This window comes from Choloepus didactylus, chromosome 8 (assembly GCF_015220235.1).
Source record: "Choloepus didactylus isolate mChoDid1 chromosome 8, mChoDid1.pri, whole genome shotgun sequence".
In the NCBI taxonomy this organism is placed as follows: Eukaryota; Metazoa; Chordata; class Mammalia; order Pilosa; family Megalonychidae; genus Choloepus; species Choloepus didactylus.
Window position 1 is genome coordinate 39,642,431 of NC_051314.1, and position 72,089 is coordinate 39,714,519.

Consider the following 72,089-nt stretch of genomic DNA (forward strand, 5'->3'; position numbering starts at 1 on the left):
TCAGCTGGGAAGGCATGTGGCTGGCATCTGTTGATCCTTTGCTCTGGGGTTCTGGTTTCAATATGGCTTTCTCCAAAATGTCTCTGGGCTTGTCTCTCTTAGCTTCTCCAGAGCAAACTCTGAGCTAGCATCTCCAAATGTCTCCAAGCATCTCCAAGTGTCAGTGTCAGTGTCAGCTTTTAGCTTTTCTCCAAAATGTCTCTCTCAGCTACTCTGATATGACTGCAGTGTTTCGTTAGTACCCACCCTGAATGGGGGGGGGGGGGGTTGGGAGACCAGTCCACATCTCCATGGAAATAAATTAATCAAATGTTTCCACCCTAATCAACAGACTAATAAATCTGCCTCCACAAGATTGCATTAAAGAATATGGCTTTCTGGGGGACATAATATATACAAACTGCCACATTCCACCCCCTGGACCCCAAAAAGACATATTCTTTCCATATACAAAATACATCCATCCCATCACAATATTACAAAAGCTAAAATCCTTTCAGTAACAATAGGTAAGCACAAGATCCCATCAAAATCAGTTACAGGTGTGGTCTGTCCTAAGGCAAAACTCCCCTCTGGCTGTGGACATGTGAAACTCAGAACAAGTTATCTGCTTCCACTGTACAAAGGAGGGACTGTCATAGGATAAATGTTCCTATTGCCATAGGGAGAAATTGAAAGGAAAGCAGGGTTCACAGGACCAAAACAGTTCCTAAAACCTACATGGCAAACTCCATTAGATTTCAAAGTCTGAGAGCCATTTATTGAATGGTGTTTTATCCTCAAGGCTTGAGCAACTGTGCCACCCTTTCCAAAGGCTTATGTGGCAGCCCTTTTTCCTCCAAATTCTTGGGTAAGAGCTCCAACATATCCACACATTGGGGAGACCACCTTCTTTCTCGGCCACACCCTCTTCAAACATCAGGGTGCTGCCTGGACTTTGCCTCTCCAGGGCAAAGGCTCTCCCCTCTCTGAACAGTGGGGTGGTGGCCAGGCTCTCCCCAGTCCCCAGGGAATATGCTCCACCCTCTCTGAGGCCTGGGGTGGCAGCACTCTTCCTGAACATCGAGGCAGGAAGCCCACCCTCTGCCACCAGGGCAAACTCACCCTTTCCATGTGCATGGGTTGCTCTGCTCTCCTTGCCCAAGATTTCTTGACTCCAGACCTCAAATTCCATTGTTCTGTCTTTGAAGAGATTTTTCCTTCAATTTTATCCTTCTCCATCCACCCTCCCCCCCACCTCCAGTCCAGACTTACAGTGGTTCTGTTTATATAGATCTAGCAAAAAAAATTGTTGCCATGACATGGAACATATGGAATCAAAACTGTCAGACAATAGGACTTTCCACAAATCCTTTCTGGATAACTCCATCTCCAACCCCAGCTTGTACTGAAATGGTGGTCAGGTTCCATGTTGATTAAATCCTCTTGTGGGGCTGTAGCCTCTGGGGTCTCACTTTCTTGAAGCCCAGAATTTTCCAAACTATCAGTTTCTTTTGTGTGTGTGTGTGTGTATCCAAGCATTCACTTCTCAGTTTATCTCTTTCCTCTCACATTTTACTACCAGCTGTAAGGAGAAACCAGGCTGGATTTTTCACTTCTAGTTTTGAAATGTCTTCAGCTAAGTATCCCATCTCATCACTTTCAAATTCTGCCTTCTATCCATCACTTAATTTTGCCAAATTCTCTGCCACTTTAAAACAAGGATCACCTTTCTTCCAGTTTGCAATGACACATTCAACATTTCTGTTAAAGTCCTCATCAGAGCTATCTTTAGAGTCCATATATTCTACTAACAATCTCTTCAAATCAATCTAGGCTTTTTCTATCAAGCATCTCACAATTCTTCCAGAATTTCCCCTTACTGATTTATAAAGCCATTCCAACATGTTTGGGATTTGCAAATTCAGCTGCACCCCACTTTTCTGGTACCAAATCTGTTCTGGTTTGCTAATGCTGCCATTATGCAAAATACCGGAAATGGATTGGCTTTTATGAAGGGGGTTTATTTGGCTACAAATTTACAGTTCTACAGTCATAAAAGTGTCCAAACTTAGGCATCAACAAGAGGATAGTGGCATTGAAGAAAGCCTATGGTGTCTGGAAAACCTCTTTCAGCTGGGAAGGCATGTGGCTGGTGTCAATTGATCCTTTGCTCTGGGGTTCTGGTTTCAATATGGCTTTGTCCAGAATGTCTCCGTTCTTGTCTCTCTTAGTTTCTCCAGAGCAAACTCTGGGCTAGCATCTCCAAATGTCTCCAAGCATCTCCAAGTGTCAGTGTCAGCTCTTAGCTTCTCTCCAAAAAGTCCCTCTCAGCTGCTCTGCTAAGACTCCAGTGATTTAATTAAGCCCCACCCTGAATTGGGGGCCACAATCTCCATGGAAATAATTTAATCAAATGCCCCCACCCTAATCAACAGACTAATAAACCTGCTCCCACAAGATTACAGTAAAGAATATGGCTTTTGAGGGGACATAATATATCCAAACTGGCACAGTGTTCAATAAAATTGTCAGCTATGAGATAAAATGTAAAAAGCAGAATATTGAAGCTATGATATAAAACTCTATTCAATGGAATTGAGAAGTTAAATCTCACTCCATGGATGCCCTTTCTGCATTCTCTGGCAAGGTAGCTTCCTAATCATTGTAATTTGACCCAGAGGTGTCTTAAACATCTCAGAATGTTCTAGAGAACAGAAACAGATTTCCCAGTAACAGATCTTGATTTGTATGAGGCAACTGAATCTATGACAAAATATCCAAGTAGAAAATATCAGTCTGATAGATTGTGAAATATCTTATGAAGAACCTTAGATTGGAGAGACCAATAATGTTTTAAGGAAGTGTGTGAGAGTGGGCCTCATCATCCCCTCACTTTACCCCTTGGGATAATTGTTTTCTCTAGGGTAAAGAATTATGTAAAATAAAGTAAGAATTTACCAAGGGCCAGCATATCTGCTATGAGAAAACATTTGCAAAGGCTAGTCATGTGAAGACAAAAATTTTTTCTTATTGCCAGAAGGGTACAACATCCAAAATGGAGATTATCTGCGGCAACACTGACAATGACAAGCACAATTCCCATTGAACAGAAGAAAGACATGTCAAGATGACCAGAGGAATGGACACTGGAGCAGAAGGACTCCAGGACTAAAAGAAATATTCTATGTAAGAATTTTGCCTCTTCAAGGACTCCTAGATGGAATGACTGAGAAAATGTCCTGAAAAACACTGGGCTTCCTGTGAATCAAGAAAATATTAAGTCAGAGGGTTGAGGTTTGGGATATTGCTGCAAATGCAGGAGTGGCTAGGGAACATATGGGTGACACAAAATTCCACAACTTTCCTAGATGTGGCATGACAATATTTTGATATAGTAAGCAAAATGTTTTTCTCCCTGATTCCTTTAACTCCCTGACACTTTAATCAGTGAGTATTGTATTGTCTTGCCTCAAGGAAGTAATAACAAAGCAGAAGGAAAGAAGCACAGGGTATTTTCCTGTGGAATTTTAAATTTCCACAGTCCCAGGAAAAACAAAAAGGGCTCAGGTACACAGACTGGACAAGAGATAAGGAAATGTGGATGATTTAAGAAATAGTTTCCTACTACTTCCTATTCTTTGATCCCCATATCAATAAAGAATTTTCAAAGGGGAGGAAGATGAGTTGCAAGGATAGCAAGGGGTAAGTTGCTATGAATAAGGCCTTTATCCTGTAGCAACAGTAGAACAATAGGAATCCATGTATCCTTTACTCAGTCAAAGCCAAGGATGCAGCAATAAATTAGAAGATAAGTTGCTTTGGTAGGTGATTGAGTGACAAGGCAGATAAGCCTACAGAGCCACAAAATGTTCATTGTGCTCCAGAAATGCAAAAGCTAATGATTCCAGTGTGCAAAGAAGTAGCACAAAGGGTAGGAGAGGGACACAAGGGAAGCGACACAGATAAAACTCAGAGGTGGTCTGTGTGGACTGAGCATCATCTTTATCCAATTCTCACAAATTTGTTTTAAGGAACACTTTTTTTTTGTCAATTCATATCAAAAACATAAAAGATATGTGGATCCTTTGACCCAGTGAAACACCTCTAGAACTTTTACTATGAAATTACCAAGAGAAAGTCCTGGTTCCAAACCCACCATGGACTAAATAACCTTAAAACTCCACTCACTAGACACACTAAAAAATGCTTTATAAATTAATTTTAATTGTTTTAAATTCATGACTGTGATAAAGAAAGGAAAAATACCACATGTCTTAAATGAAAAGGGAATTGACATAGAATGAGTTAAGTTTTGAACTTATTGTGCTGGTTTGGATGTTTTAAGTCCCCCAAAACTCCATGTTCTTTGATACAATCTTGTGGGGGCAGATGTATTAGTGTTGATTAGGTTGGAACCTATTGATTGAGTGTTTCCATGGTGATGTGACTCAATCAACTGTGGGCAAGACCTTTGGATAATTTCCATGGAGGTGTTGCCCCACCCATTCACAGTGTGTCTTAATCAAATCACTGGAGCCATATAAAACAGCTGAAAAACAGAAGGACTTCAAAGATGCTGCAGCTTAGACAAACATTTTGAGGATGGCCATTGAAGCTGACACAGACATTTTGGAGAATGCCATTTTGAAACACAACCTGGGAGCAAGCAGACCCCAGCCATGGGCCTTCTCAGCTAACAGGTTTTCCAGATGTTATTGGCCATTCTCCACTGAAGGTACCTGATAGTTGATTCCTTCCCTTGGACATGTTATGGCCTTAAAACTGTAACTCTGTAACCAAATAAACCCCCTTTATAAAAGCCAATCCATTTCTGGTGTTTTACAAAGCAGCAGCATTAGCAAACTGGAACACTTATGGTGAGACTACTAGAGGCAGGAATGATAAGGAGTCCTTGTCTGTGAGACTTACACCTTGGGTTTTACCAAAAAGATATGAAGGTAGAATTGAGACTTGGCATAAACCCAGAATCTGCAGAGTAGTGCAACACCAATGAAAGAGAAAATTGGGAAAAAAAAAAAAAGTTTCCCCATTTGCACAGGAAGATTAAAAAAAAAAAAAAAAAGCTTATCTTTATTGTTGTGGGCTCAGCTTCTCATATGTATACATGAGATAGCTGTATACGTACCCTCAGAGGATCCACACTTCTGCACCTCATGTTGCTTTGGGATTTGTTCTGATTTGCTAATGCTGGTGTTATGCAAAATACCAGAAATGTATTGGTTTTTATAAAGGGGGTTTATTTGGTTACAGCATTACAGTCTTAAGGCCAAAAAGTGCCCAATGTAGTGCATCAGCAATCAGGTACCTTCAGTGAAGGATGGCCATTGGCATCTGGAAAACCTCTGTAAACTGGGAAGGCACATGGCTGGTGTCTGCTTGCTCCCAGTTTGCATTTCAAAATGGCATTCTCCAAAATTTTGCTCTTGTGCATTTCATCCTCCCTTAGCTGCAGCTCCTCTTCAAAATGTCACTCTCAGTTGCTCTGAAGTCCTGCTTATGAGTCCCTTTATAAGGTTCCAGTGAACCAATCAAGTCCCATGCTGAATGGGTGGGGCCACACCTCCATGGAAACATTCAGAGGTCACACCCTAACCAAAGGTGTCACTCACAGTTGGGTGGGTCACATCTCCATGGAAACAACCCAATCAAACAATTCAAATCTAATCAACACTAATGCATCTGCCCCCACAAGATTACATCAGAGAACATGGCATTTTGGGGAACATAATGCATCCAAACTGGCACAGGATTCAAATGTCTATGCAGTCTGGGAACCATCACATTAAGAAATTAAAATAAAATTTGGTTAAGCTTCTGAGGCTCCTGGCAGAGCACAATGTAATCCACAAAGCTTCCTCACAGGGGGAAAAAATCAAGCCCTACTAATATGTATTTAATATGTATTTAATAATATTTAAATAAAAAATTTAAAACATGCAAAGAAATAACCCATCATAAGTGAGCCATAAGACACAAAAAAACATCTGATGTATAACACCATGAATCTGATTCAGAAAATCTGAATAAGAATGTAAAATAAGTTTATTTAAAATTAATTAAAATCTTAAAGAAAAATTGAAACACTAAAAAGAAAAAACAAAACATTACGAAAAAATTACATCCCTGAAAATAGCAAAATAGTTTGTGTAGAAATGAAGTGTCATTAAAATACATGTGTGTGGGTAGATAGATAAGTGTGTAGGTAGATAGATAAGTTTAGGTTCAGCTAAAGAGAGACTGATTGAATTGGAAGAAAGAGGTGAGGACACCTACAGGATGTGTCAGATTAAGTTAGGATATAAAATATGAAATAAATTTAAATAGAATGTAAATGTCTAACATATTTAAATAATGAATCCAGAAGGAGATAATATAGAACATGGAGGGAAATGAATTATTAAAATGATAATTACTGACGACAGTCTGGAATTTATACTTTGACATATTGTAATAAAATAAAAATGCAGAAAAGAGGAAGACAGAGAGTGAGAGAGAAAGTGAGAGAGGGAGAGACACAGAGAGAACAGGGCAGCTATGAGAGAGAAAATATATATTACCTAAAAAGAAATGGCATCACTCTTACAGGAAGTTTCCTATTAGTGTTCTAATATATTAAACCAAGCCAAGCTATATACTTTTATGATAGGCAAAAATATAACATAAAATTGGAGAGTTTTAAAGTAAAAGAATGAAAAGAGCATATATCAGGTAAATGCAAAACAAAAAAAGCTGTAGTGACTACATTAATATCAAACAAAACAGACATGGCAAAAAAAAGAAAGAAAAAATATATTTTTAAAATTATTTCACTGTATAATGCTATTAGGAACAATTTACTACATAACAATTGTGAATACATAAGTAGGTAACAAAATCACTTCAAAATACCTACAGCAAAATTTATGAGAATTTCTAGGGGAATTGATAGTCTTAGGCTATTGATAAATCATATAGATAAAAATATAGTAAATCTAAAGTACAATACAATTAAAAGACACAATCTAACAGAATACATATGAAATCCTGTTTCTAACAGTAGCAAATATATATTTTTCTCAAACACACATAGAAAATATGTAAAAGTTGATAATGTAAATTCACAAAGAAAATCTCAATGAATGCTAATTAATTGATATTTCATAGACCATATTCTCTAATTAAAATAAATGAAATTTAAAATAAATTTTAAAATTGGAATTTTAAACTACACTTCTAAATAATTTATGGCTTAAAAAAAGGAAAACTAATTCAACTTAGTACTGGCTGTTCTAGTCAGAGCAACGAAGCAAGAAAAATAAATAAAAGGCATCCAGAGTTGAAAGAAAAAAAGTAAAACTCTCTACATAATCATCTATATAAAACATCCAAAAGAATCTACAACAAAGCTACAAGAACTAATAAGCAAGTTTAGCAAGATTGCAGGATATGAGATCAATATACAAATGCAATTGCATTTTACATATTAGCAAATATCAAAACTGATATTTTTAAAAATATAAACAATGGTATCAAAAATATGAGATATGTGGAAATATACCTGACTGAAAAATATGCAAGACATGTAGGCTGAAAAGTACAAAACATTGATGAGAGAAATTAGACGTAAATAAATGGAGAAAGATACTGTGTTCATGGACGGGAAAACCCAATATTGCTAACACATCACTTTTCCCTAAATTGATCCATAGATTAATTTTGTTTTTGTTTTTAGTAGAAATCAGCAGGCTGATTCTGAAATCTTTATGAAAATGCAAAGAACCTAGAATATCTAAAGCAACTTTGAAAAAGAAAAAGTGGAGAACATATATTATCTCAGATGAAGACTTTTTAAAAAGTACAATGATCAAGGCAGACAAATAGACAAAATGATTTCTGACAGAGGTGCAAAGGTAATTCATTGGAGAAAGGATTGCCTTGTCAACAAATAGCACTGGAACAACTGGATATCCATGTAGGAAAAATTAAACTTTGATCCATACCCCTCACTGTACAAAAAAGGATCAACACTAAATAGATTACAAACCTAAGCATAAAACCAAAAGGTATAAAATTTCTAGAAGGAAACACAGGGAAAATCTTTGTGACCTTGTTTAGGCAAAGTTTTTTTTTTTTTTACAAACAACGAAAGTATCATAATTCATAAAAAGAAAAAGTGTTAAGCTGTACATCATTGAAATTAATAACTTCTGCTCTTCAAGCAATACTGCTAAAATAATAAAAAGGGAACTCATGAATTGGAAGAAAATCTTTGAAAATCACATATCTGATAACATACTTATATCTAGGATACGTAAATCACTCTTAAACATCAATAATAAGAAAATAACCCAATTTAAAAATTGAGCAAAGATTTAAAAATACGTTTCTTCAAAAATTCATACAGATAGTAAATATGCACCTGAAATAATGCTCAACATCGTAAGTCTTTAGGGAAATGCAAATAAAAACCATAATTAGATACCATTATACAACTATTACAATACCTAAAACTAAATACGTGGTCTATACCATGATAACAAGGATGCAGAGCAGCTGAAACTCTCACGCAGCGTGTGTGGGGATGAAAAACGGTAAAGTCACTGTGGAAAACAGTTTGGAAATTTCTTATAAAGTTAAACGCACACTTATAACCCAGAATAATATTCAAGATTAATAAAAAATATGTCCATACAAAATCTTGCCCATGAATAGTTATAGACATTTTACTTGTAATAGCTGAAACCTGGAAACAACTCAGGTTCCTATCAACAGAAGAATCAGTAAACAAATAGCAGTATCTCCATATAACGGAATACTGCTCAGCAATAAAAATAATGAACTATTGATACATGTAAGAACAAGGATAAATATCACAATAATTGTGTTAAGTTAAAGAAGCCACACCAAAACGGAGTACATACTTGTGTTAGGACTCTCCAGACAAACAGAACCAACAAGATATTTGTGTATTTAAATATTATGAGATTTATTATAGGAACTGGCTCACATGACCATGAGGTTTGGCAAGACACAATTCCATAGGACAGGCCACAAGTTGGGAACTCCAATGAAGGCGTTGATAAATTCCCCAGGAGAAGATGGCTGACTGAAGTTGAGATAGAAATTCTTCAGTCTGACAGCTGAAATTGTCAGTTCTCCCTTCAGGGCCCTCAGCTGATTGGATGAGGCCACTCATTGCTGAAGGCTGTCTCCTTTGTTGATTGTAAATATAAATCAGCCATAGATGCAATCAACTGACTAATGATTTAAATCCACAAAATACCCTCAAAGTAGCAATCAGGCTAATGCTTACTTGACCAAAAACTGACACCATAACCTAGACGACCCCCGAAATTAGCCATCACAATACTATATGATACCATTTATTTAAAATTCTAGAAAATGGAAACTATATACAGAAAATGTAACCAATGGTGACAGCAGATCAGTAGTTGCCTGGGGATGGAGGCCAGGAAACAGGGAGGGATGGAAGGAATGAAAACAAAGAGGAGTGAGGTAATTTTGGAGATAATGGATATATTCACTTTCTTGAATGTGCTGATTATCTCAAGGGTATATTCATATATTACAGCTTAGAAATTATACACTAAAAGATGTGCAATTTATTATACCAATTTTACCTCAATAAAGCTGCTAAAAACTTAAACTGATTAATAATAAAACTTTATAAATCAAAATTTGCCAGATCCATCTAAAATACTATTCAGATGGAAATTCAAAAGAAAATAATAAAATGTGAGAGAGATTAAAAATCAATGAGAAAGTCTGCTGAAGAATTTAGAAAAATAAACAATGTAACCAAAAGAATAAGAAAGAATGATGTGAAAAGGAATTTAAGGTGTAAATTCAAAAGGAAGCAGAAAGAACGAATATTGGGTCTGATAATACCAAGTTTTCGCAAAGCAGTGAGAAGTGGGATTTTTCCTTGCTTTTGGAAGTGTTGTTTAATGCAACCATTCAACAGAGAGATATTTGAATTTGAAGATGTGCCTAATGTAGAAACCAGAAATTCTTCTTCCAGATAATTATCTCAGAATTCTTGCACTGTACGTGAGGATACATGTACATAGATGCTCATTGCAACATTATTTGTAATAGTAAAAGGGTGAAAAAATTAACTGTCTTTTAATATAGGAGTGGGAAAATAAAAGTTCACTAATAATAGAGAATGTTATTACCAATGGTATAAATGTATCAACATAGATGAATCTCAAAAAATAATTTTAGGTAAAAATTCAAGCTGCAAAGGAATGTGTACAGTGTGCCTCTTGAATTATGTTTGCTTTCTGGATGATTACACGTGTGGTAAATAAGTAAGGGCATGCATAGGATCAATACACCCTGTTTTAAAGATAGTGGATACACAGTGGGAAGAAGGGAGAAAAATGTGAATAAAATATGACAAAATGTTACCATCTGCTTAACCTTGCTGTGGATATATAGGTGCCATATTTTGGTATATTTCTATAGTTTTTAGATGATTCATGATTAAAAATTAAAAAAGTTTTAGAAAGTGTGCATAAATGTTTAACTAATAGAGTATTATTGGTGCATTAGTTTTTACCTAAATAGGGACTAGAAACAACATAAATGCCTAAACATATGGAAATTATTCAATAAACTATGATAATGAATGGAATAATATACATACATTGAAATTATATGATTGAATACTTAATAAACATGAAAAGAAGTTTAAAATTAAAAAAAATAAACATCTATTAAGAGAAATAAATGCTATGTTATTCCTTCTATGTGATTGTCTCAGTTTGCAGGGGCATTTTCACGAAGTACCATAGACCAGTTGGCTTTAAGCAACAGAAATTTATTATAACATGGCTCAGTAGGCTAGAAGTCCAAAATCAAGGTATCAGTAGGGCCATACCTTATCCTGAAGGGAAGAATCTGTTCCATGCCTCTCTCCTGGCCTCTGGAAGTGACCCACAATCCATGACGTTCTTTGGCTTGTGGCATAACTCAATCTCTGCTTCAGGCACATGGCACATCTCTGTCTGTCTGTCTGTCTGTCTGTCTTTGTCCAGATTTTCTCTGCTTATAAGAACATGAGTCATATCGGATTATGGCCCACCCTAATCCAGTTTGGCCTCATCCTGACTAATAACATGTTCAAAGATCCTATTTGCAAACATGTTCACATTCACAAGATCAAGGGTTAAAACCTGAACATGTCCTTTTGAGAAGCAGTTCAATCCATAATAATGATATACATATGTATATGCATGTCTACACACACACCTACAAAGAACTGGGCCTAGGAGGAATGCAACCAATCAACCCGGTTTGCCCAGGTCTGAGGGCTCGTTCAGGATGCAGAGCTTTCAGTGTAAAAGCCAGGAAGGCCCTGGGCAACTGGGAGGGTTGATCATCTCATCTGGAAGATTCTACATACATAAAGAATGAAGATAGGAAAAGAAATTTTTTGACACAAAAATGTGGCACAATGAATTTCCCTTATTGTGTGTGAACCTAACTATAACTTCTGAAAGTTGAGGAGTCAAAAAAGCTAAGTTATGGTGTGATCTGATAAGAACAGCTATAATTTCTCACAGATTTAGTGGGCATAACCAGACAGGTCAGAGAATTTTAGAGCTGAAAGGGATACATCTAATCGCAACTCTTCTCTTTGTAAGTTAAAGAACTAAAACTCAAAGTTAGTGAGACAGTTCTCAACCTGTAGCAATTTTACCCTCAGAGAACATTTGGCAATGTCTGGAGACAGTTTTGCTTGTCACAGTTGGGAGTGTGGAAATATGTGCTACTGGTATCTAGTGGTAGACGTCTGGGATGCTACCAAACATCCCACAGATCAGCCCCTCACGAAAAGAATTGTTGAACCCAAAATGTCAATAATACCAAGGTTGAGAAACTCTGGCTCAAGATCTTTCCCCCCAATAACACAAAGCCATTTCCATTGCCCCAGCCTCTTGATCATAAGTCTCATATTCTTGTCACTGTATAATCTTGAAGGGCTGTTTAAAAGCGTCAAGCATGCAATGGAATCTTTTGTATTTCATTTCTTCTTATATACACCTAATTCCATGCATACCTCTTCATGCTTTTGAGTATATTTATATCACTCTCCTGTGTTATTCCATGCCAGATATATATTATCTTTAAAAATGAGTCCATCAGCTATGAAAAAATAAAACCTCATCTAAAAAACAAATTGGTTGCAATTATTGCTTCATCTGGTCCCTTGGTATACATCTGTAACGCTGATTTAGTACTTTTGATAAGTGTTTCCCCAACTGCATCTCTTTAGCATCATTATAAATAATGGCTGAAAGAAATGATTCTTTTCAGTGCAGTAACTATAGTGAGAACATTTTAAATCAAATTTAATGCTAGGGCATTTGTAAAGTCCAAACATTTGATTGATGTATTTTTCAGCCATGTGCCTTGCTGAAAGGCAGTAACACACAGAGGGCATACCATTAAACATTTTATTTTAGTTTTTCTGAAACTGCAATTAATGCAGAGAAGTAATTAAACAGCTGTTAAGATAAGCTGCCTGGGATAGCTGGTATATTTATCTAATGCTATACAACTATTGCCCCATTGCCAATCACTTAATCTATACATAATTATTCAGGCTGAGGCTTTGTGAAAACAGAATGTTTTAATACTTTTAATATCTTAATTATCTTTTGGTGAGGAAGGGAACATCTTACTTTCTTCTTAAGAGAAAAGAATAACAGAGAGATCGAGAGTATGACCTTGAAGCATTTTTGATCGTGCCTCAAGACTTAGTTCATGCATAAATATGCTGAAGGAGCAATCAAGGTAGCTGTTTCTGTCTTTCCTGATGCTGGGTGTTATTACCCAAATGAGGCACATTAAAGACATTGTGGAGGAGAGAGAAAAGGAAATGAGCCTTTTAGCATGTTTTTAAAAGGTATTTTTAACTTAACAGTCTGTCTAATAGAGAATCTTTTCTTTTGGACAGCAATGGGTGGTCAGTATCAGTTACTTGTCAGAATGTAAGTTGAAAAGAGCAATCTTATGATAAGCACTTGATTTTGAAAGCAATTTTTTTTTGTTTTTGACAAATAAAAATAGTTTTATAATGAAAACTCTTTCATGCTGTAAACAAGAAGCTCTATTTTTCCAATAGTGCATGATGTTAAAGAATTTCAAAGATTACTGGAATTTAGAGAAAAAATGCAATAGTTTGTGAGCAGGTAATAAAGAAAAAAAAACTCTTGGGTTAAGTAATAAAGAAACAAAAGAAAATAGCAACTCATGAGCTTGGCAAAATCAAGTCTTTTAATCTTATCTTGGTACTCAGAAATTATTTGGCACAATGTCAAGTTAATCATTCTGTTTACAGGAAGATGATTTAAGTACAAGAGAAATTTTTCCCCTTGTTAACAAAAAGCAAGACACACATCAATGGACTATGTCAGAAAAGTAAAAAGCCAGCCTATGCAATGGGAGACAATTTTCGGAAACCACATATCAGGAAAGGATTTACTATCCAGAATATATAAAGAGATCTTACAACTCAACAACAAAGAGGCAAACAACCCAATTAAAAATTGACAAAATATATGGATAGACACTTTTCCAAAGAGGAAATACAAATGGCTTAAATGAATATGAAAAGATGCCCAACTTCACTAGCTATTAGAGAATGCAAATCAAAACCACAATGAAATATCATCTCACACCTACTGGAATGGCCATTATCAAAAACAGAAAACTACAGGTACTGTAGAGGATATAGAGAAACAGGTACACTTACTCATTGTTATTGGGAATGTAGGATGGTGCAGCGCTGTGGAGGAATGTTTGGCAGTTCCTCAGGAAGCTACGTATAGAATTGCCATATGATCCAGCAATCCCATTACTAGGTATATACTTAGAAGAACTGAAAGCAGGGACACAAATGGACATTTGCACACCAATGTTTATAGTAGCATTATTCACAATTGCCAAGAGATGGAAACAGCCCAAATGTCCATCAATGGAAAAGTGGATAAACAAACTGTGGTATAAATATGCAATGGAATATTGCACAGCTAGAAGACAGAATAAAGTCATGATGCACGCAACAACGTGGGTGAAACTTGAGGACATTATGTTGAGTGAAATAAGCCAGAAACAATAGGACAAATACCATATGGTTTCACTAATATGAACTAACAATAATGAGCAAACTCTGAGAGTTAAAGTTAAGAACACAGATTATCAGGAGGTAGAAAGAGGGTAGAGATTGGGCATTTGATGCTGAAGTAGTACAGAACTTTCAACAGGATTGATTGCAAAGATCCAGAAATGGATAGCACAATACTGTATGATGGTAGCACAATACTGTAAGTACACTGAACAAAGATGAGTGAGAGTATGATTGAAAGAGGAAGGCTAAGGGCATGTATGACACCAGAAGGAAAGAGAGGATAAAAACCAGGACAGTAAAACTTAGTGAAACCTAGAGTGGACAACCATGGTGATTAAATGTAAAAATATAAGAAAGTTTTTACATGAGGGAAAACAAATGAATGTCACCACTGCAAAGTGTTAAAAAATGGGATGGTATATGGAAAAAAATACAATTAATGCGGACTAGGGTCCATAGTTAATAACAACATTGTAGTGACCTTTCATTAATTGTAACAAAGGCAATATACCAAAGTTAAATGTCAATAAGAGGGGGATATAGGGGAGGGGTATGGGATTCTCGTTGTTGTTTCTCTTTTTTTTCCTTTTCCTCTTCTTTCGTATTTGTGGGAGAAATGGAAATGTTCTCAAATATATTGTGGTGGTGAATGCATAACTATGTGATTATACTGGAAGCCATTGATTGTACACTTAGGGTGGATTGTGTGGTGTGTGCATAAAACTGTTTAAAAAATAAACAGAAGGATACAAGTGCTAGAGAAGATGTGGAGAGAGGGATGTACCTATTTACTGCTGGTGGGGATGTAGAATGGGGCAGCCCATCTGGAGAGCAGTGTGTTGTTTCCATAGGAGGCTACGTATAGGGTTGATATACATTTTGGTTTGCTAAAGTTGCCAGAATTCAAAATACCAGAAATGGATTGGCTTTCATGAAGGGGATTTATTAGGTTACTAATTTACAGTTCTACAGCCATAAAGGTGTCCAAACTAAAACATCAACAAGAGGATACCTTAACTGAAGAAAGGCATCCGGAACACCTCTGTCAGCTGGGAAGGTACATGGCTGGCATCTGCTTGTCCTTTGCTTTCAAAAATGGGTTTTCTCCAAAATGTCTCTGGGCTTGTCTCTCTTAGCTGCTGTCTCTCAGCAACTGTGCATCCTTGCTTGTTCTCCAAGGGCATTTGTCTCTAAATGCATGGGGGTCCTCTCAGCTTCTCTGGGGAAAACTTTGGGCCTTATCTGTTATCTTAGCATCTCCAAACATCTTTCTGTCTGCATCTTCAAGAGTCTCAGTCTGTAATGACCCCTGAGTGCTCTAAGGACTCCAGTAAACTAATCAAGACCCACCTTGAATGGGTGGGGTCACACCTTCACAGAAATAATCTAATCAAAAGGTCTCACCCACACTCTGCACGCACAATATGAGATTAAAATAACATGGCTTCTGTGGGGGGCATAGTAGATTCAAACCAGCACACCACATGATTCTGCAACCCTGTTATTTGGTATATACTAGAAAGAACTGAAAGCAGAGAAATAAATAGACATTTGTACACTGGTATTTATGGCAGCATTATTCATGATGTGCAATGGATGGAGGTGGCCCAAGGGTATATCAACCCATATGTATACACCACAGATACACGTATGACAGAATGTTGAGTGGTTACAGGAAGGAATGAAGTCATGTGGCATGCAACTAGGTGAATGAACCTTGAGGACATTATGTTGAGTGAAATAAGTCAGAAACAAAAAGGATAAATATTGTATGGTCTCACTGATATAAACTAACTGTAATGAGCAAATGCTGAAAACTGAATTTGAGAGAGTGTTAGTTTGAAAATATTATGTACCCCATAATTTTGTGGGGGCAGACTTATTTTAGATGGGATCTTTTGATTGGGTTGTTTCCATGGAGTTGTGACCCACCCAATTGTGGGTGGGACCTTTTGATTAGATTATTTCCATGGAGGTGTGTCCCTGCCCATTCAAGGTAGGCCTTAAATAGATTACTGGTGGCCTCTATGAGAGGATAAAAGGCAGAGACATTTTGAAGAGAGCTCAGAGAGACACTTAAAGAGAAAATGCCCAGAGACATTTTGAAGACAGCCATTGAAACCTGATGTTTGGAGATGCTAAGCTAAGAGATGAAGCCCAGAGTTTGCCTGAGGGAAGCTAAGTGAAACCATAGATGCTTAAAGAGAAAGCCACTGGAATCAGAAGCTGAAAGCAATGCAGCCCAAAAGCAAAGGACCAGCAGAAGCCAGCCATGTGTCTTCCCAGTTAACAGAGTGTTCCTGCTGCCATCAGCCTTTCCTCAGTCATCTTTTGTTGATGCCTTAGTTTGGACACTTTTTATGGGCTTAGAGCTTTAATATTTAACCAAATAAACCCCTTTATAAAAGCCAATCCATTTCTGGTGTTTTGAATTCTGGCAGCTTTAGCAAACAGGAACAGAGAACATAGGTTATCAGGGGATAGAAAGTGGAAAAGATTGAGCAATCAATGATTAAGGAGTACGGAATGTTCAATAAGGCTCATTGTGAAGGTTCCTAGATTGTAAACTCTTACAGCAGTCACATCTATTCCTGAGTTTTAGATTGCTCAGATACCCCTGAAGATTGCGAGAATGATCAGATGAGAGAGGGGAAGGGTAACTAAGAAATTAAGATGTAACAAATTATTATGACTACTGACTCATTATATAGATATTTCCTTTTAGTTTCTTGTGTATTAGAATAGTTAGAAGTAAATAATGGAAATTGTTAAGCTATAATCCAGTAGACCTTATCTTTGATAATGATTGTATAGCTATATACCAAAAAAAAAAAAAAAAAATTGGTGGCTTGTGTTGTTTAGATCTACTTCTGGATGTTTTATTCTGTTCCACTGATCTTTATATCTATCACTGACAATACCACACTGTCTTAATTAACCTATTTTTATTGTAAATCTTAAAATTGGGTGGAGTGCAATATGAGGAGTCAATAGGGGGTGAGGATAAGGGTTATGAGATGTTTGGAGTTTTCTTTTTTCTTTTTATTTCTTTTTCTAGAGTAATGCAAATGTTCTAAAATTGATCATGGTGATGAATGCAAAACTATGTGATGATACCATGAACCATTGATTGTATACTTTGGATGGATTGCATGGTGTGTGAACACATCTCAATAAAATTACATTTAAAAATAAAAGAAAAGCAAAACAGGGGAACAATTTTTCTTTTGTGCTTCAGTGGAATGATGGGAATAAGGAAATATATATAAAACCCCACGGAAAAAGACCAAATTTTATTCTCTGAGAAGAATAAACAAAAATAGTGCCATTGATTGTCCCAAAGTTTATTTCTCCTGATGAATTGAGATTTTAAATTGTGTATCAGAAAAACTTGAATGTGGCTTTGGATTTTGGCTTACATTCAGATTCTTTCCTATTGTTATGAAATGTAATGAGAGAGTATGAACTAAAGTGAGTATGAAATTTGTTTCCACTTTGCAATTGTAGGACCATTAATTAATTACAGATATCATAATCATTCATTGTCTTAAGAGGCAGATACTTTTTTCTGTCAAGGACCATTCAAAAATAATCACAACATCCACATAAGTACAAAGTAACTTGTTTATAATTTCAGGAACAAGTTTCAACCAACAAAATCCTCTTTTTATTGTTAAGCAGCCTATAAAAACATGATGAATGAATTATTCATAGGAATTTATTACATTGCATATTTCAATTTTTTTCAGAAATTATTTATTAGACTTCAGAACTTTTGCTTTAGGCAAGGTAAATATAAGGCCCTTTCATGGATGAGGATGTTGAGTTTGATCTGTTACATGTTTTTCATAAGGCTACAAATTTAGCAAGTACTAGGGCCAATAGTAAAACTGATGTCTTCTGTTCTGAAGAAAGGACTCTGCCTGACACTGACAATTTCACCATCTCTGGAGGCTTCATCCAGAGCATCTAAATTTTTCATCCACAATTCAGACATTCAATAAAAAATTACCCAACATGATAAAGAAGATCAATATATAAGAAATCGAGAAAATAGTATTTGAAAGAAAGAGACCCATAAATGGTCTTTAAAATAACTAATATATTCAATAAAATAGAGAAATGGATTAAGAATTTCAGCAGAGAATTAGAATCTATTAAAAAGTCAGTTCTAGAGCTGTGCTGTCTAATATGGTAACCACTAGTCACTTGTGTTGATTTAAATTTAAATTAATTAAAATTAAAAACATTAAATTGTCAGTTCCTTAGTCTCACAAGCTACATGTCATAAGCAATAGTCATATATGGCTAGTGGCTGCCACATTAGACAGTACAGATTATAGCACACTTCCATCACCCCAGAAAATTCTATTGAGCACTGTTCTAGGAATAAAAATTATAATAATTGAAATTAAGAAATGAATAAAATGGTTTACTATCTGACTAAACACAGCAGAACAGCAAATTAGTGAACTGGAAATGAAGTAATTAGTAAACATCCAAATTAGTAGTGGCAGAGTGAGGAGCTTGGTGGAAACTCTCCCAACGAAACAATCATTTAACTGGAGAAAATTATTTCTACAAACACAAAGAAAAATCCTTTAAAGTCTCTGGATATTGTCCTAAGGGCATACAGCAAATGGGGAAACATTCATTCAAGAAAATCTACTAAATTTCAATAACGCTAGAGTCTGTAGCATTTGAGCCACAACATGTATGCTCTCCCTATTCTCTCCCCCTGCCAGCTCAGTATAATGGAACCTCTACTGTGGGCACTTGCAGCCAAGAAGTTGGCGCTCCCTTTCTTTCTAGTTCCCAATCTTATGATTAGAGTTTCACTGGTGTTTCTTATGCCTCCCAGCCCTGTGCAGCAGAAGCTCTATTCAGAGTGAGTGTAGTCAAAAAACGATGCTTCATTTCCCCACCCAGCTGTGCTACTAGGGTGGATGCTCTACTCTAACCTCGGCAGGCCAAGAACACCAGGTCCCTGATGTCTCCGAACTGGCTCACTCTGTGGGTGGCGATTCCACGCCTGGTGGACAAGCCAGGAACACCAGGGATACCACAGTCACTCCAATGTTCACTCACAGATCTGCAGTGGGCCTCTGTTCCCACCCCCATCTCCTGTGTAGTGGCATGGAGCTTCTGTCCAGGGAGAGAGGCAGGTTTTAAAGATGAAGAGTTCTGTACCTCTGTCTGAGTGGATGTGGTACGAGGTGAATTGTGCGAGGAGGGAAGAGACACAAACTAATATAGTATAACTTTACAGAAGAGATTTATTGAATTACAAGACTATGAACATTTATTATTAATAATATGATAGTTGAAAGTAAACTGGTCTGTACAGCAGACAAAGGAAAGGAACAGAAAAAACTCATTAAACCAGGGTTACAAACATTTATCATTAATGACGTGATAGTTGAAAGTAAAGCAGTCTTCCCAGCAGACAAAGCAGTCTGTCCAGCAGATAAAAGAAAGAAAAAGAAAAACTCACCAAACTGGGGAAAGCCCTCACATCTGATACTACTGTCTGCGAAGTTCCCAGGTCTTCAGCTGATCGGAGTTCCAGTTTGTACAGGGTCCCAGGCAGAGCGTCCCCTCCTGGGTGAGACCTCCAACTTTTCCTGGGACTCGGGCCAGTGTTTATGGCAATTTGTCCAGGAGTAGAAGTGCTTTGCTGCACATCTCAAGGAAGGGCTAATGCCTTGAGATGATCACAAAGACTTCCTTATCTTAGTTTCACTGGCACATCCACAGCAGGGGAGGCTACCCCTCGGCAGAGACAGGTGATCTATTAACTATTATCGAAACTCCAGGTAAACTCTGTTAGGCTTCAGTGACTTCCTTTGTTATATGTATCTTTGGTCCTCATTCCCTTGTAGACAGGTCGGCACCTGCTGTTGTGCAGGGCAGCTATCTGCTTATGGTTCATGTTGATTTGACGCATACATTAACTTCCTACAATTTCCAACACAGGAGACAACATTTATTTGGAACAAAGCATGGAGACTTTCACTGTCTCATGAAACAGTGGAGATCTTGGTGGAAAGCAATTAAGAGGGTGCATGTAGACCCATACATGATATTGGTATCAATAAGTGAAGTGGCATAGAAACCAGAAGTTTAACAGTCAGAGAAAAAGACAGCCAAGGAAAGTTCCTCTTGGAGAACTCCCTGGGAGTTGGAAATGTACATGTGCTCTAGGCTGCACCCACTCAGGAGTAATCAGAGTAAGACATGGGGCAGACTTGAAAACATTCCCCAAAGACACACACAGATCCATGAGCATAGGTCTGAAGCCTTACTGTCACAAGAGGTTTAAGCACAACCTCCAATCAAACACTAACTAAACAATAAGGTACTCTGACCTAAGGGAAACTTCAGGCAAGTCAAGACTAAAAATGAAATCACACATATATCCCTGGCAATCTGGAAGACTGTACATGCCCAAGACAGTGCCCTCTTATGAGTGATCCCAGAAGAAATATCCAAGCTTCTATTCCCTGGCTGAAAGTGTGGCAAAAAATGTAAACTATTTGAATTGTTATAGCAGCCTCCAAGCCACACACACACATACAATCCAGTCGCATAAGATAAAAATCTAACTTGCCAAGGTGACTTAAACAAAGCATTTGACCAAGTGGCTTATGCCAACCCACAGTTGATTCCTTGGCACCTGAGCTAACAGTGATAACTTTTAAAGTATGTTTTAACAAGTAGTTAGAGAGCAAATGTCAAAGGAGGTCATGGGTCACAGTTCCAAAACTTCAGCTCTTTCCATTATTGTAAAATATAACATACATACATAAAGTTGTTAACTTTTGATGTACGGCTCAACATGGAGTTATATAGGTAATTTCACAAATTGTTATGGGTTACAGTTCTACAGTTTCAGTTCTTTGCTTATTATGAAATATCAGGTATATACAGAAAGGTGAGGACTTTCAAAGTACAATTCAAATGAGTAGCTATACAGCAAATTTCAAAGACTGTTATAGGTTACAGTTCCACCATGTCATTTACCTCCTTCCAGCTATTCCAACACTCCAGCATCTAAAAAAATATATATTTATATAAAGTTTCAGTATTCATAGGCCATTGTTAAATCTCATTTTGTTTGTTGCTACCCCTACCTCTCACTTAATCTCTTTCTCCATCTTCAGTGGTGTCTATGCAGTGACCACCCTAACTTGTTCATATTGAAAGGGGGTGTTGACATTATGGGGAAGGAGGCTGCATCTGATAGTTGCATCCTGGGTTTTAGGATTTGTCTGGCATAGGAACACTCTGGTGGATTTAAGTTTCTGAGAGATAAAACTTAGTGAGTGAATCTTTTATTGAATCTCAGTTAGGGACCTAAGTATCTGGAGACTACTTTTGGAAAGGGCATGGCATACTATGGCCATTTGGGATGTCTAGCTGGAACTTGCATAGAGAAACCTCAAGGTTAGCCTCTCGACTCTATTTGGGATCTCTCAGCCACCGTGACCTCAGCTTGTGGCCTTTCTTTGTCCCCCTTTTGGTCAAGTAGGCATTTTCAATCAATCCCTTGCTGCCAGGGCCAGGCTCATTCCTGTGAGTCATGTCCCACATCACCAGAGAGATTCATTCCCCTGGGAGTCATGTCCCTCATGGGCAGGGGGAGGTTAAAGAATTTATTTGCTGAGTTGGGCTTAGAGAGAGAAAGGCCACAACTTAGCAGCAAAAGGGGCTCCCTGGAGGTGCCTCTTAGTTATAATTTAGGAAGACTCAGCCTCCCATTTACCACCTAAATTTCACAAGAGAAAGCCTCAAAGTCAAGGGCCTGATATATTAAGTAGTGGGTTCCTAGTTTCACTTCATATATATTCTATCCCAAGATAAACCATCAGTTTCTTACATGATCTTCACTTAGTTGTACAATCATCATCACTCTCAACTTTAAACAATTTCATAACATAAAACCATCTAGAGCTCTTATCAGCAGCAGAATTTGTGGTGCTACTCTGTGGGCTACATTTTTTTAAACAACCATTTATGAACATATTCAACTTCAATGCATCACTGATACTTATAATCCCATTAATGATCCATAGTCACATCTGACCATTCCCACAACATTAAGTTCACCCTCATTATCATATCTGTACTTAGTAGATTATCATTTCCCCTTCTCTAGCTTCTATCTCTAGGTCCCCTATATTCTACATTATAAGACACTTATTTTACATTTTTCAAGGAGTTCATATTAATGGTAACGTACAATATCTCTCCTTTCATATCTGGCTTATTTCACTCAGCATTTTGTCTTCAAGGTTCATGTTTCATGACCTCATTCCCTCTTATAGCTGCAAGTATTTCATGGTATGTATATACCACATTTTGTTTATCCACTCATCTGTTGAAGGACATTTGGATTGTTTCCATCTCTTAGCAATTGTGAACAATGCCACTATGAACATCAGTGGGCAATTATCTGTTCATGTCACTGCTTTCAGATTTTCTGGGCATATACCAAGAAGTGAAATTGCTGGATCATAAGGTGACTCAATATCTAGTTTTATGACGAACTGCCAAACTGTCATCCACAGTGGTTGTACCATTATACAGTCCTACCAGCAATGAATAAAGGTTCCAATTTCTCCACTCCTCTCCAGCATTGGTAGTTTCCTCTTTGTTTAATGGCAGCCATTCTTATTGGTGTGAGATGATATCTCACTGTGGTCTTGATTTGCATCTCCCTAATAGCTAGAGGAGATGAACATTTTTTTTCAGGTGTTTTTTCACCATTTGTTTTTCCTCTTTGAAAAAGTGTCTTTTTATATCTTTTGCCCATTTTATAATTGGGCTGTTTGTACTACAGTCGTTAAGTTGTAAGATTTCTTTACATATGCAAAATATCAGTCTCTTATCAGATATATGATTTCCAAATATTTTCTCCCATTGTGTTGGATACCTCTTCACCTTTTTGACAAATTCCTTTGAGGCACAGAAGATTTTGATTCTGAGGAGTTCCCATGTATCTATTTTTTTCTTTCATTTGTAAAATCTAAGTAGCTACCTCCTATTACTAGGTCTTGAATATGCATCTCTGTATTATCTTCTAAGACTTTTATGGTGCTGTCTCTTGTATTGAGGTCTTTGACCCACTTTGAGTTAATTTTTGTATAGGGTGTGAGGTAGGGGTTTTCTTTCATGCTTTTGGATGTGGCTATCCAGTTCTCCCTGCCCCATTTGTTGAAGAGACTGTACTGTCCCAGTTCAGTGGATTTGAGGGCCTTATCAAAAATCAGTTGACCATAGATCTGGGGGTCTATTTCTGAACTCTCAATTCAATCCCAGTGATTAGTATGCGTATCTTTGTGCCAATACCATGCTGTTTTGACTATGTGGCTTTATAGCAGCCTTCAAAGTCAGGAAGTGTAAGTCCTCTCACTTTGTTTTTCTTTTTTAGAAGGTTTTTAGCAATTGGAGGACAATTTCCCTTCCAAATAAATTTGATAACTAGCTTTTCCAAGTCTGCAAAGTAGGTTGTTGGAATTTTGATTGGAATTGCATTGAATCTGTAGATCAATTTGGATAGGATTAACATCTTAATGATGTTTAACCTTCCTATCCATGAACATGGAATATCTTTCCATCTTTTTAGGCCCCTTTTATTTCTTTTAATAAAGTTACATAATTTTCTGTGTAGAGGTCCTTTATATCCTTGGTTAAGTTTATTCTTAGGTACTTAATTTTTTTTCAGTTGCTATTGTGAATGGAATCTTTTTCTTGAGTGTCTCTTCAGTTAGGTCATTTCTAGTGTGTAGGAACATCACTGACTTATGTGCATTAAACTTGTATCCTGGCACTTTGCTGAATTTATTAGCTCAAGTAGCTGTGTCATCTATTTCTCAGGATTTCCCAAATATGAGATCATATCATCTGCAAATAATGACAATTTTACTTCTTCCTTTCTAATTTGGATATCATTTATTTCTTTGTCTTGCCAGATTGCTCTGGCTAGAACTTCTAGCACAATGTTGAATAATAGTGGTGACAACGGGCACCCTTGTCTCATTCCTGATCTTAGAGGGAAGGCTTTCAGTCTCTCACCATTGAATACTATGCTGGCTGTGGGCTTTTCAGATATGCTGTTTATCATATTGAGGAAGTTTCCTTCAATTTCTACCTTTTGAACTGTTTTTATCAAAATGAAGGATGCTGAATTTTTTAAATTAAATTCAGTTTTATTGAGATATAGTCACATACCATAAAATCATCCATAGTTTACAATCAACTGGTCATAGTACCATCAAATAGCTATGCATTCATCACCCCAATCTAGTTTTGAACATTTTCCTTATGCTGGAAAGAATAAGAATAAGAATAAAACATAAAAGTAAAATAAAGAACAGCCAAATCACCCCCCCCATTCCATGATATTTTTCATTTAGTTTTTGTCCCCATTTGTCTACTCATCCATCCATACACCAGATAAAGGGAGTGTGATCCACAAGGTTTTCACAATCACACTGTCACCCCTTGTAAGCTACATTGTTATACAATCATCTTCAAGAGTCAAGGCTACTGGGTTGGAGTTTGATAGTTTTAGGTATTTACTTCTAGCTATTCCAGTACATTAAAACCTAAAATGGTTATCTGTATATATAGTGTGTAAGAATGTCCACCAGAGTGATCTCTCAACTCCATTTGAAATCTCTCAGCCAGTGAAACTTTAGTTTGTTTCATTTCACATCCCCCTTTTTGTCAAGAAGATGTTCTCAATCCCACGATGCCAGGTCCAGATTCATCCCCGGGAGTCATATCCTGCGTTGCCATGTCCCATGTAGGGGGAGGGCAGTGAATTCACCCACTGAGGTGGCTTAGCTAGAGAGAGAGGGCCACATCTGAACAACACAGAGGCACTCCAGGGGAGACTCTTAGGCACAATTATAAGCAGGTTTAGCCTCTCCTTTGCCGTAATGAGCTTCATAAGGGCAAGCCCCAAGATAGAGGGCTTGGCTTACCAAGCCATCAGTCCTCAATATTTGTGAGAATACCAGCAACAATCCAGGTGAAGAAGTCCAACACTTACCTATTTTCCCCCAAGGATGCTGAATTTCATCAAATGTTTTTTCAGCATCTATTGAGATGATCATTTGATTTTTTTTCCCTTTTGATTTGTTAATGTGTTGTATTATACTGATTAATCTTCTTATGTTGAACCACCCTTGCATACCTGGTGTGAACCCCACTTGGTCATGATGTATGATTTTTTTAATGTGTCTTTGTATTCAATTTGCAAGTATTTTGTTGAGAATTTTTGCATCTATGTTCATTAAGCAGATTGGCCTGTAGTTTTCCTTTCTTGTGGCATCTTTATCTGGTTTTGATATTAGAGTGATGTTGGCTTGATAAAATGGTTTAGGTAGTGTTCCATTTTCTTTAGTTTTTTGAAAGTTTTAGTAGGAATGGTGTCATTCTTTTTGGAAAGTTTGGTAAAATTCCCCTCTGAAGCCATCTGGCCCTAGGCTTTTATTTGTAGGAAACTTTTTGATGATGGATTGGATCTCTTTACTTGTGATTGGTTTGTTGATTTCTTCTATTTCTTCTCTGGTCAGTCTAGGTTGTCCATGTGTTCCTAGGAAATTATCCATTTCCTCTAAGTTGTCTAGTTTGTTGGCATACAGTTTTTTATAGGATCCTCGTATGATTTTTTTAATTTCTTCAGAATCTGCTGTAATGTCCCCCCTCTAGTTTATTATTTTGTTTTTTTGGTTCTTCTCTTTTCAACTTTGTCAATCTAAGGATTTGTCAATCTTTTTTTATCTCAATGTACAAACTTTTGGTTTTATTTATTCTCTCTATTTTTTTTCTTCATGTCATTTATTTCTGCTTTAATCTTTGTTATTTCTTTTCTTCTACTTGCTTTAAGATTTGTTTGCTGATCATTCTCTAGCTTCTTTGGTTTTTCCATTAGTTCTTTCATTTTATCTCTTTCTTCCTTTTTAACATATGCAATTATATAATATAAATATAATATAAATTTCTCCTGAAACACCACCTTCAATGCATCCTATAAGTTTTGATATGCTGTGTTCTCATTTTCATTCATCTCTAGATATTTAGCAATTTCTCTTGAAATTTCTTCTTTGACCCACTGATTGTTAAGAAGTATATTGTTTAACCTCCAGATATTTGTGAATGTTCTAGATATTTGATGGTTATTAACTTCTAGTTGCATTCCATTATGATCAGAGAATGTGCTTTGAAAAATTTCAATCTTTTTAAATTTATTGAGGCTTGTTTTATGCACCAGTATATTGTCTATCTTGAAGAAAATTCCATCAGCACTAGAGAAGAATGTATATCCTGATAATTTGGGATGTAATGCTCTATATATGTCTGTTAAGTCTAATTTGTTTATCACATTGTTTAGGTTCTCAATTTCCTTATTGGTCCTCTATCTGGTTGATCTATCTATAGGAGAGAGTGGTATATTGAAGTCTCCCATGATTATTATGGAAACGTCTATTGCTTCCTTCAGTTTTGCCAATGTTTGTCTCATGTACTTTGGAGCAACTTGATTGGGTGCATAAACATTTATGATTGTTATTTCTTCTTGGTGAATTGTGCCTTTTATTAGTAGATAGTGTCTTCCTTTATCTCTTATGACATTCTTGCATTTAAAGTCTATTGTATCTGAAATTAGTATTGCTCCCCCTGCTTTCTTTTGGCTGTAGCTTACATTGAATATTTTTTCCATCCTTTCACTTTCAATCTCTTTGTGTCACTGAGTCTAAGATGAGTCTCTTGTAAACAGCATATTGAAGGTCCATATTTTTAAATCCATTCTGTCAATCTATATCTCCGAATGGGGGAGTTTAATCCATTTACATTCAATGTTAATACTGTGAAAACAGTTCTTGAATCAGCCACCTTATCCTTTGGTTTTTAGTTGTCAGATCTATTTTTCCCACTCTCTCTTTAATTCCTTTAAGTTACCCTTACTAATACTCTTCAGTTCTGTGCCCTTCTCCAGGCCTCTTTCTCCTGTTTTTTTTCTCAGCCCATAGAGCATCCTTTAGTATTTCTTGTAGGGCAGGTCTCTTATTAAAATTTCTCTCAGCATTTGTTTGTGAAATTTTTAAGCTCTCCCTCAATTTTGAAGGAGAGCTTTGCTAGATAAACAATTCTTGGCTGGCATTTTTTCTCTTTCAGAATTTTAAATATGTCATACCAGTGCATTCTTACCTCCATGGTGACTGGTGAGTAGTCAGTACTTAGTCTTATGTTGTTTCTCTTGTATGTGGTGAATCACTTCTCTCTTGCTGCTTTCAGAACTTTCTCCTTCTCTTGAACATTTGACAATCTGATCAGAATATGACTTGGAGTAGGTTTATTTGGATTTATTCTATTTGGAGTCTACTGGGCATCTTTGATTTATATGTTTACGTCATTTAGAAGGGTTGGGAAGTTTTCCCCAACAATGTCTTTGAGTACCCTTCCTAGTCCTTTACCCTTCTCTTCACCTTCTGGAGCACCAGTGATTCTTGTATTTGTGTGCTTCATGTTGTCCATCATTTCTCCAAGATCCATTTCAAATTTTTCCATTTTTTTCTCCATTCTTTCTTTTTTGCTTTCACATTCCATTGCCTATTCACAAATTCACTAATTCTTTTTCTCTGCCACTTCAAATCTACTGTCATGTGTCTCAAGAACATTTTTAATCTGATCAACAGTATCTTTTATTTCTATAAGATCTATTTTTTATTTACTCTTGCAAATTCTTATTTACACTCTTCTAGGGTCTTCTTGATGTCCTTTTTATCCTTAGTCATGACACTGATGCTTGTGCATACTTTTCTAATTGCTCCAAGTTCTGTGTTTCCTCTGGCTTTTTAATTTGCAGGTTTGGGTTGTCCATATCTTCTGTTTTCTTCATATGCTTTATAATTTTCTGTTGTTTTTTTTGTCTCTTGGTATTTGCTTATCTGATAGAGTTATTTTAGGATATGTAGGATTATTTGAACATTTAGCTATAATTTGGCAGAGCTACAGCTTGGTGGAGAGAACTTTTCCTGTCCTACCAGCAGGTGGCACTCTTGAGCCACCTCTAACCCTCAAGCCAGTTCTCCTCCAAATTTGTCTCTTCACTGAGTGGTGATCCAAACTATGTGAAAGTCCATCAGTGCACCAATTTTCCTTGGGCACTGGGAGTTGCAAGCCCTGTGGGTGGGAGGTGTGCCCCATGCATTTTGGCAGGTCTGTCCCAGGACACAGTGGTCCTGGTCATTCCTGGGCTGCAGGTGGAGTATTCTGGGGCTGTAGAACTGCACATCTCACCTTTCAGCTCAAATGCCCTGCAGTCCCTGTCTGCCATATGCCTGTGAGTACCTGGGATTGGGGGATGGTTCCTGGCACTTCCATGCAGTGCCCTTGCCTCTAGGCTGTGTATACCGCAGGCTTCCCTGGGGGAAGAATGGATGCCATCACAAGTCCACGGAGTCCTGAATTCCTTCAAGGGAGCTCTTAGCCTCAGGGCTGTGAAGGGTTATGTCTGAAGCCAGCTGCCAAGGTGCCTGCTTGGGGCATGGAAAACTGCCTACCTCCTCGCTCATCCACCTGCTCCAAATGCCAGTCCCTGGTGCCACTCCAGGCCTAACACTCACCAGTCTTAAACGCAGTCTCTCTATTTCTCCAGCCATGTACTCACTATGTGGTGTAGAAGTACCTGCCCAGCCAGTTGAACCCTAGAACTGCTGTTCTGGAGTGCTTTCTGTCCTTTAGCTAGTGTTTTTCATGGAGGATAATTTTGCTCTGTCTCTCCTAATCTGCCATCTTCCTGGAATTTGCTTACTCAGATTTTTACTAATTTTTCTGCTCAATATTCCTTCTTGAATCCCTGTCTTTTCTTCTGGATCACTTTCCTTCTTAATGAAGCTCTGCTTTAGCATTTCCTTAGTAGGTTATCAGTAGATCTACTGAGGGTAGTGTTTCTCAATTTTGTAATAAAAAATACATACTACACCATCATTTTTGAAAGTTTGACTAGATAAAAAATTAAGTTGAAAGTTAATTTACCTCAGAGCTTTGAAGATATGATTCCACTGTTTTCTACATTTCATATTTTTTTCTGTTGAGAATTCTGTTGTCAACCTAATTTTTATTCATCTGTAGATAATTTTTGTTTTCACTCCATATGCTACCAAAATATTTTCTTTATATATGGTGTTCTATAGTTTCACTTTGGTAGATCTAGATAAGTGTTTCTTTTATTTATATTGTTTGAGATATATTACATTCCCTGAATCATCATCAATTTTGGGATACCTTAGTGACTATGACCATTTATTTTGGATTACTTTAAACAGAAAGACTAATACTAGACATTTCAAGGATGATTGGTCCTGGGGTTGGGGTTGACATTGATACCCTGTGTGGTAAATTGAATTATGTACCCCTCAAAAGACATGCTTTTAATTTTAATGTGCATTCCTGTGCATATGAAAGCATTTGTAAACAAGGCCTTTTGAAGATGTTACTTTTAGTTAAGTTGTGGCCCAAGTGAATCAGGGTGGGTCTTAATATATTACTGGAGTCCTTTGCAAGAAGAAGAAATTCACATGTAATCAAGGAACCAAGAAATGAGCAATAAGCCAGAAATCAGGACAAACTGGAAGAGCAGACAAAGGACAAGCCATGTGTTGGGAGACAGAAATGCAAACCAATGAACCCCAACAATGGCAGCAAGTCAATAAAGAATGCTACTGACTCCAGGAAAAGGCATAGCCTTGAGTTTTGAACCCCTTCCCTTGAAAACCACAAGATCATAAATGCTTGTTGTTTAAGCCAACAACCCATTGTGTGGTATTTGTCATAGCAGACTGGCAAAGTAAGAAACCCAGAGACCAGTAGCATCACCAGACCTTTACTAGATGTTAGAGATAGTTAGAGTATGGGCATATGAGGGCAAATAAAATATGGAGTCCTTGTCAAAGCCTGGCTTACAGTGAGTCCATGGAATCTGCTGACTCACCCAGTATTCATTTTCCTGGTCATTGAATGCATAATTGGGATTGACATACTTGGAAATTAAATTAATCTCTACATTTGGTCCTTGGACTGTGTAGTAAAAGCTAACCAAGAGAGGAGCCAAATGGAAGCAGCACTCTAGTGATTGTGGCCTTTGCATGACCTACTTCCCAGCAACCAAGATCAATGCTAAGCCCCTGATATGGAAATATTCCTTGAGGGGATCATTTGATAGTAAGTTAATTATATTGGAACTTTTTCTATCTTGGAAATGCCAATGATATTCTGACTATGGATTTACCTTTGTTCCCCACAGAGCCTCAGCCAGCACTGCTATCATAGGGGCTTACAAAATATGTGAACCCACAGAAATCCCATCTGAACATGGATCCTACTTCATAGTGGAGTGGGTCCCAGTTATAGGACCATGGCCATGGATACAATGTCTGAATTTCATACCACATCATCCAGAAGTTCCATTCTAACAGACTAATAGATCAAACTGAGAAAGATACACCCTATGTGATACTCAAAAACAATCCTTTGCACAGAGTACCATCTTCTAGCATGCAGTCTGTACACAGAATCATAGACCTCTATATGATGCTATTTCTCTGATAGAAAGAATACATCAATCCAGGTACCAAAGTTTGGAAGATATGTGACTCCACTTACCATCACTCCCAGTGACACGCTGAGGGATATTTACTTCCTGTCTCTGAAGGATATGAGGTCTTTGTCCCAAAGCAGGTGAGCCCTCACCAGCAGACACAATAATGATCCTATTGGAACTACAAGCTATGACTGCCACCTAAGCACTCAGGACTCCTTTTGTCCAGAGACCAGTGGGCAAGAAGAAGTGTCACCATATTGTCAGAAGTAATTGACCCTATTCAGAAGAACAAGGTATATGTACTAGTTAGGGTTCTATAGGGAAACAGAACCAACAAGAGATATCTGTAAATATGAGATTTTATAAAAAGTGTCTCATGTAACTTAAGGGATGCACAAGTCTGAATTCCATGGGGTAAGATGCATGAGTACAAATTCCATATAGCAGGATGCATGAGTCCAAATTCCATAGGGAAGAATGTACAAGTCCAAATTCCATAGGGAAGAATGCACAAGTCCAAATTCCATAGGGCAGGCAGCAAGCTGGCAGCTCCAATGAAGGTCTTTGATGAACTCTCCAAGAGAGGCTGCCTGGCTGAAGAGGAAATGAAATTTCTCTCTCTTGTCCCTTAAAAGTCTTCAACTGATTGGATTATATCCAACTTATTGAATTATCTCATTACAGAAGACACAACCTTTGTTGACGTAAGCAGCCACAGATGCAATCAATTGACTGACGATTTAATAAACCAGCCTTCTGGTTTATTAACCAGCCACAAATGTCCTTTCAGTAAAGGGTAGGCTTGTTTGACCAGACAACTGGGCACCATCACCTGGTTAATTTGACACATGAATGTCACCATCATAGTCCACCCTTTGTCAACTTGGCAGCTATACATCACCTTAAACCATACTTAATCTCTAAATAGAACAGAATAACAGACATATGTTTTGCCTAACAGTACTCAGCTATCCTGCATAAACCAGAAATGCTCTAAATCTCTCCAGAAAGGGTGTAAAAGTCCTTGGGTAACATTCACTCTTTAACTTGATATCCTATAACTTAAATACAATGAAATGAACAATATAGCATGTGATAGGATAAGGGGATAAGATAGAGAAGAAAATAAAGATATATGCTTTATGGACAAATACAAACTCATAAATAAACAAGGAGAAAAAATTCATAGCATCAGAGTCCTCATTTCTATAACTGGTCATGTGGTTGTAGTTCATACTTACCACTACCTTCTTCCACCACCCATTCCATGTTCCCTTTACCCTCAGCAAGAACTTCAGCTAGTCATTGTTCTTTGCCTTGTGGGGTGACCCAAACCTTCACTCCTGAAGTTTCTGGGCCATTGGTAGCCCTGCCTGGATTGGGGTTTTGAAGTTTTCCATTGACTTTAATCACAGGGCATGATAGCACTAAGAGACACCCTCAGGGACCTCCTGTATTCCAGGAAAACTCTTCTTTACCTCCATTGTGTAGTTGCAGTCCTATTACCCCTTGGTAATCAGGATCAATCACCCCAGCCAGTACAGTGATCGCCTTCCTTGCCTGTTTATTCAGAGGCATGAGAAGTCCAAAGTGGCCAGGTGACAGTCTGAACTTCTAATTCAATGAAACTATTATTGCGTCTCCTGGTGGGAGCCCTCCTCCTTTTGGAACGAAGACCTGTAGACCAGCAGAGCTTAAGCTTGCAGGGACAGGAAGCAAAAATTTTCCTAGTGGATCACTGGGAATGATACTGAGTGTTGCCAATCCCATTTCCAACCCTTGATTCCTGGATCTGTGAATCCTGGCTATGGGAGAAACAGCACCATCGCGTGGACATTGATTCAGAGTATACACAGCCTCCTGGAGAACACTGTTCCAGCCCTACAAGGTATTGTCACCTAGCTGACACTGAATTGAGTCTTCAAAAGGCCATTCCACCATTCTAGCAACCCAGCTGCCTCTGGTCCTAAGACCAGAGAATTCCATGAGCATGTGCCCATTCCCTTGCTTCATTTGCTGTGAAGTGGGTTCCTTGATCAGAAGCAATGCTGTGTGTAATACCATGACAGAGGATAAGGCATTCCATAAGTCCACGGATGGTAGTTTTGGCAGAAGCATTGTGTGCAGGGAAGGCAAACCCGTATCTGGAGTGTGTGTCTATTCCAGTTAGAAGAAATCCCTGCCCCTTCCATGATGGAAGCAGTCCAATGCAATCAACCTGCCATCAGGTAGCAGGCTGATCACCTTGGGGAATGGTGCCATATTGGGGACTGAGTGTGGGTCTCTGCTGCTGGCAGATTGGGCATTCAGCAGTGGCTGCGGCCAAGTCAGCCCTGGTGAGTAGAAATCCATGTTGCTGAGCCCATGCATAATCTCCATCCCTACCACCATGACCACTTTGTTCATGAGCCCATTGGGCAATGATAGGAGTGGCTGGGGAAAGAGGCTGACTGGTAACCACTGAATGGGTCATCTTATCCACTTGATTTTTAAAATCTGCCTCTGCTGAAGTCACCCTCTGGTGGGCATTCGCATGGGACACAAATATCTTCATGTTTTTGCCCCCTTAGAAAGGTCTATCCACCTACCTCTTCCCCAGACTTCTTTATCACCAATCTTCCAAATCATGTTCCTTCTAAGTCCTTGGCCATCCAGCCAAACCATTAGCAACAGCCCATGAAGCAGTATACAGATGCACCTCTGGCCAGTTCTCCTTACAAGGAAAATGAACAACCAGGTGCACTGCTCAAAGTTCCACCCACTGGGAGGATTTTCTCTCACCACTGTCCTTTAGGAACTTCCAGAAATGTGCTGCAGTGCTGCAGCTATCCACTTTCTAGTGGTGCCTGCATGTCATGCTGAACCATCTGTAAACCAGGCCTGAGTTTTCTCTTCCTCAGTGAACTGATTGTAAGGAACTCCTCAAGAGACCGTAGATCTGGGCTGGGGAAGAGAAGGTAATGTGGCAGGAGTGGGGGCTCTCGGCATTTGGGCTACTTCTTCATGTAACTTGCTTGTGCCTTCAGGACCCACTCGAGCCCTATCTCATATATACCATTTCCATTTTATGATGGAGTGCTGCTGTGCATGCCCAAATTTATGGCTTGGTGGGTCAGACAACACCCAGCTCATGATAGGCAACTCAGGTCTCATGGTAACTTAGTGGCCTATGGTTAAGCATTCTGTCTCTACTAAGGCCCAGTAGCAGGCCAAAAGCTGTTTCTCAAAAGGAGAGTAGTTATCTGCAGAGGTTGGTAAGGCTTTACTCCAAAATCCTAAGGGCCTGCATTGTGATTCTCCTGTAGGAGCCTGCCAAAGGCTCCAAACAGTATCTCTATTTGTTACTGACACTTCCAGCACCATTGGATCAGCTGGATCATATAGTCCAAGCGGCAGAGTAGCTTGCACAGTAGCCTGGACCTGTCGCAGAGCCTCATCTTGTTCCGGTCCCCACTCAAAACTAGAAGTTTTCCTTGTCAGTTGGTAAATGAGCCAGTGCAGCACATCCAGTTGAGGGATATGTTGTCTCCAAAATCCAAAGAGGCCAACTAGGCATTTTGCCTCTTTTTTGGTTGTAGGAGGGGCCAGATGCAACAGCTTATCCTTCACCTTAGAAGGGATATCTTGACATGCCCCACACCACTGGACACATAGACATTTTACTGATGTGGAAGGCCCCTGCATTTTTGTTGGATTTATCTCCCATCCTCTGACATGCATATGCCTTACCGTTAAGTCTAGAGTAGTTGATACTTCTTGCTCACTAGGCCCAATCAACATAATATCATCAATATAATGGACCAGTGTGATGTCTTGTGGGAGGGAAAAACAATCAAGTTCCCTGCAGACAGTATTATGACATAGGGCTGGATAGTTGATATTCCTGTGAGGTAGGACAGTGTGGGTATACTGCTGGCCTTGCCAGCTGAATGCAAACTGTTTCTGGTGGTCCTTACTAACAGCTGACACCCCAAAAGCAGCTGAAAGAGACTTTTGGAAAGATGTTTGGGAGCTGACATTTGTAGATGCTTGGAGATGCGGACAGAAGGATGGTTGGAGATGCTAAGCTAAGAAATGAAGCCCAGAGAAGCTAAGAGAGGACTCCCAGATGCTTAGAGAGAAAGCCACTGGAGTCAGATGCTGTAAGCAACACAACCCAGGAGCAAAGGACCAGCAGACTCCAGCCACATGTCTTCCCAGCTGACAGAGATATTCTGGATGCCATTGGCTGTTCTTCTGTGAAGGTATCCTCTTGTTGATGCCTTAGTTTGGCCACTTTTATGGTCTTAGGACTATAAATTTGAAACCAAATAAACCCCCTTTATAAAAACCAATCCATTTCTGGTATTTTGCATAAGAACAACATTAGCAAACTGGAACAGAATGATTTGGAAATATATGTTTGGAACTTGAGTGATCTGCTTGGACATCCCTTGATATTTCCTTGCCCAATTGTGGCTATGACTACACAAGTGCAATAATCCCACCTGAGAAGAGTATGGTCACCAGGAACTCAGATACCTCAGGAAACAGGGTTTGGTCACACCATCAGGTCAGCCACCAAGACTGCCAGATATGCTAGCTGAGAGCTAAAGGAAATTAGAATGGATGGTAAATGTGGGAGAGTAGTGCCAGACATGGTCCCAAGTACAGCTGCATCAATGAGGCTGTAGTTCATCCCACTAAAATCTCTCTTCTAAGTTTCCCCTGAGGAAGAGAGGCACACTGGAGCCTTGAGGAACTGCTCCCTGAATGTGTATGGACAAGTATATCTGTGTGGCACTAGAAGGGGACCAGAGCAGCCACAGATCTCTCAAGAAAGAATATGCTATTCTGCGGCAAGTGGTACAGTTAGATGACAACTTCCCATTTCAGCACTTTCAGGTCTTCCTGAGCTGTCAGGTTGATGCTGATTTTCTTCAGCAACTCTTCACCAAGGCTGAGCATGACAGGTATAGTTGGGCATGGTCATTTTTGCCCAACCTGGGACTCCTCTACAAAGGAATCTTGCTCCAAAGTTCCTCATTGCTTTGGCTGATACTGGTTCATATCTATTTCACGGTCCTGACCCCTTTTGCTTCCTCCTCCCTTTCTTTACACGAGTCAGTTCTGAAGACTTTCTGCCTTCTCCACCCTTTAATCTTTCACAGGAGGTAGTCTCCAATAAACTGTTTTCACCCTTAACTTTGTCTCAGTGTCTGTTTCCAAAAAGTCTCTGCTGACACAGAGCTCCATAATGTGTTACAAGTATGTTTGTTAACATTTATTCAGCATTAAGGTAAATTTCAGCTGAAGGGCTTTGCACAGTATCTAATCTGCCATGTGTCCAAAGTAGAAGTGGAAGTAATTTTCTGGCTTTTCTCAATGCTGTCTTCCATATTGCCACTGTGGACTTCATTTCTGTGAGGGTTTTATTTGTATGTTCCCTTTTCCAACATGCTCCTATTTTATCTCCTTTTGTCTTACGCCATTTTTTCTTTAAGTCTTGTTGTTTGCTTTGGAGGTATTGATACAGGTGTTCCTTTATTACTTACATTAATTCATGTGATACAGCTGGTCACCATTTTTATCTGCTCAACATCCACATTTTTCTGGTGATTGCTCTTCAAAGAAGGTTTCCTTCTCCCTTTTCTCCTCTTTGTAATATTTTTGTGTAGAACCTATTTTATTTCTGTTATTCATCTTTGAATGAGGAGTCAGAGAAAATTTGAGCCATGTTCTAAGCTAGGAAGAAATTTTCCTGGTTCAGATAAAGTTCCTTTTGGCATAAGATTGTATGAGTGAGTGACTTTGTTTCTTCCTGGTCAAAAGTGATTGAAAGCTACAGTACTGTTCACCTCTTTGTTTCATTGTCCTTCATTTATTAGCAGAACATAAGGTGTGTCTTGTACTTCTTCGTTTGGCTGCTCTTCCCTTCCTCCTTTAACCACAACGAAGTCCAGGGAAGCTGCTGCCAGTAGATACATATTGTTCCCATTGTTCAAAATAAAGAGTAGCTTATCTCCCCTTCTAGGAGGTGTCATCTGCTTTGCTCTGTGGTGCTCTGCCACCCTTTCTTGAAATCTACACCTCTGTTTAATTTTTACGGTTTTTGTACAGCTTCTTATACTCTAGGTGTGTTAAGATGATTCCTAATTTTATCAAAGATGGGAGAATGCATTTCTGTTTTTCTTTCTGTTTATTGTTGGAGGGTAATTTTCAAGAGAAGAAAGAGATAGAGCTATCTACTTGAATATTTTTAAACCGGAAGTATTTTTATTCGTAGTCATATTTTATATGGAATGAAATGGAAATTTTAAACTATTAAATCAATGTATTTTTCAGTCATAATCTTTTTTTCTATTTTCCCTACACACTGAGTCAATAACATGTATCATTTCAGCTGTTTAAAAAAATACCACCTAGAATATTTTTTAAAGTACTGCTCAGATTCATGTTTCAAATCTGAGTTTCTCTAACGTCTTGTGAAACAAAACATTCAAAATATATGCTTGGTTGCAAAAGAAATTACTAAATACTGTACTAAAAGCCTTCTCTAACATACGACAAGCAAAATTTAGTGCTCTACCATATTTTCAACTATTTTTAGAGTTATTAGAGCTCTTGAACAGAAGAGTTTACATGATAAAAGATATGACATGAGGAAGACTCCTTCACGATGGAAGCGAAGTCTTAATTTTATAGCAAGAAGTGATAAGGGGAGAAAATAATGGGATTTCAGTTTACTATCTGGGCTCTCCCTCTTGGGATCAAAGTATGGGGGAAAGTTAACAACGGATGATAGAAACACCAAAACAGGTGTTGTTTGCAGCTGTGTACTATTCCATGCTTTTTAGTGAATATCCCAGAAAATTTACAACTCTCTGGAGAGCCACATATACAACATGGCATTGTAACAATGTGGAGAAATCCAGACCTTAACTAAAAATTGTTAACTGTATGTCTAGTGTAGAGGTTCTCCATGGTCAGTGTGGATCAAGGTCAGTGTGGATCAAGATGTTTCTAGATGTCCAGTACAGTAGAGCTGACAATTGGTGCACCAGGAGAAATCTGATCTTGGGACAAGGAAGTCTCATAGTGTGCTGATGACCTTGATGTCAGAGGCCATGGAAAGTAGGAAAATTTTCAGGGATGTTTGCCATGACAGTAACCACCCCAAACTAGCTACATGCTCAGAGGTTGCAAACACAGGCATGCGGATTAAGGGATTAGCACAAATCTGCTATACTGCAGCTGAAATCAGCAGAGAATATAGGACAGCAGGTAGATCAAAATTCTATCTCTCTGCAGTCAGTATTTAATCCTCCCCTGTACCCGATGTCATTTCAGAAAGGACAAAGTAAAGCAGAGATGATGGCTGAAGGGAAAGAGGCCTGATGAAGAGGGTGAGCTCTGAAGTTACTTAAAGATGTTCTTTTAAAGTACTGAATCACACTTAATTAGCAAATTTTTAACTTTTTGCTTCTAAGGAGAAAAATGGAGTCCCAGGTACATGATAATATCAGTTGTAGAAAAAGCAATGATTTGATTTGTTTTTACATAGAGTGGTAGGCAAAATTGAAATCAATTTAACTGTAAAACTTTATCCTGCTTTCTTAACAATGTTATAAAATCATTTTCCATTTTATTAAAACTATGTGTAAACATCTTTTCTTTAAACCATTTTTATTTGGAAATACTTTCAAACTTACAGTACAGTTACAAAAATAATGCTAAATCCAGACATCTATTTTTTAATGGCTGAATAATATCTACCTTATATAAAGACTGTAGTTTAAACAATAATTCCATTTATGCTAGATATTTATATTTCCCTATTTTTTCTTACAAAAGTAACCATGTGATAAATGGGACATTTCCCACTGACCTGGAATTGTGGCTAATGCCAAAAGCTAAGGAAAAGCTTACTTACTACTTATTCTAAAGAAAGTCACCAGTGAGCAGTCAACAAATGGAAGCAGACCTCAACACTCAAAGCTTATGAGATGTAGCAGAGAATTCACAACTTACAAAACACAATCACATATATAATTCCTCAGATACAAGGACAGAACAGGGAAGAATAAGGTAGCGGTCAAGGGTCATAGGCCTTGCTGATAGTTCAGTGTTCTCCTCTCCTTGGTGAACATGGGAGGGCTGTTTCCTTCACCCTAAGCCATGTAAGGGGGCAGCTCCATGGCAGTCTAGAGACTAGTTCCTGAAAGAAGGAGAGAGTCACATCTCATTCTTCAACTGGGTTGGGGAATTACAATAAAATCACAGAAGTATGTTATGAAATCGAGAATGGGGTTCAGTCAGGCCTGGAGGATGGATGGTATTCAGGGACTAGAACACTGTGAAACTTTTTATCTTTCTTCCTTTCTGCACTTCTGCTTATAATTCTAACTCTTGGCAAAGCTGTTTCTTCTTCCTCTCTAATCTGATTTTTAACTTTAGAATCTTTACGGAATCCACAGTCAGTTTTGTTGTCTTATTTGAGAAGCCCTGACATTTTTTTTCCAAATACCTAACCAATTGTCCCAGTGCCTTCTACTGAATCATTCATTCTTGTCTCACTGATTCATGTTTCTACTTTATAATATATTAAATTATGTAACAGAGTTTATTTCTAGTCAGACTAATTGTTTTTGATCATGTACAAGTTCTATATTGATTTCATCATTCTAGATTCAAAATATATTTTAGTACCTGGTGGAACTAATCTTTCTCAACAGTCTTTTTCATTGCTCTTATCTATTCTCACTTCTTTTATTCACATGGATGAGTTTTGGATTCATTTTGTCAAGATTTAAAAGGAAAATTTCACTGATGTTTTGACCGAGATTGAGTTAGATATGTGCATTAACTGTTTTCTTCTCATGTGGAATATGGTATACCTCTACATTTATGTATTTATTTGCATGTGTCTGAGTAATATTTTTGTTGATGGGTTGGTTTTGTTTTTGTTTTGATTTTTTCATATACAGGTCACACATGCTTCTTTTTTAAGGTAATGGTTGTGGTTTTTGTTGCTAATGTTAATAAGATGTTGCTTCTCATTTATTTTCTAGTGTTTTCTTGCTAGTATATGGGAACTATATTAATTTGTTGTATGTTTCTATTATACAGAGTCATTTACAGAACCCTTATCAGTTCTAGCAGTTTTATGAGTGGATGGTTTTTCTTTGGGGAGTTCATTTTATTTCGTATCATTTCTTAATTTGCATTAGACTTGCCCTGTTTCCTCTTCCTCCCTGGCACATGGATCAGTGCTTCTGCTCCCACCGGCTTTGGTGACATGGCACATTTTTCACTTGTAGTCATAGTGCTTTCTTCCACATGGAACTCAAGAATGACAGTGTACATTGGAACAAAATAAACAATCCCATAAATATGCATTACTTGCAGTGAATTGATTAGCAATATCTGCACTCTCAAAAATCAGTTAACCAAGATCACATACTGTTGCAATTTCCAAACAGTTCTCTACAATTAAAAACTATAATTTTTAGTATACAGTCCAAGACGCAAAATGCACAAACAGCCTGTGGCCCTGGCAAAACTCTCTAATTCACCTAAAAGATAAATAATTGCTTAGTTTGAAGACTGAAGATTCTCTGTCTCCCTTCAAGAATAAACCAGGGCCAGGTCTTCTGGGCAGCCTCTGTCACTAAGAAAGAATCCAGACATTATCTTCTTATTCAGGTCTACATGAGTGGGTATAGGAGCTCTGGCATATCTTCGCCCTCTTAAGGGAAACATTGTTTTCTTGAGTTTGCAACTACCAAACAGATATTCTTAGCAGGATAAAGATTCCTTCTGCTGGAATACTTGAACATGGGGAAAGACCACTCAGAATAAGATGGAGGAGCTTGCTATTTTTCCTGAATAGTAGGTTCCATAGAATCAGAGATAGAGACTCTGTCCTAGTTAGGTTAGATATCATCTTCACTCTGGTACAGGAATCAGGAGCCTGTCCCTTCAGCAGCCACCATCCCCAGGACTCTCATTGTCAGCTGAGTCCCCCACAGGCCTGTTGTTAGTAGCACTTCCTTTGTTCATGCTTTTTATCTCAGAGTCGCTGACCTGATGCCTCTTTGGCAGAGATAAAATAATGATATCTGTTGATATTTCACAGTTGTCTGAGTGGGAGGCTTGACATCACAGTAACTCAGAAAAAGATAAAAGGTGGAGCTAGCAAACAGCAGCTCACACAAGCAGCAACTTTATTTGGATTTGCTATAGTTGGACAACAAAGGAAACAGGTTGACTCATTTGGTTTCTATTGTACTCGAGCAATGGAGTTATTTTAGTTTGTGTCCTAGCTATTCCTTCCACAGTGCCAAACAGAAATGGATGAGTCCAAGCCCCAGTGAATACATTTAGCTCATAATATAGTTTGCATTTAAATCAAATTTACAGTTGCCTAGAATAGATACCCCTACTGTGCAGAAGTCATATAAGTATCAGTCAGAATGATAAGGGTGTTTTTTGCCTTTCATTCAAAAGCACATAAGTTGCTAAAGATACACTTTTCAATTGTTATCTGTCCTACTGAGACTCTTGCAAGCATTCAGTTTCTCCTCGGTTACCCAAAAATGATGATGTTGTTTCAAATCGCTATTGTCTCTAAACCTGTTTCCCTGCAATACTAAAAGGTGCTGAGTAAAACGCCAGGAGCTCAAAAAGTGGTTGTTTCTTTCTTTCTCTGTCTTTCATCTCTTCTTTCCATTGGTGAGGATTCTTGACAGAAAATCTCAGTCTTGGATTTTTCCATATAATCAGATTTTTCTCTAAAACACAGAAAAGTAGTAGGCATACCAGCAGTTCAGCAAAGCACTTGAATAGAGGCACAATGTGATCAAGGCCAAACAAAATCCCAATATGTGGAAAAGTTGGAGCTAATCGTTACATAAATAAGGCAAGAATTAAGGAGATAGGTTTTGTGATACCTGTAATTTTCATCTGGTATGAAGTTGTAAATAAATAAACACAGAAAGACTTTTCTAGACACTTCTCTGAGGCCTTTTCACAGGCCCCCATGATCAGTTAAAATTGTTAAAATTCCTTTATAAAATAGCTCAAATACAGAAAGAAAATGTGCTTCTTTTTAGAGACCTCTACAGTTCAATCTGTCTTATACCCAAACCTATCAACAGAAAGAAAACCATCAATATTTAAAAGATGTCTTCCAAACAAGGGCTGATTTTGCCCCCCCCCCCCACCATCACCACCAAGGGCTTCTGTCCAGACATTTTTGGTTGTCGAAACTTGAGGAGGGTGAGAGAATGCTGCTATTGGCATCTCGGGGGTAGAGGTCAGGGATGCCACGAAACATCCTGCAATATACAAGGCAGTCCCTTAGAACAAAGAATTATCTAGCTCAAAAGGTCAATAGTATCGAGGTTGAAAAACTCTGATTTAAAGGATCATTATTACCTCCAGAGTAAAGAAACCAAATAGAAAGAACATTTCTAAATTAAAAATGCTTTCTTTTCTCTTCAAGAGAAAGAATTTTTGGATTTATCATTATAGTGAAAGCATATTTTTAACAACCTAATAAAGCAAATAAATGACTGCATTGGAATTTTTATTCTCATTTTTCCATGTTGTAAGGCATGACCCCACAGTTTACAGACTTAGAAGGCAAAGGAATCTTTCTGCATGCTTGTGTGTGCAGACCACTCCAGAAGTCAACCCTAGACAAATCTGATTCACAGTTATCTGAAAAGATTCTCCTGAGACTGACTCATTCTTGGATTGTACCCATAGGAAAGAAAATAATTTTCTTTTTCTTTAACTACAGGAGAGCCATTTACCAAAAACAGGTGAAGCTATATAAAGTAGCACTCTCCAAACTTTTTCGATTGCATATCCCTTTAGGAAATCTATTTGAGCACACATCAACAATGTATGTATAATCGTTTATTTATAGATTATATGCATATTCTACTGCACCAGTGTATTATGTGTATTAAAAGAAAAGGAAAATAATAACAAAAGATGAAATAGTGATATATTTCAAAAGCCCTGCTAATATTAATAGTTATTTTTTAAATGTTTCACTAATATTATTAGCTATTATTTCAAAGCACAATATATGCTTAGGGTAAAATTCATCTTGATGGTGTTTGACATAAATCTGTATTTTAAATAGACCTTGAGGAGTGTCTTAGTTTGCTAATGCTGCAGAATGCAAAACACCAGAGATGGACAGGCTTTTATAAAACGGGGGTTTATTTCACTACACAGTTACAGTCTTAAGGCCACAAAGCATCCAAGGTAACACATCAGCAACCAGGCACCTTCACCTGAGGATGGCCAATGGCCTCCGGAAAACCTCTGCTAGCTGGGAAGGCAGCCGGCGTCTGCTCCATACCTCCGGCCTCAAAACGGCTTTCTCCCAGGACGCTCCTCTCTAGCAAGCTTGCTTCTCTTCAAAACATCACTCCCAGCTGCACTCTCTTTTCTCTCTTTGAGTCAGCTCATTTATATAGCTCCACCAATCAAGGCCCACCCCGAATGGGTGGGGCCACGCCTCCATGGGAACATCTCATCAAAATTATCTCCCACAGCTGGGTGGGGCACACTCTAAGCAAATCTAACCAACACCAAAACTTCTGCCCCACACAAGACCACAAAGATAATGGCATTTGGGGGACACAATACACTCAAACCGGCACAAGGAGTCAGATGTTTCCAGCCTACTTTTTTTTAGATACTGTTTAGGCTTTTACTATTTTTAGCTTTTAATGCACCTGATGCTCATGCAAGGAATAGAAGTGTGAGATTTGGAACTGCAAACTGCAATACATAGCAAAAAACTGAACAGAAACATAGAAACAACACCATGTTGTGGATCTCACTCTTCTCTCAGTATTCAGCATTTAACTTGACATATGGACCAACTGAGGTTCCAAAGTCAATGAGAATATGGCTATTAGTAAAAATGGAATTAGGAATTATAGTATTTTCTTCCCACATCACTGTGAATCCGATTGAGAATTATGGCCTTAGGAAAAAATATTTTTGTGAAGCTTTGTAGGCAGAAGAGAGATTACCTTGGGTTAAAAGAGAATAAGAGGAGTGGAAATTGAAGTATTCCAGGTAAGTGAAGAGAGATTACCTTGGGTTAAAAGAGAATAAGAGGAGTGGAAATTGAAGTATTCCAGGTAAGTGTGTGTGTATTTTTACTGACATGACTGAGAAAAGGAAGAAGAAGTTCTACCCAAAAAGTGTAAATGTTGAGGAAGATTATTTTGGTTGGTTGGTTTGTTCTTAAAATGGCAGACAGTTGAGTATGTCTATATATCAAATATATTCTGGTAATAAAAGAGCCCAAGGACAGGTTGGGAAGAGGATACAAGATAAAAGAATGATTGATGGGGGAAAGTTGAAAACAGGACTCAGCTATAGCAGCATGAAAACAGAAATTCCTGTAAATAACAGTAAGAGTGATACATGGAAACACAATAAATACCTAAAAAGGTGTACCCTGACTCATGGTGTGTCAGGGGCCAGAAATGAAAGCAGAAGTAGATGAGTGGACAAACAAGAGTCAGCATGATAATGCAGAACCAGCATAACAAAAGAGATGATGACCCAGAAGTGAATCACATGGTTATTTTCTGAATCATTCTAGACCAATTTAAACCAAGAAACCCGGTAAGGAGGAGTTGGTGGTTAAACCAGAACTATATTTATTTATTAATTATGTATTATCAATTAATTTTTAAATTCACAAATGTCTATTGAGTGCTTAATATGTTCTAAGCAAGGTTATAGGTGCAAATGGAACAAACAGGTAAACATGTTTCCTGCTCCCATGGTTTGCATTTTTCTTTTAATTGTATCTGCTGAACACATGAATTATTTAACCAACAAAATGTAGTTTATCTTATAGTGTTAGATGTCATGCTTAATTAAATTTTGTGTGTAAGCCTTAAAAAGAAAATAACCCTTTAGGAATGGCAAAGGAAAAATATGAATAGGGTATAGCCTGCTGATGTTTTGAGACACTATTCAGATGCCCTAACTGGGCAGAATTACATAGAGTAGTACTTAAACTGGCATCATTTCATTGGGATATGCCAACTCCTTTGAGGACACACAAACATCTTGTTTTTTGGAAGTCTATGTTGCTTCTGAAGCACATCAATCATAAAAAGAAAACGTCTGAATAATTGAAACAGAAATAGTCTTGTTTTGTAATGTCAGTGTGTACGTAAGAGAGAGAAAGAATATATGAGAATAGCTAAGTTATTGACAGTATTATTGAAAGATTTAAATAAAAAATTTCCTTTCCTTTCAGGATTCAGTTTGAAAGATTAAACACCTTTTAGCTAGGTACCAAAAGATCTTGTAGTTACTGCAGAGCAACTTAATGCACTATATTGCAATATAAATTTGAAGTGCGATATAGTTTCAAACAAATACCATGGAGATAGCAGCACTGCCTTCCAAGAGTTAATAGATCAATACCAAACAATAGTGCAGAATAAAAAAAGGAGCTTGGAAAGATGAAGTTAGGAAGAAGTAAAAGGCTAGAGAGTGGTGAAGCAAGACTACCCTTTTCCAGCCTTAACAACTTTCCCATCCGTAGCAAGCTCTGGATGTGGTGTGCGGGTTTTTTCACTTAATTACAGTTCACTGAGTTGAAGAAGCCAAGCCCATTGTTCTCTGAATAATAATTATTCATTAATTAAAGAAGTTATTTAGTGTAAAAGAAATATGAATTAAGCTCTGAAATTAATTAATGTTCTTGAAACCATCAGGAGTCTTTGCCAGAAGTCATCAATAATTTTGTAAAACTACAGTGAGAAGAAATAGTGAAGGATCAAGAATTTTAAAGAAACAAAAAAACAAAAAACAATAATTGGAAAATAAAAATAAATGAAAAATAAAAATAACAATTCTTGATTTTTCATTCAATAGGTGATGTGGAATACTCAGGCAGGAGGAGGAAGAGAAAGAGTTATTAAAAATTCAGAGAAAGTACTTCAATAAATTCATTATACTCTTCCTACTGTAATATTGGCAGCCATACACATGAACTCTGAAAATGAGAGTCAAATAATTCAGTTCAGCAAAATTACACTGATTGAAAGGGATATATAACAAGTGTTTAACTACATTTTTAAGAAGCATGCCTTTTTGGATGTAGGGATGATGAAGAGATTGTAATAAACAAGAGTGTGTTATAAAAGTGTGTGTGAGACATTTACAGCTCTTTTATCAAAGGGCTTTCTTGCATGGAAGCTGAACCCAGAGTGCTGTAACCTCTCACCAATTCACAATCTTCAGAACACAGTTTCTAGGACAATTGAAGGCACAGGATTTGAATAAAAGCCCAGATTCTCTCTCCAGCTGTGCTTCCCTGACCCATCTGGAAAATAAGAAAACTCTCCTTTATAAGACACTGTGCTGTCTGACTCTTCTATGTCTTTTCCTTTTTCAGCATCAGGATATCCAACCCAGTCATACACTGATGGACTAAAATGCCCTTAAGAAGTAAACTACTAACTATTGAGTCCAGAAATAATTAATAAAACAGAAAGTTATAAAGCAATGAGACTGATTTCTTCAAATCACCCCCCAAAATAATTCTCATTACTTCCCACTGGAACATCAAATGTTTTTGGCTGACTTCTTTTCCTAGGAAGGTGGGGTGCCTGGACTCAGCCTAGCCTAGGACCCTTCCAGGAGCTGAGACTGAGTAGGGAAGTGCAGGAGGGGAAATAAGTTTTTGACTGATGGACAAAAGGGGATTGATGCCTGGGTCCCAGATGAGAGTGTAAGCAAGTAAAGTTGAAACACCGTCTAAATGGAGGATGGAGTCCAGAGACAGATATCAAGGAAAGCCTCAAGAATAAGGGACGAGCAAGGTACACAGAGCAGGTTTGGAAGGCAAAGCACAGAAAGATTCCAGGACTTGCTGGAACCCTATGTATCATGTCACAGCTGAGCTCATGGGTGGGGAGGGAGCCATAAAGCTGAGCTATTTCTACAGCTGTAAGTATTCAATTGCTCCTTAGATATGAAAGTTTTAGAAATATGAGGTAGGAATGAAACAATGGTTTGACAGATGAGAGTACCATGAAAAGAAATCTAATTTCAAACAGAAAAATAGGCAACTTGCATTTTGGATGCTAAAAATAAGTTATGTCTAAAAATTTTTCCAAGTTTAATAGATCAAAATGTTATCTTGCCTAAAAAAAGTCATTCTTTCCATAATTTATGAGCATGAAGATGCTCTTTGTGTGTTACATTCTGGGGAATCCTCCTCTCCTCCAAGAAGAAACGAGGCCCATTATTGTTAAAGACTGTTCAAGTCATGGTGATTTTATTAATCAGGATAGACTACATCAGGGTAACAAATTAAACTTGAAACATCAGCCCCTTAAGGCAACAAAAGTTTATTTCTCATTCACTCTACATGTCCGATATGGGTCAACAGAATAGTAGTTCTGTTTCATAATCATGTAAGGATAGACTAATGAAGTTGGTAGTCATGAAAGAGAAAGGACAGATTAGAAAAACAGGGTTTTTTCATTGGTCAGAGCTGGTATATGGCTCTGCCTGAATGCAAATGGTTTGGGGAAGCATAATCTGCCCTAAGCAGGCATGGAAAGGAGAATCAGGTATTTGTTAAGTAGTAGTAATGTTTAGATGTTTAAAATTTTAAAATAATCAAGATAAGATCCTGTAAAATCACCTTAAGAATGAAGAGAGGAGCATAAGTAAAAAAACTGGGAAATGGACAGAGACAAAAAAGAATACCAAAAGGCTTTTAATAGTCAATTGAATTTAGGGTATTTCAATTAGTTACCTTAGTTCCAGAAATGAATTGCACATTAGAGGTTTCCATCAAATAAGGAAAACAAATAGTGATCTATCAAAGGTAGGATTTTTAAAACAAGGTAGGATAGAATTTTGCTTTCTGGAAAATAATTGGACCAGAGATAACACAGAGGGGTTAGAATCCAGATGAAAGCTGCCATTGAGGTCCCACGCCCATTAAGGGATTACGTCTAGATATGAGTTTAAAGCACCATAAGAAGAATGACTTATGTGATTAGCTAATGAGCAAGACAATCAAGCAAACCAAATAAATGCAAAAAGAGAAGGGAGGGATTCTGATGAGCAAAAATGCATCATTTTTAGGTCATTATAGGACTTCTTATGGGTCAGGGAAGGGGTCTTTGAGGTATTTCTCTTTCAAGTCTTCAAGAAGGAGAGAACCCAGGGAAGCCAAGAGTAATTCTGGTGGAAGGATAATAGGTTCAGGATCCAGGTGAGAACACTAACAAGACACAGAGAAGACCAAGAAGCCTAAGCTGAAAAGGGCTATTAGTCCCATTGGACCAGCAGGAAACTACTGAGCTTGGAATTTGAGTAGTTTGGTCTAGACTCGAGATTTGACGGGTCTCGTGTTCTGACTAAGACAAAGCAAATGAGTCAGGATAGAGATTCTTAGACTTAGTTCCATTGCATTTTAATATAGCCAGAAAAAAACAATTATTAGTACTATTTTTAAGAGTTTGTCTAGCTTTTATTCATTCCTATTATTTGGAATTTTAAAATTATTTTCTATTTCCTTGTATGTTTGTAGTTAAATCCTTAACAAATCCCTCAAAGGGGCTCTTTGTTCCAGAAAGCACAGCTGCAGAGCTGTTCAAACCCCAGGGTGAGTTGCAGTCAGTGGCAACCAGTAATGAGAGTTAAGTAAGCAATTAAGGCACCTAGTCCCATGGAAGCAAAGAGAAGACAAAACGGCTAATGTAGCTTGTAAATAGTATCTAGTCGGAAGTCTTTGCTTGCCTTAAAATGACTCATTCAATCAAGTTGGCAAAGGCAAATGTGACTGGGATTTCCATTTTTTCATATAAAATCATCCATAGTTTCTCACACCATGACCGGATTTTAAAGTAGAGAGAGCTCAGGTCAGGGACTAGGTTTCTTCCCATCATGAACTTTAGTGTCTGTCCATCACAGACTTGCTAAGCATATTTTCTATTCCAGCATTCAAGCCACTGATTAAAATGTTAACTGACCCAAGAAGTGACCTCTGTGGAATGCCATTTGTTGTGTCTCCCAAGGCACACTGAACCATTGATAGTTTTTGTCAAAACGCGACACTTGAACCAGCTGTCTCTGCTCAACAGCACATGCATGCACAGTTGTTGGTGAGGCATTAAGACTGTAACAGCAGTGACAGTTCAGTAAGAGGAATGCACGGCTTAGCCTTGTCCAAGTCAGGATGCCTTTCTATTTTAGGAAAAAGGATGATTTCAGTTAATAAAATTTAATTTGAAAAGAGCTAAGGATAAAGAAAGGTAGAAGGCATTTTGAATGACAACAACACAGGAAAACATTAAGGATAGTTGATCATTGCTTTTCAATCAAAATGCCCATAATGGAAATAAAGTTTTAGTGATTATCATGGGATTAGATGATAGAAAAGTAATACTTGGAAAAACAAAAAGATCATGTTTTTGCCAGGGTTCAAACGAGTATTTGAAAGGCACAATAGCTTCTTTGTATAACTGTATTGTTAGAACATGGAGTGTTAAGAGGGAAGGAGGCAGATACCTGCTTTTACAATCTCAGTGGAATTTTGCTTAAAATTATTGTTGGGAGTTTTTATCATAGAATTCTTTGTTTTCCCAGCTTCCTAGAAATATGGTTCAGTGATTGGAACAGATGGGCTGTTTAGCTCTTTCTCCTTGACCTTTTCACGACCCTGTTATTCTGATCAGGTAATGAACAGCTGTTAAAATAAATCTGCCCTTGAGAATTTCGGAGGAAGATGACACCTCAGACACCACTGCTTCTGATTTCATTTCTGGCATCATGGGTTAGATCAGAGATTATAAACCTAGCAATCCAGTGAATACTATAAATACAGCCTGATCATGTTGAGAAAAGCCAGTCTTATTCTCTTGTTTCTGTCAGGAGAGGGGGAGCAGGGGCAGGGGAGGGGACATGGAAGGAGGTGGTGGGCTGAGGTCTAAAACTCAATGGCAGCATGCACACTAAATCTTTGGACTATCTGCAGCAAGCGGATTTGGTATTTGGGGATTGATCCATGCCTTTTCCATCCCAAGTGAGATTTGTACACAGCTCCTATCATTTTATGGTGCTTTTGGTGACTTAGAAAATCCTGACACAATGAAGAAAAGAAATCCAGGGTGGAAAGAGACCCAGGCGCTTAGTTTTCAGGGCAAAGGAACTCTACTGAGTTCAACAAGCAGCTGCACAACCCCAGAGAGCCTACTGAGATTCCCAGCAGTTGTGCTGTGGGATGGAGCCCAACCCAGGCTTGTTTCCATGCCAGGCATTTCTGCCCTGGACAGCACTCTAATGTAAAAAAGAAAGAAAGAGAAGGTCAGAATGGCCACTGACACGCTCTGGTGAAGCATCCTCTCTAAAGACTGATGTGTTTCTAGATCAGGGGTGCATCTACTCTCTGCTCTGGTTTGTTAATGCTGCCATTACGCAAAACACCAGAAATGGATTGGCTTTTATAAAGGGGGTTTATTTGGTTACACAGCTATAGTCTTAAGTCCATAAAGTGTCCAAGGTAAGGCATCAATAGGGTACCTTCACTGAAGGATGGCCATTGGCGTCCAGAAAACCTCTGTTAGCTCAACAGGCACGTGGCTGCTGTCTGCTTGCTCCCAGGTTGCATTTCAAAATGGTGCTCCCCAAAATTTTGCTCTTGGGGTGTTTTGTCCTCTCTTAGCTGCAGCTCCTCTTCAAAATGTCACTCTCAGTTGCTCTAAGGTCCTTCTGTGAGCTCTTTTTATAGGACCCCAGCGAATCAATCAAGACCCACCCTGAATGGGTGGGGCCACATTTCCATGGAAGCATTCAATCAAGAGGTCACACCCTAATCAAAAGTGTCACTCACAGTTGGGTGGGTCACATCTCCATGGAAACACTCAATCAGAAGGTTCCAACCTAATCAACACTAATACATGTGCCCCTATAAGGTTGCATTAAAGAATATGGCTTTTTCTGGGGTACATAATATATACAAACCAGCACACATTCCATGAGGTTACTTAATAATCTCTTGTGGCATGGAGAAAGAAAATGGAGCTTAGGTTTATATTTCATCTCATTATTTTAAATTGATATTTTATGTGTGTATTAAAATATGCACAAAGCATTAGAAATAGATCACATATGAAATAATAAACATATCTATGAAGGCACGTATAATTCTTTAATGATAGGGACACATTTAATAAAAAATTTTGGTGACTGCTGTTCTAGATTATTCTCCTTCCCCAGTCAAATGTCCCTAAGAAGAGGATAAGGTGGATGGGGAAGGTATTAAATCACAGTAACTCTAAAAATTGCTGAGAGCAAATTGCTTGATGTTAGATGGTGATCACCCTTCAGGTTATATTAGGGAAGAGGGAAGGAAAAAGGAGGAAGGGGAAAAGAAAGAGATGAAACCTCCTTTCCTCAGGTGACATCTTTCTTCAGAAATAAATCTTTCAACAAAACATGCTGTCTGTCTATCTTGCTCATCCTCTCCTCCTTGGCATACCACACTTACTTTGTTGTGAACCAGGTTAAATCTCCACGTAACAATCTATTAACCCTAATGAGAAAGATCCAGAGCAAAAGGTACGTTGTGGGAGAGAATGCATGCAGTGAGTGGAGGGAAAAAGCATGGAGACCCAGGAAAATACGACTGTCATCAGGCAGTCTTCCTGGGTGGTGTCAGACTGTGAGCAGGGGAGACTGACTCACAGCCCAAAAGGAAGGTATCATGTTCAAAATCACAGGTCTGAAACAGGAGGTCCCACTGGCCGAGTCCAGACTGCAGACATGTTTTGTTTGACCATAGGTCTTTTATGAAACTTAGAGTTTCCTGTAAATATTTAAAACTTGGGTGATTTCACATAAAAACTATTCACATTTCTTCTGCTATTTAAAAATGGAAGACTGAACAACAATGGGCCCACATTCCTGAATGGTCACCATGGGCTGGAGATGAGTGTTACCCTCCTCATGGAAAGAGCCTCTCGCTTTTCATCTCATTCCCACAAAGACCGCTCCCCACATTTATGCTTATTCCCACTGTTCTGAATTCACAGAAGTAGCAGCACCACAGAAAGCTGAGAGAGCTCAGTAAAGCAGAAGAGAAACCCAGAATGATCAGTCCCTTGCCACACACACCCCACCCCCGTTAGCCCCGTTGCTTACTGAGTATCCACAATGTGCCAAGCACTGTGATAGAATCAAAAGCAAACAGAACAGATAATGTTCCTGCTCTATGGAACTTGTGTTCTAGTTGTGGAAATTGGCAATAAATATTATCAGTGACAATAACAATCATAATAATATCTACTATATTTTGAATGCTTATGGGCCAGTCAAGATTCTAACTTCTTTTATACATAATAATTCCCACAGAAATCCAGTGAAAAGGAAATAATTCTATCCCATTTTTAAAAATAGGAAATTGAGTCATGAAGATAAGCAAAATGTACAAACTCACACAACAAACATGTGAGGTGATAATGGGCCCCAGCAGTCTGGCTTCAGAAGCAAAGTATTTAACCCCTGGGCCATACCAGTGAGTCCTAAGATGTGTGTTAAAACAGGCTGATGAAATAGAGAAACACTGGGAACCTTCTTTAGACTGGAGGTCCAGAAAAGCGTATTCCAGGAAGGGACATTTCCGCTTAGATGAGAAGGACACAACCATGCAAAAACTGGGAGAAGGGGGTAAAGACAAAGAGAACAGCTACTTCAAAGGCCCAAAGTTGGAAAGAGGTTGGCTCATTCAGGAACTGAAATGAGGTGATCAGTGTGGCTATAGCTTGATAGGAGATCAAGAGAGAGAGAGAGAGGGAGAGAACCACAGACATGAGGCTCAAGAAGAAAGCAGAGCCCTCATTCTGTCCAGGTTTTGTAAGTCAGGGTATGAGATTTAGATCTTACTTCATTTGAGAACTTGTCTTAGTTTGCCAGGGCTACTATGAAAACTCCATACACTGGGTTGGTTTAAGCAACATGAATTTATAATCTCATGGTTTTGGAGGCTGGAAGTCCAGCATCAGGGATTGGCAGGGTTGGCTTTCTCCAGGGGTCTGCAGCATTCTGGCCATCCTCCAACACGTGATGATCTCTCTCTCTGGCTTCTTTTACTTCTGACTTCAACTGACTTCTACTCACTGACTGCATCTGAATTTCCTTCGCTTATAAGCACTCCAGTCTTCTGGATTAAGGCCTAGCCCAACTCAATTTGGCCTCATTCAAATAGTATCTTTGAAGATCTTATTCACAAATGAGTTCATCCCTTAAATATTAATAACATCTTCAAAGGTCCTATTTACAAATGGGTTCACACCCACAGGAATGCAGATTAAGACGTGAACATGTCTTTTGTGGGGTACATGTTTCAATCCCCAACAGAATCACTGGAGAGTTTTAGGTTGAGGGGTGACAATCTTCTTTAGTAGTGAAAACATGATATGCTAATATTTACCTGGGCTTCCAAGGCTCTTTATAAACAAATCTTAATTTACATCTTTAGCCTCATCTGCCACCATTTCTCCTTTGTACATTCTGTACTCCAGTCCCAGTATTCTGGCATGTAGCATTATGCTGGTAAACTGGCTCTCGGGGCAGGGGTAGGAGGGGTGAGGGGATATTTCTGATTTATAGCATCTGCTAATTTCTGTGGTGTAAATTCTTTCACATAGCCAATTTCAAGCTTTCAACAGTGTAACAACCACCTTGTAGAGTTCTCGAATACTTAACAACCATCTCTTGTGTACCAGCTTCAGGTGACTTCAATACAATTTCATCCCAAATATTTTGACCTTCTGAAATTCACCAGCCCTTACATTGCATGCCTTTCTACATGCTGTTCTCTCTGCCTGTAAAGTTTAACCACTGCAGAGCTGTTGTCAAGAGCAGAAGCTTTGGCTTCAGATGAGCTTGGATTCGAGTCCCAGCTTTATAAATGACCAGTCATGTGATTTTAAAAAATTAACTTCTCTAAACCTCTGTAATTCCATTTACAACATGGGAGTGACAACAGACCCCACTTAAGGTTCAAATGAAATAATGTAACAAAAATCAATTAGCAGAGTGTCTGGAATAATATATAATTTACTTCATATACAGTTTTATAATTATTCATTTACTCACCCTCAATAACCCCCTAACCAGGTTCTGGGGAAAGCTTTAAAGTTTTAAAGTTTGTTTAATCATACCCTATGTTTTGAAAGTTAAGACTCCCTCCTGTTTCTCCCTATTTCTAGGCTACCCTCCACAGGATCCACATCAGATTCTTTTCCTCTGATGTGATTAAAGAAATCACTCAATTATATAAGAATGAACTGTGGCTTAAGTTATTAGCATCTATTTTATAAAAGAGTTTCTTGATGAGAGGAGGACTTGAAGACTTTACTGGTGAAAGTCAATTAACATGATATTTTATCTTGATATTGGAGGTTTTCTAAATTTTTCTTTATTGACAGACACTTGCGGTATCTAACTAAGCCTTAGTCTTATCCTGTCAGTTTTAATTCACAAGAATCCTGATATTAAACTTTTGTTGTACCAATACTCCAAAAGCTTTATCCATTGATTATTAAAGACTTGGATTCTGGTAACAGCTCTATTCTCTTTGTGCCCTTGTGTATATCTCAAACTCTCTAAGATCAAAACTTAACACATCAGAATGAATTCAGAGTCTATATCTACACTAAAACTCAATCATTGTACGTTTTTTAATATTTATAAACTCCAAAAGCACTTCCAAAGCCATCAGGGGAAAAAAAACAAACAAACCTTGGCACCATTCTTGCGAAATTAATATAAATAAATGTAGCCCTTTATAGCAAATCAGAGTATTGAGAGACTTATGTAAATAATTGAGAAACAAAATAAAATAAAGTAAAACAAGAACTTGTGATTTTAAAGGTATCAGAATTCACTGAATTTTTAGTCCTGTTTATTCACTAGAAGTGTATTTACATTTAAGATATCACCTGTGCTCTAGATTTACATTTAAGAAATCATCAGAGTAGCATTTTCCTTTAAATTCAGGATTTTGGAGATCCCATAACAATATCTTGTTTACAGGAATACTCCAGGCCAGTATCAAGTGTAAAAAGCAGCTACTTTCCTAGTAGAATTTCAAAAGGTATTTAAGAATCACTACAAATAAAGAAACCATCCCTCAGATGAGATGACCCTATGCTATCATTCCCTTAGGTATATGCAGTAAGCAATATGTTTGTAGGCATAAATTTTAGAAGAACGTTTGCCTTAAAATATGTTTTGATGGACCACAATAGTTTTAAGTCAAAGACTGACACTGAGACGTCCTAAGTCGTCTGATAGACTGCTAACATATTTAAGACAGCTGTTTGTTTCTTTCCTGAAAGTTAATATGCAGACCATAATGTACCCAGAGTAGCATAACCAATGAGGCCGGTACTACTTGAATTGCTAAAGTGACCATGTGTCATTCTTCAGCAATGCAGGGACTGAGCCCAGGACAGGCTTGCTACTTGCTATTAAGCATTTTACATTAGCTAGTGAAACCATGACCAGGATCAAAGGAATTTTACCTTTAACATGTATGTCCGATGGCCATAAATAATAAGCCACCAACACTGCTTGTTATCTCCAATTCCATATTCAGAGACAAATCAGAAAAGATCTTTTCTGGTGTATTTGATAGCTCTGGTGACAGCGAATTTTCATTACAGTGCATGTACAGTTTCAATCATCAGTCACATTTTTTTGATTGGGCCTTACACGTCTGTGATCAGTTCAGGATTATAAACTGTTAAAATTGAAAGGAAATGTTTTAAAAATTATACATTTAAAACCTTGCATTCTGAAAAATATGTGCCCCAAAGATAGGTACAAATATTTTCATAAAGTCCACTCATGTTATTTCACTTACATTAATTCCTTTATCTTGTATATTCCTATGAAAGAAAGGTCATATTTTAGATATTTTGAAACTTCCAACATCTTCCAGGATGGTATCTTCTCAGTTCCACTTGGATATAATGATTTTAAAATAGGTTAGTTCCTAAATTAAGCACTACACTCATCCTAGATTTGCAGCAATTAGGCTATCACTGACTCCTTTGTAGAAATCCAAATGCCTGATTGCATCTGTTATATATTCCCACCTGGATTCCTGAAAAGTGAGATCTTCCTTTAAAAATAAAAAATTCACAGTGTTGCTTTGATGTTCTATGGATCAACCAAGGAAGTAAAAGATCCATGTTGCTGGAAAAACTACTAAATATGGCTGACTGCTTCTTTGTGCAGAGGCCAAAAAAAGCTGTCCTTTAGGTCTCTAGGGACTTTTCTGCAAAGGGGTGAGAAAACCCCACTCATCCCATAGTAATGCTCAGCTTGGCCCTGGGATGACACTGGACTCCAGGCGGATTTAGCACTCAGACCATAAAACTTACCCCAGGTCTTTGAAGAGGCCCAGCTGTGCCTGTTGCCATGGGTGAACCGGAAAGCCCACATTAGTGAGGGCTTCCGGTGGCTTGATATTCTCTCTTTAGACTTTACTGGAGATGTGCCTGCAATATGACTCAGCTATGAGCCATGGCCAGGCCTTCCTTAGTCTTAAAGGAAGCACCGACAGGAGAGAACTGTGTGTTTGCTAAAGCAAATGCCATCTGCCACCGTTAAGTCTTATGGTGACAGAGTGCACGTTAATGCCAGATAGGCTGAGAACACTCACCATCTGTCCATTGCCCTGAACTAAAATTAACTGGGTCATCTGGATTTGGAAGCCTGTCTGGAATTGTTGACCTCTATCACCAAACTTGAGGATGGAAATTGTACCCCGTCTTATATCATTCAAATTACCTGAAGAAATATTTTCACTCTAATTCTTCTAGTAGAGAAAAGACAATAAATAAATAATACATTAATAGTATTTTATGTGTTAACAATGAATAAAGGATTTTCTAGCTCCTACATTATTGCAATTCTAAGAATAATAGTACAAATTATTACCCAACCAATCCCTTCAAAGGAGAAAACTGCAATAAATTTAATTTCAAGAAGAATGTGTAAAATCTGTGTGGTCTCCAATCATGACTGACCAGCTAATGAGATGCAAATCCTTTGATTTCCAGACTTGCAGACTACAGAGTAGCAAGAAAGAACTGTAAGATATTTTACTCATGCTAACTATTTAAAAAAGCATTAGCACTGTGGCAATTGAATCTAGGATATGACTGGACGAATGCTGACATATTTTTTCCCAAGAGAAGGTAAGGAAAAAGGCTTAATTCAGCTTCTGCAGAGGAAAACCTGCCCCTGATCTCCTTACTCAGTACCTCTCACCTTCTGTTCCAGTTTGCTAATGCTGCCATTTTGCAAAACACCTGAAATGGATTGGCTTTTGTAAAGGGGGTTTATTTGGTTACAAAGTTACACTCTGAAGGCCATAAAGTGTCCAAGAAAAGGCATCAACAATAGACTACCTTCACTGGAGAAAGGCCATTGGCATCCGGAAATCCTCTGTTAGCTGGGAAGGCATGTGGCTGGCGTCTGCTTGCTCCCAGGTTGTGTTTTAAAATGGCATTCTCCAAAATGTCAGTGTCAGTTTTCAATGGCCATCTTCAAAATGTGTCTCTCAGCTGCAGCACCTAGCTACTTCTGTCTGAGCACTTATAGGGCTCCAGTGATTTAATTAAGACCCATGCTAAATGGGTGGGGCCACACCTCCATGGGAATAATCCAATCAGAGTCATCACCTACAGTTGGGTGGGTCACATCTCCATGGAAGCAACTTAATCCAATGATTCCAACCTAATCAACACTAATACATCTGCCCTCACAAGATTGCATCAAAGAACATGGCATTTTGGGGAACATAATACATCCAAACCCATACACCTTCAATCACCTCCTCTTATCATCTGTTCTTATCTCTCTCAGTCTAGTATTGGTCTTGGTCGGTATTGGTCTAGTAGTGAATTTCAACAGATGGATGACACAGGAGAGAAGGAAAGGAAATAGAATAAATTATTATTTTCAGTTCTTTCTATCAGCCCTGATCTAAAATATAGTAGTTCTCTTAAAGAATGCTCTTTAAAAGATTCTATTTTCAAGGTCAATTTAAATTAATTTAAGAGAGAAGTTATTGCTTTTAAGAATTTATGGGCATCAATAACAAGACATAATGCAGTCACTTACACAACTTATAAGATGCTGACTTGAAATAAATCTAGAGTAGCTATCTGTAAGTCCTGAGGGATCCAGTTTTAAATGGACATTTTATGAGTTGGATTATTGACCAAGCTCTGCTATGAGCAATATCAGGCATCAGAAATTTCTCTAGACTTTTACTTATGCCTTAAGTTTTTAAGAATCAGAACAGAATGTATTTTCAACCAAATACTAAGTACATAACAAGGGCCCGCTATATGTTCAGCATTGATTTTAGAGCTCTGTTACTCCTTGTGTTCAGGTCTAGTTAGGTAAAGAAGATATCAGAGAATACATAAAAATAGGACAAAAATACTCAACAGTATGAAATGTGCTAAAGATAAGGCACCTAGACTTTGCAATCTAAAATAGACTTCCATTTTCTCTCATATAAAACTATATTCTTTTTCTTTATAGCTTCAATCCCTGACTGGAGAGTATTTAGTTCTAATTTTTCATGGTAGCTATGTCCCTACCCACCTCAGACCTATCAGCTCCACAAGGACAGGGATTATATCTGGTTGTATTCATTGCTTTATTCTTAATGGCTAAAACTGTGTGTTACAGATACCAAATATTTGTTGAATTAATTTTTTAAATTAAAGAAGTTGTAGATTTACAGAAAAATTATGCTGAAAATACAGAGCACCCATATTTTTTCCCCCCTTATTATTAACACCTTGCATTAGTGTGGTACATTGGTTAGAATTGATGAAGGAATATTATTATAATTGTACTATTAGCTATAGTCCATGGTTTGCATTAGCGTTCACCATTTGTGTTGTATAGAACTATGTTTAGTTATTGTTGTTGCTGTTTTTAATTTTTATTCTAGTAACATATATACAACCTAAAACTTCCTCCTTTAACCAGATTCAAATATATAATTCAGTGGTGTTAACTGCATTCATAATGTTGTGCCACCATAGCCACCGTCCATTACCAAAACATTTCTACCACCCCAAACAGTAACTCTGTACCAATTAAACATTAACTCTTCATTCTACCCCACCCCAGCTGCTGGTAACTTGTATTCTAGTTTCTGACCTATCAATTTCCTTATTCTAATTCTGTCATATCAATGAAGTCATACAATATTTGTCCTTTTGTCTAGCTTATTTGACTGAACATAATATCTTCATGTTTCATCTATGTTGCCACATGTAGAAGAACCTCATCCTTTTTTATGGCTGAATAATTATTCCATTGTAAGTGTATGTACCACATTTTGTTTTTACATTTATCTGTTGATTGGCATTTCAGTTGCTTTCATTTTTTAGCTATTGTGAATAATGCCACTATGAATATCAGTGTATAAATATCTGTTTGAGTCACTGTTTTCAATTCTTTGGGGTATCTATCTAGAAATGGGATTGCTGGATCATATAGTTATTCTGTACTTATTTTTCTGAGGAACTGCCAAACTCTATACCTTATCAGCTCCACCATTTTACATTCCCACCAACAACGAATGAGTGTTCCTATTTCTCCTAATCCTCTCCAACACTGTTCTTTTCTGTTTTTTTTAATTTTAGTGGGTGTGAAATTGTATCTCTGGTTTTTATATGCATTTCCCTAATGAAGTTGAGCATCTTTCAATATGCTTTTTTGGCCATTTGTATATTTTCCTTGGAGAAACATCTGTTCAAGTCCTTTACCTATTTTTTAATTGGGCTTCTGACTTTTTCTTGTTAAGTTATAGGATTTCTTTATATACTTTAGATATTAAGCCCTTATCAGATAATTCGTTTCTAAATATTTTCTCCCACTCTATAGGTTGCCTTTTTATTTTCATAATGAGGTCCTTTGATGCACAAAAGCTTTTAATTTTGATGTAGTCTCATTTACCTATTTTTTCTTTTGTTGCTCATGCCTTTTGTTTAGTCTAATAAACCTGTGCCAGTGTGGATAGATCATGTCCCCCAGAAGAAGCCATGATCTTTAATCCAATGTTGTGGAATATTTGGAATAGGTTGTTTCCATAGAGATATGAACCACCCAAATGTGGGTATTAACTTTGATTAGATTATTTCCATGGAGGTGCCCCCCCATTCAGCATGCATCTTAATTAAATCACTGGAGTCCTATAAATGCTCAGACAGAAGGGACTCAGAGCTGCAGCTGAGACAAACATTTTGAAGATATCCATTGGAAGCTGACATTTTGGAGAATGCCATTCTGAAATGCAACCTGGGAGCAAGCAGATGCCAGCCACGTGCCTTCCGAGCTAACAGACGTTGTTGGATGCCATTGACCATCTTCCAGTGAAGATATCCTATTGTTGATGCCTTTCCTTGGACACTTTATGGCCTTAAGACTGTAACTCTGTAACCAAATAAGCCCCTTTTATTTAAGTTGATCCATTTCTCATATTTTGCATAACAGCAGCATTAGCAAACCAAAACAAAACCATTGCCTGACACAAGGTATTAAAGATGTTTTCCTATGTTTTCTTCTAGGAATTTTATATTTCTTATTCTTATATTTAAGTTTTTTATCCATTTTGAGTTGGTTTTTCCATATGGTGTGAGGTAGGGGTCCATCTTCATTCTTTAGCATATGGATATCCAGTTTTCCCAGCACTATTTGTGGAAGAAACTATGCTTTCCATTTTCAGTAGATATGGCATCCTTGCCAGAAGTTAATTGGCCATAGATCTGAGGGTTTATTTCTGAATTCTTTATTCAATTCCATTGATGTATATGTCTGTCCTTGTGCCAGTACAATGCTGTTTTGACTACTGTGGTTTTATAATCAGTTTAAAATCAGGAAGATTTAGCCCTCCAACTTCATTCATTTTCAAGATGGATTTGACTATTTGGGGCCACTTACTTTTCCAAATGAATGGAATACATAATTTGATTGTTGGTTTTTTCATTTCTGCTATGGGAATTTTGATTGAAATTGCATTGAATTTGTAAATTGCTTTGAGTAGAATTGATATCATAACAATATTTCCTTCCAGTCCATGAACATGAAAGTTACTTCCATTTATTTAGGTCTTCTTTGATTTCTTTTAGCAAAGTTTTTAGTTTCCCATGTATAAGTCCTCTACCTCCTTTGTTAAATTTATTCCAAGATATTTGATTATTTTAGTTAATATTGTAATTGTTGAATTAATTTTTGAGAGACACAGTCCCTTAAGTTATTCATGGTCGAGTGGGAGATAATGAAAAATAAACAGATCACAGTTATATTCTTTCCTTCCCTTGTTAATCTACTTAGTCAATGATTATTTATTGAGGATTTATTATGCCAAAACTGTCTTTAGAGCTGTGGATATATTAGTAAATAAAAGGCACATGATTACTGATGACATGTCACTCACTTTCCAGTGCAAGAAACATTTATTAGAAAAATAAACCACAATAAATATATAATTATAGGTAAATGTATAATTGAAAAATGCAATGATATTATGAAGGAAAAGTAACAACAAAGAAAGTTGACTTACTTTTCAGGGTCAGGAAATGAAGACAGAATGAATGCATGTAAACAAGTAGGGGGATTATGATTTTAGGAATGAAGGAGATCATGAGGCCAGGTGGGAAGAAACAAAAAATATTTCAGGGAAAAATAGAACTGGGGCTGGGTATTAATTCCCTCTTCTCCTTCAAGACCCAATTATGTATGCAGAAGCATTAATGGTTAATATGTAAACTATGTTTGAATGATGCACTTCTCAACATTATTTTGTTTTCAAATAATTTTGGCATTAGGTTTTTCCAAGTTGAAATTTTACTAAATTTTATTTGTTGCTCTTCATATTAAATACATTCACATCATACCATCTTAATATTCCTTACTTCAATATGTCACAAAATGTTGTACCTTGTTTAAGAAGCATCAAGCATCGGAATTTCTTTTCAGCAAATTAATTTCACATCTCTTAAGAAAATGCCAGAAGTAACAGCAACAACAACAAGAAAATAGACTGGAGGAAGATAAGTACAATTAATTGACCCAAACTGTTTCCAAAAGAACTACTTTTTATTGTTCTTCAGAAAAGAATACCACTCTTTATACAAATTATCACTTAGATGTGGCTGATGGCAGATCCATTATTCCATGAATATATTTCTTTAATACAGATTCATTAAATATTTGCTTAGGGTTTAATTGGAATATATTTCCATGTAAGAGCTTCAAATTTATAGCATTGCTATTACAATTTTAAAAGTCAGCATGTCATACATAACTAACACAATCCAAGACCAGTATGTTTTTTTGGAAGCTAGGTCCATACCCTATCAAAGGCAATAAAATTAGGCAATGACCATAAACTTAGTTTCAAAGCAGAGACTCTGAGTTCTTGAGTTGTAGCAGTTATTATTTCCTGAATAAGACTTTATGCTGGATCCAACATTCACTGTCTCTGACCTTCAGCCAAGAAAGGAAGTAGCGTGGGTGACCAAGTTTAACACTTGCCCTGGGGATTTCTCTCAAGCCAAAGCTAAAAGGAGACTATAATTGGGTATCCAGACCTGTCCTTAGCACATTCTGTATTTAGATGGCTTACCTAAGTTCAGACACAATATGACTCTGCCCTATGCCCCTATGGACTTCAGAAAGAAAACCACTGGGCATGGGGTATTGACAGTGGCACCAAAACAAAGGGGATGAGAAGGGGAAAGAGGGAAGAAGGAAAAGGGGCCTGTCTGTCTGTAGGTTGAAGAGTCAAACAGACCAGGGTTAAAACTCTAGCTCTACCATTTACTAGTTATTTACCTTTAGTTAAATTATATTCTCAATCTGAACCTCAGGATCCTTAGCTGCAGAATATGTATATAGTCACAGCTACTTAAGAGAGTGGTTTTTGGTGCCTGGCACATAGAAATATTAAATAAGTGTTAGTTTCTGTTGCTGCTGTAATTATCATTTTTGTTATTCCATGTATGGAAGAGGGAAAAGGAAAAAAATGCTGAATTTTGGGGGGGGCTTCAAAGATCCTCTATTCTTTCTGCCATCTCCAAACCACCCCCCTTCACCTCAATTAACCTTCTCTAATTTGGATTTTTCAGGTGAGAAGCAAAGGAGTGATTGGACACAGAAAAAGTTGTGCAACCTGCCCTAGGACTAATCTTCCCGACAAGCACTCCCAAGGAACTGTTTCCAATCAGATAGTTGCCAGGCATTCTTAGAACTTTTTTTTTTTTTTTTTTCAGAAGCAATTTGAGTAGGTCACTTGGGAGAGGCAAATTAAAAGAAACCTTTTTAACTAAGTCAAACCTTGCTTCCCACCTAGTTTTAATACATCTTTTAAAATGCTTCTGAAATCTCCAACCAGGTAATCAAAGCAAAGGTAAGTGCAACTAAAATGTCTCATACCAAAAAAAATGAAAATAAAGGAGAGAGAAAAAACAAGTTCTTGATGGCACAGCTTGAAAACTGATTGTAGCACTAAACAGAAAGTAAAAAAAACCTGCATACACAATTTCCTTCAAAATAAAATTTTGGATATTAGACACAGAGTTCTATGTTTCTGAGAAATGGGACAGTTTTATTATTTCCTATGCAAGTGAAAGTCATATAAAGATATTTGCTTTTCTGAAATCAGTGTACCAACCTCCAGGGAGGTTTTCTCAAAAGGCATTTTAAAGCTAAAACCATATTTACTTTTTGGAAAAAAAAAATGCATTTTTTTCCTGGCAAGTAAGAATGAAAATAATGTTTCTCCAAATCATCTCAGAAAGGAAGGAAAATAACTTTTACTTAATCAGAAATAATGAAATTCATAATGAGGAGGGATGGGACAAGGGTTTAAATCTCTGTGGCATTTTTAATTTGTCAAAGAGGGAAAAAAAAAACACCTAAGCTGTTAACACCAACTTTCCTGGATTTCCTGTAAGTTTTTGTTTGTTTGTTTGTCTGTTTGTTCGTTTTTTACTAATAGACTTCATTATTTAGAGAAGTTTTAGTTTTACAGAAAATTTGAGCAGAAATTATAGAGAGTTCCCATATATACCCTCTCCCTCTGCAATCCCCCACCATCCAGTTTCCCCTATTGTTAACATCTTGCATTAGTATGATACATTCATTGCAACTGGTGAACCATTGTTGATACTTTATTATTAACTAAAGTCCATTGTTCACATGGAAGGTGCTTAACTCTTTGTATTGTACAGTTCTATGAGTTGGGCAAATACATAATGTCATGAATCTACCATTGAAGAATCATGCAGAATAGTTAGCTGTCCTAAAAATCCCTGCCTATCATTTTTCTTAATAGATCTAATTCATAGCAAAATGTTGCTTTTGTGCTATTACTAATAGAGTATTTGTATCAAGAAATTCCTTTTGGGGGTTCAGACAGCTCCCTACATCCTATATCCCCCATAAGATCTGAGGTTTTGGTCCAAGGAGACTAAATGCCTTCCCTAATCCTGCTTTACTTGTTACTTTTATCCTTTATCCCTGTTTATTCCACAATACCATGTCCATATATGGCAGGAACACTACTGCAGTGTTACTTTACCACTCCCTACATGCATTCATTTTTTCAACAAACTTTATTAAGCATCTTCCATATGCCAGTCATTACACAGTAAATAGATGAAGGTTACAGCTGTGGAAATAGTAAGGAAACAGTGGGTTGATCATGATATATTTTGATTGTACCACCAGCAGTACTTACTAAGGGATTTTATATGGTGATTAAGAGAAAAGAGGTAATCAGGAATGACTTTTAGGTTTTCTGCATGAGGGGTAGTTGGTGGTCTCATTAATTCAGGTACAGACTATCAGAAAAGAGAGGATTTGAGTGCTTGGGGAAATCAAAAGTTCTGTTTTGGAGCTGTTAAACTTAGCCCATTTGGTAGGTTGGCCTGTGTCCTAGTTTGCTAATGCTGCAGAATGCAAAACACCAGAGATGGATAGGCTTTTATAAAACGGGGGTTTATTTCGCTACACAGTTACAGTCTTAAGGCCACAAAGCGTCCAAGGCAACACTTTAGCAACCAGGCACCTTCCCTGGAGGATGGCCAATGGCGTCCGGAAAACCTCTGCTAGCTGGGAAGGCAGCCGGTGTCTGCTCCAAAGCTCTGGCCTCAAAACGGCTTTCTCCCAGGACATTCCTCTCTAGCAAGCTTGCTCCTCTTCAAAACATCACTCCCAGCTGCACTCCCTTCCCTCTCTCTGAGTCAGCTCATTTATATGGCTCCACTAATCAAGGCCCACTCTGAATGGGCGGGGCCATGCCTCCATGGGAACATCTCATCAGAATTATCACCCACAGCTGGGTAGGGCACATTCCAAGCAAATCTAACCAGCACCAAAACTTCTGCCCCACAAAACTACAAAGATAATGGCATTTGGGGGACACAATACATTCAAACTGGCACAGCCTGCATGCTCAGTAGACAGTCGGATAAATGACTAAGGAGCTTATGAGAGGGTCAGGGTTAGAGGGATAAATTTGGGAGTCATTTGCTTATAGATACCATGAAAGACCTATAGATAGTACAAAAGGATTGAGATAAGATCATCCAAGTAGAAAATTTAGAGAGGGAAAAGAGGAGTATCCAGAGCTGAGTTCTGGAACACTCCAACATTAAGAGAAAAAGGATGTTGCAAATGAGAATCAGAAAAAGGAGATTTTGAAATAGGAAGGCAACTAAGAAGGTGGTGTCCCAGAAAATAAGTTGAACAAAGTGTGTTCAATAAAGTTAACTGTCACATACTGACTCCCACAAAAACAGACTTGACCATTGGGTACCATTGGGTTTGACAAGATGGAAGTTGCTGGAGATCTTGAGAAAAGTGTTTTCACTGGAGTGGTGCATACCTGTAATTAAACTGTTTCATTATTGTCATTGTACAGATCAGGCCATGAGTGCATGGATTTTAGGGCATGAATCTTATTCATCTCTGTATTCCCAGAGCATAGTACTGTGTCTAGCATATAATCAATCCTCAATAACCATTTTTGATGCTGAGTATTGACTTTGATCAACATTTTATTTTGTGTTGTTTGCCACAGTTGGTGCCTCTCTAAAAGGCAGAGGTCGGACCTTATGCATTTTCTGTGAGCTGTGCCTTACATATTCCTGGAACATGTACATATACAATTTGATGCTCAATAAAATATTTGTAATGGATATGAAGAAATATGATGGTTGTAGTAATACATAAGAGAAAGAATTTTAACATTCTTATGGAGAATGAGCAGATCAGACTGTTGGAGACCATGATGGTTTTAACAAATGGTCACAAATTCCCCTCCCTGTGAATGGTTGGCCTTAGTTATTTGCTTCTAAAAAATAGACTTCAGGGTAAATATTTGACTTCTAAGACTAGGTCACATAATGTATTGTGGCTTCTACCTGGCTGTCTTTCAAGACTCACATCTTTGAGCCCTGACCTGCCATAGCTACCCTACTGTTACATGATAGAGAAACTGCACAAAAATAGAGAGAGATGCCCAAGGAAGAGAGGTTCCAAAGGAACCCCAGCTCAGGTGCCAAACACATAAGAGAGGAAGCCTTCAGGATGAGTTCAGCCCCAGCTACTGCCTGATGTCAACCACATGTGAGACTGCATGAGAACCTTCTGGCTGGGCCCAGCCAATCCCGGAACTGTGAATGGTAATAATAATAAACTATGGTTGCTGTTCTATGCTGCCAAGTTTAGGGTGGTTTGTTATACAGCAGTGAATAATCAAACCAAAAACCAATGCACTTATTCTGCTAGTAAAGAAAAAGTTCCGAAGTGCAAAAGAGTAAAAGTTTCTTTGATTGGCCTGAAAAAGTTTCATGAAAGAGGTGGAATTAGAAGAGCTGCTTGAATGGCCCCTATTACTTTTGATTGAGAAAATACTTTCCTTTTGAGATAGACCAGTCAGTGTTTGAGGACTAGCATGCATAGCATCTCAGACTAGAAGAAGAGTTCTTTTACTTCTTTTTACTATCAAAGCAGCCAGCAAGAAACACAAAGTGTATTTGGAGATGATGAAAACATGATGGTACAGTAGTCGCAATTTCTGTTGCTTCCCTTTCTCCTCCTGATGGCACACCTTAAGTTCACTGGTCCAAGCAGTCTTCACAGAGTAAGGAATGCATCAGGTCACTAGGGCCCGGAGGGTGGGCTTAATGCTTCTCGTTCTTCTTCAGTCTGGGGGAACACCAAGCAGGGGAAAATGTTAACATTTGAGCATCTTCATTATTGTCATAACAAAATTTCACCTCAAAGGATGTCACCTGGAACCAAGACTAAATTCCAGATTCATGATTTCTTATTTTGCTAATTATGTAACCAATTACATTACACTTATAAGCATTTCTTTAAAGGCTACTTCTAATGCTTCCTCTTCATTGCACCATTAGGTTTACCAGCTAGATGCTTCAGTGCAATGGTCTTCAATGCAACCTACCCCATCTTTCCCCAATAGTTGCCTGCTCATCCTAGAGAAGGCTCCAGCACATTCCTCAGCCGGAAAGTATCCCACCCCTTTTCACAGGTCCTTTATCACTTTTGTCTCTGAGACAGAAAGATTTCTCCCTTCTCCTTTTCCAAATACATGGAAGTCAAAATGGTTTTCTCCTCAGTTGACTTACACCTCAACATTTAATTTGTATTGTTCCATGTTTTCTAAATGTCCTGAATACACTGAACAATGCCTTAATGTGATATCCTGATTTCCTTATTATGTGTTACTTAATGTCCTTTATATTATAAGCTAAAGGTCTGTTGAATTTGTTCTTGAGATAGAGTAATGCAATCCCATATTAAAATGAGAATTTAATAGAAACAATTATTTAGGAATAATAATGTTTATCTGTCCTTTCTAATTTAAACAAACCACTATATTGAGCTCTTCCCCTTACAGTTTTACAGTCCTCCTCCACTTCAATATTTACATTTCACAGATTAATGTTGTCTTATAACCCATAGCTTGCTTCTGAAGAGTCTTTTCTACGTAAAATACAGTATGAGTCTGTTAAACTATTTCTCTTTTGCTTTCTTCTACAGAATAAATGCAACAATATTGAAACAAACAAAACTTCACAGAGAACCAAAGAAACTAATCATCCATACTTAATGATTTAAAGCCAAGAGCAAGAAAATCAAAAATGAAATATGTTAAGGCTTTCCTGCAGGCACATACAGATCCTGTGTCATACTAGCTGTTCAGAAATGTCACTCACTAGATAAAAAATAGTAACATGGGGAATCCACTTTAGCCTTCGTGTTGTTATAAAGTCTATTGTTGGTTCTTATTCCTGCAACTCCACTGCTGAGCCCACTGGCCTTTTCTAAGGGGATTTGGAGCTTGCAGCAGAGTGTGGGCATCCTTGTTTGGAGCCTACCGGCTGGCCCATTAGATTGCTTGGTGAACTGTGGAAAGCAAACAGTATTGTATTCCACCAATTCCATTTTCAGTAAAGAATTCTTTTTAATTCCCCTGTTCTGAATGTTGCCAAAATTCTTAAAATACTGTTCATGGGGATTTTTTTTTTTTTGTTACCCGCCTTAGAACCCAGATGTAGGAACCAAGCCAGTGCAGCTGGTGTAACTTGGCTGAGTCTCACAGATAATTCAGTGTTTGAACTGTCTTCCTTTTTTATGTTGTTATTATTTTGGAAAATTTTTTGAGTGAAAGCTTGTGAATGTGAACTCAAGATGTGTTAAGAAACTAGCAGCAATATAGGCTAAAGGTCGTCTATCACTCTTTCATGCAGGGACTTCATCAAAAATCACAGCTCCTCTTTCCTCAAACCACATATACTAACTTTGCTTCTGAACTGAAGAGATAGGCTTGTCAAGGGAGGGCAGGAAAAAGGAAGATATTCCTTTTGCTTACCTTTTCTTTCAAGATACTGCAGGTCATGAGGAGAAACATAATATATACAAAAAAGAAAAAAGCAAGAGAATTTTAGGAGTAAAAAAATCTCATTCAGAAATTCCAATACAAAATTTAGTGATGCTTAGGGCAATGAAAGTGATTTCACACTACACTTTATTTCAGCTAAATTTTGGCACCTCATTTACTACTTATAAAGCTGAAGCCATATTATATTGATATGACATGAACATGGTATGAACATCTCCCTGATATGCATTACAATTTTCATTCTTTCGTTGAAGATGATAATAATAGCAATTACTGATTAAGAGCATACTGAACTGTGCTGTGTGTTACATGGATTAATTCATGTAATTCTTTCAATGAATTTATGAAGAAGATGCAGTTAGTATGCCCATTTTACCAATAAGGAATCTGCAACCCAAAGATTTTAAGTGATTTATCCAAGGACTCACAGCTAGTAAGTGGCAGAGTTGGGGACTGAGCCTAAGCCACCTGATTCCAGAGCCTAGGTCAGAAACACCACTTTCTGCCACCTTTCCAAGGAAGGGATGAATTCACTGCTAAGACACAAGGAACTGCATATAACCCTGGTTGTGTACAGGGTTTGGCTTTTGGACATTATCCATCAAGTGCTTTTGGCCTTTGGACATTATCCATCAAGTATGTCACAGTGGAAAAAAGAGCTTAAGAACTGACTGCTCAATTATGTCCTGAATATCTTTCTACTCAAGAAAATTTGTTTTTGTTTTGTTTGTTTTCTGTAGACTGACTAGCTAATCTGATAAATAAGTAGAAGAAAGTATTAATTATTGGTAATTACTTGCTATGTATCCCTTCTTGATTCATGTATATTGTATCAGAAATCATCAGTACCTTCATCTCAGTGACTCAATAATGTGAGAAAATCTTGTATCAAGAATTGTAGAGCTAATATTCGATTAGGAAGTATTTCACCATCCTTTAAGCATACACCTCTCCCTGTTACTACCTACTCCACCTATGCCAACCATTAGCCAACCTTTGAAACAAATTAACCAAAACTTCCTCGTGATTGCTATTTTTTCTCCAACATTTTCCTTTCTATTATGTTTAATAACTCAATCACAGCATTAAATATAAAACAAGAAAGACCACCCCTCCTCTTTTGTTTCTAGAGCTATTTAACACTTCCTCTTCATGTTTCCTAAATTCTAATTACATGCTGTTTTCACAAATGGCATTGTTTTCAAAACTTAAAAAGCTGTAAACTCCATATAGATTAAAGGCGGCATTCTAACAGCAATATCTTATGAGCAAACACCTAACTCAATATATGTGCATACTAGATAGAAGTTCTAGCACAGCCCCACATTTTCTAGGATTGAAAAGAAAGTCATGTGAAGATGATGTTGCCAATTTAAAATAGTTTTCATAATGGGAAAAATAATGATGGACTCTAACCTGAGGATCTGAAAAGTATTTAGAAACAGCATCATCAGGTCTCTCCTTTAAATGAATTGGGCATGGTCCCTTCAGGAGGCAAGCTTCCTTTAAATCTTTCAACTTGTGCAAACACAACATAAAAACAAAGGAAAGAGAAGGGAGAAAAGGGTATTTCAGAAAGGAAAAAGAATAAACTTATTTGTCAAATATGTAACCTCTTTCAACATGGACTAATTTGCACATATTATTATTGCAAAAAAATTAATGCTATGGCATGCTCTGGAATTTAAGTGTCAGATAATAAACACTCAGTTTGGAACTTGAAATAATGATATCACATTATGAAATCATCATAAATGACATTAAAACATTACTGCACACATCATGAAATAATCATGACTTGCAACTGAATCTTTCCTTTTGCAAAGGAGTTGACAAATGTTGGCTCTGATAGCCGCATTATTTTTCAGGAGGAATTTGGGAAAACAGCTGGAGTAAGCAATAGAGCAGTGTCCACAGCATTTGTTTAAATGCATGTGGAGTGTCTTTGGATCATAATTAGAATCCCACGTCTTTCTGGCTTTCACTAAATAACCTTGTGCACATCTAATATAAATCATAAGTGGAAAAATTTCATCCATGTTCATAAAAAGCAAATAACTTAAAACACTTGAAGAACTCAAGCACCACTTATTAGTGCAGGCATGTTTCAAAAATAACCACTGAACCAATCCCATTGCTGAGAGGACTGCTGTACTCTATAATTATGTTTGACAAGTTTTCAGATCTCTTCTCCTCCAAATTATCTGAATTTGAGTGAAAGCCAGAGGGCTATCTTGAAAATTTATTTTTAAAAAATTAAAAATGAATGTGCTTTTCTGAGGTATCAAACCTGATTTGTCATAAGCATAAACTCTGGTAGGCATAAAAAAAAAATGAAGTATTGAAAGGGAGACTACTTTAAGGACATGTCCTCAGAACATATGCTATCATACAAGAAAAAATCTCTCATAACTAAATAATTGATAAATTGGAAAGTCTCTCTGATGCTCTCAACCTGAGGATTATTTATTTAACCAATGCCTAATATCTTCAGCAAGCATTCATTTATCTAACATTTGGGAAATTCCTTGTAGCAGGGCAGTTCAGAAGTTTCCCAACACCACCCTCATGTTCAATAATTCACTAGAAGAATCACAGAACTCATCAAAATTGTTATACTCACTTTACAGTGTATTGCAGAGAAAGGACAGACTAAAATTAGAAATGGGAAAAGATGCATCGGGAGGGGTCTAGGAGAGAGCAGGTATAGAACTGCCAGTTGTCCTCGCCCAGGGAAGTCATATGGACAATGCTTATGTCTTCCAGCAACAATGTGTGACAATATGCATGAGGTACTGCCAACCAGGGATGCTCACCCAAGCTTTGGTGTCATAATTTTTGGCAGGTTTGTCACAGACATGGCTGACCACCCAAGTGGCTGACATTAATTTCCAGCTCCTCCTCACCATAAATCATATGATTAGCATAGACTGTCTGGCATAGTACAAGCCCCAGATAAACAAAGACACTCCTATAAGTCAAGATATCCCAAAAACACAGACAGACACTTTGTAAGGCACTGGAAATGCAAAAACATTAAAGATAATGTCTTTTGTCCTTGGGAAAGTTCTAGTCTATTAGATCTATGAATTAACAATTTAATAGAATACAGTGTTGTGCATATTACTTATAGAGATGGTATTGTTAAAACTTGGTAAAATAAATCATAATTGCTTACAATATCATTCTCAAAGTTAATTGCTTGTATATGCTCTTTTGGCATCCGATGAGTCTCTGAGTGAAATTTTAATAACCTTTAGTTCATGAAAATCATTGCTTATTCATCAGGTAATAAT